At 37.8% G+C, this 72,089-nt stretch overlaps 1 protein-coding gene across 1 annotated transcript; it reads left to right on the top strand.

The window, feature by feature from the left end:
* Nucleotides 1-6,871: 6,871 nt before the first annotated feature.
* On the top strand, nucleotides 6,872-54,303 carry LRIG2 (leucine rich repeats and immunoglobulin like domains 2). Its single transcript, XM_074263088.1, has 18 exons — nucleotides 6,872-7,293; nucleotides 26,465-26,530; nucleotides 28,176-28,250; nucleotides 28,695-28,829; nucleotides 29,165-29,308; nucleotides 29,424-29,567; nucleotides 30,112-30,255; nucleotides 30,465-30,608; nucleotides 32,761-32,841; nucleotides 33,884-33,955; nucleotides 34,097-34,165; nucleotides 40,450-40,613; nucleotides 41,204-41,524; nucleotides 44,039-44,320; nucleotides 44,752-45,201; nucleotides 46,283-46,432; nucleotides 47,435-47,728; nucleotides 48,719-54,303. The coding sequence occupies exons 1-18, from the start codon at nucleotides 7,037-7,039 to the stop codon at nucleotides 48,940-48,942; spliced, it is 3,216 nt and encodes a 1,071-aa protein (XP_074119189.1). The 5' UTR covers nucleotides 6,872-7,036; the 3' UTR covers nucleotides 48,943-54,303.
* Nucleotides 54,304-72,089: the final 17,786 nt, after the last annotated feature.

Raw genomic sequence — 72,089 nt, forward strand, 5'->3', positions numbered from 1 at the left:
CCCTAATGAGGAACCCTTCTCTTCAAAATGAGAATAATAAATTCTATGTAATTATTCATATAATAATGTTACCCTACAGGAATGACATGAAGAAAGTATTTTGTAAAATATACTGCTGGTTTAGACCTGTGATTTCATTGGTATTTGGAGTTCTCAGTAAGGAAAATCCACTTATCATCAATGCAAATCAGCAACTATTCTGTAGGGTATGATATTATCAAGTTGCCTTAAGCACTGAGAAATTAAGTGTCTTACTCAGAGCTACCCAGAAGTCATACAGAGTATATGACAAAGAGGTTACTTGAACTCAAGCGGCCCTGACTCCAAGGCTAGATTTCTATCCACTCTGTTATGTTGCCACTCTTATAAAATGTAATATGGTACAGAAACCTGTTATGGTATTAAATTTCAATTATTCAGATTCCACCCACTCTTCCAGATTGTCAAGATTCTTTTTATTCAGATTCTGTCATCTAACATGTTTTATGTAATTCATATATTTGATAAATATGTCAAGTCTATCGTCAGCTAAGTCACTACTGTAAATATTGAAAAGAATAGGGTCAAGAATAGAGCTGGGAGCATGCTGATAGTGATTCAAAGTATTAATTACACCAATGTATTAATTAATGCTCTTTGACATCAGGCAAACAACCAATTCCAAGTCCATTTGGATCGTAGGCTGTATGTGTGATTGGTGGGTCACCCATATAACCCTTGGGGTGCTGCTTTACCAGTAACAGTCCAAATCTTTCATGGACTGCTTTTCTTAAACTCACAAGAAGGCTGGATGGCTTTATTAAACCAACAAAGGAATGTAATATGCAATTTGTCCACCAGATGGAGATCCACCACACTCATCAGCATAGAAGTCTGGTCCACTCAAATGGGAAGGAAGGATTCCTGCTCAATCCCACCAAATCCCCCATCTAAGTGGCAAGTAGTTTAAACAAACAAACAAAAACCTAGTCAAATTGTGACTTTCTGCAAGAGACACACTGGTGCTGGGTGGGGACTTGTCTGCTTCCCCACTTGGCTAGCAGGAAGTCTTCAGTTTCAAGAACAAAAGGAAAAGGCAAAAATGGGCAGAGAAATACCTGCATATTAACTCTTTCTATCTCCTTCTCATCCTGCTGTGAGTGGTAGGCTTTGTGCAATTCTATTGTCCCAGCAAGAGGGTGAGAATCAGAAGGAATCGTGACTCTTTACTAGAAGCTCAGTTGACACTCCTTACCATTACCTAGTACCTGGAATAATAAACCATTCAAAAGAGAATAACAGATCCAATTATCTCTATTTAGATAATTCCCAAATCTGTATATCTAATCTTAGTCTTTCTCCTAAATTCTAGTCCCGTATTTCAGACTCAATGTTCCATAGGCATTTCAAACTTAACAGTCCCAAATAGAGCTCATTTATACTCTCCTTCCCCAACAAACTCATCTTTATCTTCAACTATTATTGTTTTTTTCCTTTTCTTTATTTTCAACATTTACTTTTATAAGATTTTGATTTCTATTTTTTCCTCACTCTCTTTCCTCCTCCCCCCCAGATGGCAAGTGCTCTGATATAAGTGATACATGTACAATCATATTAAACATAGTTCCATATTAGTCATGTTGTGAAAGAATTATCAGAACAAAAGGGGAAAAAAAACACATGAAAGAAAACACACATACACACCAAGTCTTCATTCAGACTCCATAGTTTTCTCTGGATGTGGATAGCATTTTCCATCATCGGTCCTTTGAAATTGTCTTGGATTACCACATTGCTAAGAAGAGCTAAGTCTTTCATAGCTTATCATCACATAATCTTGCTGTTATTGTGCACAATATTCTCCTGGTTCTGCTCACTTCATGTAAGTCTTTCCAGGCTTTTCTGAAATCTGCCTGTTTATCATTTCTTACCCAACAATAGTATTCCATTACATTCATATGCCACAATTTGTTCAGTCATTCCCTGTTAAGGACCATGCCTAAGTGAAGGGACAAGTCAATTCTCCGAGAGCCTCCACAGCTGTGGATCATAACATCTGAAGGAGTTTCAAAGCAGCCTTTGATGATGACACACGTGTTGTGGACTGGGAATGAATAATTTGGAAACAGAGGGAAGAGGAGAGAAGTCAGACAACACAACTGCCTCTCAGTCTTTTTGTATCATCATCATCCTCTCACATGAAGAGACCCATTCTACAGGTCTGAGTTAGACCTCTAGCAGCCTCTAGCAGCTCCCTTATCACAGCAATTCCCCACTTGATGGGCATCCCCTTGATTTCCAATTCTTTGCCACTATAATAAACTATTACTGTTGAAGATAGCAACCTGGACTCTAACACTTTTTTATTTTAAAAATAAATAGTATTTCATTTTTCTAAATACATGCAAAGATGGTTTTCAACATTCACCTTTGCAAAACCTTGTTCTAAATTTTGCTCCCTTCCTCCCTCCTCAAGGCAGCGAGCAATCTGATATAGATTAAACATGTCCAATTCTCCTAAACATATTTCCATATTTGTGTGACACCTTTTTGTGATGGTTGTCTCACCAGGAGTAAGCTCATCAGGATGGTAAATAATGTTTAATAACCAGCTTTTTTTTTTTTTTTCCCTGAAGCAATTGGGGTTAAGTGACTTGCCCAGAGTCACACAGCTTTTTAAGTATTATTAAGTATTAAGTGTCTGAGACCATATTTGAACTCAGGTCCTCCTGACTTTAGGGCTAGTGCTCTACCCACTGTGCCAACTAGCTGCCCCTATAACCAATTTTCTTAAACAAAACCAAAAATGAAAAAAAAAGAAAAAAAGAAAAAAAAACCCAGAACCAAAAATAAACCCACAACATATTTTAAATTGTAACCTTTTTTTTCTCCCTCTTTCTTAAATCTAGACAATTAAGCCCCGATTTTAGCATTTGCTAATTTTCAAAGTATAAATGCTCTCATTGAAAATTTAGCCCTGCAGCCCTCTTTGTGGTGACCAGAAACTGGAAACTGAGTGGATGGCCATCAATTAGAGAATGGCTGAATAAATTGTGGTATATGAATATTATGGAATATTATTGTTCTGTGAGAAATGACCCAGCAGGATGATTTCAGAAATTTCAGCCTGGAGAGACTGACATGAACTGATGCTGAGTGAAATGAGCAAGACCAGGAGATCATTATACACTTCAACAACAATACTGTATGGTGATCAATTCTGATGGTCGTGGCTCTCTTCAACAATGAGATGAACCAAATCAGTTCCAATAGAGCAGTAATGAACTGAACCAGCTACACCCAGGGAAAGAACTCTGGGAGATGACTATGAACCACTACATAGAATTCCCAATCCCTCTATTTTTGTCCACCTGCATTTTGGATTTCCTTCATAGGCTAATTGAACACTATTTCAAAGTCCGATTCTTTTTGTTCAGCAAAACAACTGTTTGGACATGTATACATATATTATATTTAATTTATACTCTAACATATTTAACATGTATTGGTCGACCTGCCATCTGGGGAGGGGAAAAATTAGAACAAAAGGTTTGGCAATTGTCAATGTTGTAAAAATACCCATGCATATATCTGGTAAATAAAAACTATTAAAATTAAAAAAAAAAAAGAAAAAGAAAATTTATCCCTGGCACAGTATTGCCTACCTGAGCTGGTTTCAGTAGGCTACATCCTACATAGTCAATTAGAAGACAATGAGGAGCAATGACTTACTTAGGGTCACAAAGCTACTAAGTATCTGAGACTGAATTTGAACTCAGGTCCTTCTGACTCCAATGCTAGTGCTCTATTTACTGAGCCACTTAGCTGCTCTCATGATGTCTCTTGAAATCTCCCTCAATTAATTGTCACTTGTAAAGGTCCAGTCGTCTTCCAGACTGCTGTCTCAACTTAATCTCCCAGCCTAGACTCTCCTTCCAGACCACCGTCTAAACTCAATCTCCCATTCAGACTGTTCTCCAGGCCCAATGTTGCCTCTTTTATCCTCTCAGAGAATGGGCCTGTGAGAACTCCTACAGCCAATGAACTTGCTCCTTTTAAAGAAGTAAGCTCCCTCAAATATACAAACTCCTCCTCAGAAGTCCAAAGGTGTAAACTCCCCCTAAAGGCCGGAACTAAAGGTGTGAATTCTGAGCTAGAGAATTGTTTAGACAACCTGAGTTATCACCTTGCAATCCTAACAGTCACCAATCTAGTTTAAGCCTTTATTATGTCTTACTTGGACCATTGCAATTGGCACTTGAGTTGTCCCCTCTAGAGAGAGAAGTATCTCCATGGAAAGGGGGAAGGAGACCACAATCTCCACCATGAACTGGAGAGAAAGAACTCATCTGAGTCTTCTCCCTCAGATGTTACTAGTTGTGTAACTTCCCCCAGCCTCAGTTTTCTTACCTGTAACATTCAGATAGTAACAACACTTACTTCACAGGGTTATTATAAGGACTGGATCAGATAATGTATATAGAGTTTTTCAAGGCTTAAAACACTATATACATCCGAGCTATTATTGTTGTTAGAACTTATGTAGCAAAATCCTAAAGAAGAAAGGGGTGAAATCCAAACTCCTCTGTTTATCCTTCAAAAGACTCTTTAGCATCTGGATCCTACATAAATTTTTGGCCACGTTACATATCACTTACTTCATATACTGCATGATCTAGCCCCTATGGGTTATGGCAAACAGGCTGAAGGGCGGAGACAGAGTGTGAGCTTTTGCTTTTACTGTAGTCCAGCCCTCCAACTGTCTGGGGGACAGGGAACTGGCCCCCTATTTAAAAAGTTTGAGGACCACTGCTCCAGCCCCTATCTTTTAAACTGTGGGTCAAAATCCCATACAGAATCTTGTAACTGAATTGGGGGCTCATGTAATTGTGATTTATTATCAGTAAATGTTTGATCTTATGCCTCTTTATATGCCTTTACACCCAGGGATGTAAACATTTCTCAGGCAAGTCAGGTTGTAAGTTGAAAAAATTTAGTGAACGGTCTTTGATTCTCACAGGGATATTTCATTTCCATTTTCTGCCTGTGCACAAGCTGTCCCACACTTAGAACCCCTCATTTTCTTAAGAGTTCAGCTTAAGCACCATCTTCTACAAGACACTTTCCTGATCCTTCAGTTGTTAGAACCTTCCCCTGTTTCAATACACTACCTTTTAAAAATTTGTGTATATGATTATAGTTTTACATATTGTCTCTTTATAGAATGAAGCTTGCAGACAGAGCCAGTTTTTTTTGTCTTTGTATTCCCAGTGCCTGGCACATAGTAGGTGTATAATAATAATGCAACATTTAGGTGGCACAGTGGATGGAATGCTGGGTCTAGAGTCAGCAAGGCCCGAGTTCAAATGTGATCTCAGACAGTTACCAGCTGTTTCTCTCTGGTCAAGTCACTTAACTCTGTTTGCCTCAGTTTCCTTATTTGTAAAAGAGCGAGAGGGGGGGGCAGCTAGGGGGCGCAGTGGATAGAGCACCAGCCCTGAATTCAGGAGGACCCAAGTTCAAATCTGGTCTCAGACACTTAACACTTCCCAGCTGTGTGACCTGGGCAAGTCACTTAACCCCAGCCTCAGGGGAAAAAAAAAGTCACTTAACCCTGTCTGCCTCAGTTTCCTCATCTGCAAAATCAGTGGAGAAGGAAATGGCAAACCCTTGTAGTATCTATACCAAGAAAATCCCAAATGGGTCGTGAAGAATCAGATGATTCTAGAAAGTGACTGAATAGCAACAATATAATAAAAATAATAACAATTTTCATATAGCCCTTCCTATGTTCCAGGGACTGTGCTGGATCCTCACAAGAACCTTGGGAGGTAGATGATCATTATTATTCCCATTTTATAGATGAAGAAACTGAGGCAGAGATTAATGACTCGCCCAGAGAAAACAAAGCTACTCAGTAAGTGTTTGAGGCTGGATTTGAGGTGTGTTCCTGACTCCCCGTCCAGAGCTCTATGCACAACGTAGCCTAATACTTGATTGGCTTCTGACTTAGGTGTTAAGGAAACTCTGGAAGGCGTTAGATACTTTGCAAAGCATGCTGGGTTTCCATCAGTATCCCGCCCGGGAGTCCTGGGAGTGGCTTAATTGGACTTCTTCTGGACGGAGTAGCGGAAGCAGAAGCCGCGCGGCCTCTCCTGCCGCAGGCTCCGTCCTTGACCTCGCGCCGGGCCCTAGGTGGATCTCCCCAGGCCTGCAGCAGGAGAGTCACCTTTGCCCCGCCCAGCCCCAGAGAAGCAGGAGAGATAAGGGGCGGGAGGGCCGCCTGACCCCGGCCAGCGCGCTCCCCACAGTCCAAAGAAGTAGCTTAGACCCCGCCCGGGGCTCGGCACGCTCGTGCAGTTGCCCCGAGCTCCTGCTCCAGGTTAAAACGAGGTTCTCAGCATCCCCTCCCACGCCCTGAGCGCGGGTCCGGGCGCCTCCGAGCCAGCGGCTCCTAAACAAGGGTGTTTGTTTCCCTTGGACGCCTCTGGCGGCCGCGGGGGCACGCACGCCCACGTGCTCTGGGAAGGTCATGGACTGCCCCGGGTCACACAGGCCGTGGGGCTGGCGCTCGAGTTTTCGCGGCCTCCCCGTTGGCTAAGCGCCAGTCTCCTGAGAGGGGCAGACAGTTCTGGGAAGAGAGCAGAGACCGCTGGGGACCAGGAGTTAGAAAGAGGGAGGGTGTGGCGAGAAAGGGGCGGGCACGAAGTGTGGCGAGAAGGCGTCAAAGACAAGTTGGCCCCGCCTCCCACAAAGGGGGCACCGCCGCCTGGAAGCTCCGCCCCCAACGGCGCCGTCTCTCTGTTCCAGGCGTGGATTGGCTGGCGCTCTTGCGTGCGGACGTTGCGCCGCGGGGTGGGTCTGGAGAGCTGCGTCGCCCCCGCCCCCCTTCCCGGGCTTCTCAGCCGAGTCGCCGTCGCCGCCGTCGCTGCCGCACGCAGCGCCCCTCCCCCTCGTTCTGTGCAGGCCGCGGCCGGGGCCTCCAGTGAATCGCGCGGCCGCTCTCGGGCCCGCGGGAGCCGCCTCGATCAGAAGCCCTGCCTACGTCGGGGAGAAGATGGCGGCTTCGCCCCAGCCCAGCCCGTGGGAACCACTCGTGGCCATGCTCGTGTCGGGGCCGCTGCTCCGGCTCCTCTTGCTCGCCCAGACCGCTCTGTTCCTGCTGCCAGCCGCCACCGCCGCTGCCCGGACGGGCCTCTGTCCCGCGCCCTGCTCCTGCCCTCTCCCGCTGCTCGACTGCAGCCGGAGGAAGCTGCTCCCCGCGCTCGGCTGGAGGGCGCTTTCGGGCCCGCTGCCTCCCGGCGCCACCGGCCTGTGAGTGTGAGGCCCTGGGCGGGGGGATGGCGACGTGGGAGAGGGAACCCTCTGCGTAGGGAGGGGAGGGGGCATCCCTCGGAGAGGAGGGGGGAGGAGACACTCCTGGGACCAGGGAGGGGGCGGGAGGGACACCCTCAAGGAGGTAGGGGAAAGGGCACCTCTTTAGAGAGGAGAAAGAGAGGGGAGCACCACCTTCTAGAAAGGAATAAGCAGGGGAGGGGAGCATTCCCATTGAAAGGGAGAAGGGAACCCCTATGGAGAGAAGGGAGTGGGGAGGACACTCCTCAGGAAGGGAAGCATCCCCATGGAGAGGAGTGGGAGGGGACATTCCCGAGGAGGAGGGGAAGAGGGAAAGAAGGGAGCACCACCTTCTAGAGAGAAATGGGAGGGGAACATCCGGAGGGAGAGGGGGACCCCCATAGAGGAGGAAAAGAACCTTCCTGGGAAACCGGGGGTCTGGCAGGAGGCTAGGATTTGGGAGGAAAGGAACACATGGTTAACAAAAACATTTGGCGGAGGCTATTTTTGCAGAAGTTGTGGTAGAGGCAGGATCCTGGCAGGTTCGGGGGTCACTTGGCCTTTGCCTGGTCTACTTCTGAGTTGAAAGTCTTAACAGAAAGGAGTGGGGTTAGGTTTGTGGTTGTAGTATCCCAGAAACAATTTCAGCCCTCCCCAAAAAGGGTCTGCAGAATGGGGGGCTAGGGTGTGACCTAGATGTAATGAGTGTGAAATAACTGATTCCTTGCCTTTTTTTTTTTTTTTTTGGTTTCCTAGCATAATACAGAGCAAATTGAGGGGGGAAGTATTTGTACTAGTAGTTATTCCTTGGATTGTTGTGGTATATTATTTTCTATACATTTCTCCACTTCCACTCCCTCTTTTAAAATATATCGGATAGAAGTAATAAATACCTTAGTCCAACCTCCTCTTTTTTTTTTTTTTTTGGGTGATAAATAAAAGGTTTATTGTAGGAATTTGGAAGTAAAGCTCAGTTAGAAAGACGCCAGGGCCAGAGGTGGCCGCTGGGCGGGCAGGAACCCTTACATGGCTGGAAGGATACCATGTGTTGGGGGGAAGGGCTCCTGCCCAACCTCCTCTTGACTTTTGCTTTTCTTGCTCCCATAGTTCTTATACATGACTGTGGCATCTGGAGAGCTCATTAACCTGAGTCAGAGAGGTGGTGTTAGGAACAGCAATTAGATATTAAGTGCAGCAATTATGGGCCACTTAAAGTGACTATTAGTATTCAGTTATTTCTTTCCCACTAGTTTTGATTGATTGAATTCTAATTCCAAAGTGGAAGGATAGGCAGTGATCAAAGTTTAAATTCTGGCTTCCAAGAAATAAAAAAATGAGGAACTTGTCTTCTAGTAGAAAATATCCAGATAAAGGGCCTTGCAATTCAGATGTTGCTTGTTATACTTGTAGCAAAGAAAGGAAACAAGCACTTGTTAAATGTTTACTTTGTGGCTGACTCTGTGCTTGTAAACAATTGAAAGCTTCTGGTCACCCTCTTTGCTCTTTCCTTCTGCAAATGAAGATTTTAAATGACCAAAGCATTCCAACTCGTGCAGGGTGTTAGGTTATGCTGTGGTCTTGGGTTTGGTAGTGACACTTCTGGCTTATTTCAGTTGCTATAGACATGCATATATAGTTTAAGAAGAATTATTATTAGCATGGAGCAAAATCCAGTCAGCTTACATTCTTATGTACTGACTAGAGTTTTCTAAGAAGTATTCTTACTGTCCCCTGATTGTGTTGAAGTGATCCCTGGTCCAGTTTCCAAAGCAGCAAGGTTGCATTTAGCCCTAATTGCAATAAATGCATTTTCCTTTTAAAAGTGTTGAGAAAGAAGTTATTAAAAATAGTTTCGTTTGAATTTCATGCTGTATCCAGATTCGATTGTTTATTATATTGGCGGGTCAGGTAACATTAACTTTTTTAAAAAGATGAAATAGACATTTTCATTATGTCAGCCTCTTTGAGAGTAATCTTGTCATTAAAAAGGTGATTGGAATAAAATCTAATAATAGACTCACACTCTTAGAATATAAAAGGGTAGATTTGTATTGGCTTTAATTGAGACTTCTGACATGTTTTTGGTACTTGCTAGATATATAACTATGCAAGTAGATTTTTTAAAAATTAGAATTTGTTAGATGTGTCATATGTGAATTACAGTAGTGATTAGAATTCAGGTATTCATGCTTGTAGCCGCTAAGAGGGACTACAGATCTAAATTCTGTGATTCTGAACAAAGTCTCTAAGAAAAGAATACTCTTTTTTTTAAGTAGTGTATTTGGATAAATGTTCTTATTTAAGCTTTCTTAGAATTTAAGATTATATTTTGCTTTGTGACTGATTTTATATGCAGAATTAAAAATTTTTTAAGGCAAATCTCAGTATTGTTTCTTGTTTCCCCACATTCCTGTTAAGGATAATTGCAAGTTGTTTGCATTTTTGTTGATTTTACAATAATAAGATGGAGACGCTTATAGGAAATATACTGGAAAGAGCACTGGTTTTGGAGTCAAAGGTCCCGAGTTCAAATTCCACTTATGATGCTTATTCCTTGTATTACCCTAAACTTTAAGATTACTTGTGTAATCTTCCTGGACCTTAGGTTCTTCATCTATAAAACAAAAGGTATCAGATAGAGAGTTTATTAGGTCCCTTCCAAAATCAATCCTGTAATCCCCCTCCCCCCATACACACACACACTCTTCATATTTATGTAGCATCTGAGGTTGGGTAAAGACCTTTATTTACCCAAGCTGCTGTGTGATGGCTATTTTATTTTATAAGTGACTATGTCTAGGGAAGATTGTGACTTGCTCGTGCTCACACAGCTAATAGATGATCGATTGAACTCAGGCATTCTATATATAACATATTAAACATTTTATCATAACAGTGACATGAATTTATCATTTTGCCTGCTGCTTTATTTTTACCATTTGAAATGGAGCTGAGATTTCTACAATGTTGATCTCTACCTTTGCAGATTAGTCTTGACAGTTTCTTCTGTACACCTAGAATAAGAATGAGGAATAGTTTTTTTCTTCCAAAGGCTACTTGGATATTTATTCATTCATGGGCCGTACAAAATTATCAACTTGTAGAACTCAGGCAGTGGGAGATTATTCTACTTAGCTTTGAGCTCATCATTGCTTTTGGTTGCCTTAGAAAATGATTTCCAGGGCCTTAATGTGGCCCACAGTTAGATATTCCCCATCTTGATCTAGAGGTTGAAAGACCTTCCCAGTGGCCACATAGCCATTACCAGCTGTTTATTTGAATGGTGGAATTTGAATCCAGGTTTTCAAGGCTCCAAATCTGATTCTAACTATTACATTATTCAATTTCAACTTAGCTGAAGCTATTCATTCGTGATTGTGGAGTCTTCTGGGGTTCTGGTTTTTTTATCCTAGTGATCTACTTACCTGATAAGTGCCTCCTGGTGTAATAGATAAGAGAGGTTGCCTCACACTCAGGAAGATTTTAGGTTCAAGTCCAACCTGTCACATACTAGATACAACCCTAAGCAGCTCTCTAAAATTAATGCATGGGCAGAGGGTGTTTGCCTACTGGGAAATTCCATGTATTGTTTAAATCATATGGCCAGGCCCTATCACAGTCCTTTATGTTGGATGTATCTTTATCTAAGACATTGTTAATATTTTCTTCTTTTTTTTTTCCTTTTGCTGAGGATCACATAGCTAGGAGATGTTAAAGGTCTGAGGCTGAATTTGATCTCAGGTCCTCCTGATTTCAGGGCTGGTACTCTATCTACTGCATCAACTAGCTACCTCCAATATTTTCTTAATGATAATAACTACAGAATTCCAGCTGGGATATGTTGCTAGAGGTGCAAATCTGAATTCAGATCACTATTATTAGGTGGGATTTATTCTTGAGCTCTCCAAAAATCCTAAGCCATCTACCATTAACTTTTGTGATGTATGCATTGGATTCCCATTTTTAAAAAGCAGAACATTCAGCTATTCATTCTGTTCTACCTTTTGTAAGGATACCTTGAGTACAATAGTACTCTCATTTGCAAAGTATTCGGAAATTTTAGAAGGCTGATAAGGGGAATAAACTACTTGACTCCTCTGGTTCACTATTTTATTTTATTTTATTTTTTCTGAAAAATAAACTTCATTTTGGTGCAAAGTTATAGAGAAAAAAGTTAATGAATAAAGTTTAAGAATGTAGTCTGCTGGGGCATCTAGGTGGCACAGTGGATAGAGTACCAGCCCTGAAGTCAGGAGGACCTGAGTTCAAATCTGGCCTCAGATACTTAATACTTTCTTGATGTGTGGCAAGTCACTTAACCCCAATTGCCTCTGCAAAAAAACAAAATAAAAAGAATGTAGCCTGCTGTTAATTATATAAATATGTATGCTTAAATTGGATTTACATATATATATATATTTACCATGTTTAACATATATTGGGGAAAGGAGGGGAAATTGAAACACATGGTTTTGCAAGGGTTAATGTTGAAAAATTATCCTTGCATATCCTTGCATGTTTTGAAAATAAAAAACTTCAATTAAAAAAAAAGAACGTAGCTTACTGCAGCATATGTTCAGTCTTCTATATTAGAATGATCCAGTACTTGGAAAAAAATTCAAATTTAACACATACTTTTTTATTTTTCTACCTATATGTTTGGCAATGGAAATATAAAGCAGACATACACAGAGAATTAATTTAAAAAAATAAAGCATGAAGGGGAGGGTTAAAAAATACAATGAAAAATTTATGGAGAGGTCAGTGAAGTAAGTCTATTAAGTTGACTAAGGAATCTGTGAGAAGGCTTTTAATTTGGTCCAAAGATTAGTTGAAAGAAGTGGTCCACTATACAGGGAAATCCTGCTGCATGATTAATAATTCTTTAATCCTCCATCCTTAGCCCAGGCTTCCTCAAGTCTGGCCATTAATTGTCCCTTGTGAATATTCATAGAGTCATAGTGCTAGGTGTAGAACCTCAGAAGGCATCTAGTTTAAAACCTTCATTTTCCAGAATTTAAAGCTGAGGCCCAGGGAGCTACTTTTAACTCCTGGAATCTTCAGGGCAGAGTTGAAATTTAAAGCCCCAGGTTTTGGTTTACTCCATGGTACTACTTTGCTTCTAGGATTTCATCTCTTCAAACCAGCCTGGGTCCCCAACCAGATTGTTCCCATTCCAAATTCATTTAATTTTCTGCAGCTTCCTTAACTCTTCCTAGTCTTCTATTTCTCTTCCTCCTCCCCCTCAAATTGGGGGTTTGTTTTGTTTGTGTTTTGCTTTTTTTCAGACTTCTGAGGAGAGGGTAGTAGGTTCTGATATCATTCATTTCAAACTTATATTCTACATATCATTCTCTACTCTACCACAATTCAGTTGTTAACATTCCTTGTTTTCTTGTAGGTGCTTGATATTTTTGAATATATCTTCCTGAGAAAATTAGAGGCATTTAGGATAGAATAAAATAATTGATTTGTAAACAAAAATATATGAAGAAAGTTTTATTACATTAATCCACATAGAAATTTTAAGGATAGTCATAGGAAAATCCTCAGAGAAGTCCTTTTCCTATATAATTTCTCATATGTTCCTCATATATATTTTACAGTTCATTTAGCAGATCTTAAATGACTACTATGTGCAAAACTTGAGCCAGCTTAGTATAGTGAATAGGGTGCTAGTCTTAAGGGTCAGGGAGAATTAAGTTCTGCTTCTTGGGCATAATAATGAGGTGGTCACTTAACTCCCATTGCTCCAGTCTGCTCTCCTGAGTTTTTTTTTTTTTTTTTTTTTTTTTTTTTTTTTTTGACATGGACTTTTTGGCAATAGGGCAAAGCCTGTGGATCCCTTTCCAGAATACTATTTTTAAATTGAATAAAATAAAATAGGATTACAAAATCTCAAGTTAATGAAAATATTTCTCTTCTCTCCCTGCCCCCATTTAAGTCCATCAACTCTTTGAAATCTTTTACATGGACCTGTACTTGAGGTGGGGATAGGGTGGGAGTCTGTTGCCCCTGGTTAAGAATCTCATTTAGAGAGTTTTCATATCAGCACATTATAAAATCATAGAATTGATACTATAAGCGATCTTAGAAATCTTCTTCACCCCTTCATGTAGAGATGAGAAAACTAAGGCCTAGAGATGGTGGCTTCCTTAACTGAGGTCAAACCAGGTACCGTGTTTCCCCGATAATAAGACCTATCCTGAAAATAAGACACCCACATACTCTTTAATATTCCGCTAAAATAAGCCCTCCCCCGAAAATAAGCCCTATCGAACTTACTATGAAAACGGTCATCATGGTGATCCCCTGCGCTATATGCTGCGTAGCGGTACCTTCAGTAAGCAGCGCCGCCCTCCCCTCCCGGGTGAAACTCACGTCGCGCTCCGAGCTGCATCCAATCAGAGCTGCAGCAGTGAGCGCGTCATCCTCTTCTTCCCTGGTGATTTGCTTGCTGGCGCTACTGAGAGCAGCGCCGCGGAGTAGAGCTGAGACAGGACCATCTAAAAACTCGGTAAGTTCAGTAAGCGATGGAGAATAAAATAAGCACTCAGGGGGCATGATGGAGGCTAAAAGGGGCATGATGGAGGATAAAAGGGGCATGATGGAGGCTAAAATGGGCATGATGGAGGATAAAAGGGGCATGATGGAGGATAAAATAAGCCCTCCCCTGAAAATAAGCCCTCTGGTGTTTTTTAGTCCCAAAAAAATAATAAGACAGTGTCTTATTATCGGGGAAACACGGTAGTACCAGAGTCAGTATTCAAACTCAGGTCCCCTGACTTAGTCTAGTTCTCTTCCTTCTTCCAAAGTGGACAAAACATTCTGCTAGTCACTAGAGGTAATCAGGGAAAATTTCTGGGGAGTGGGGTTTCTCTAGGATGAGATGTCAAGATGAAAAGACTTCACTCATATCTTAGAGGCAGTGGTGAGTCATTGAAGAGTTTTGAACCAGACATGGTAAGGTTGTACCTTAGAAGAATTATTTGGCAAATGGATGGAATGAAGAAGAGAGACACTAGGAAATTGGAGTAGTCCAAGGAACAGGCATGTATTGGAACAGATTGGAAAGAGAGCTTAGAGATGATGTTATTAACTGTCTCATCCCAATTTTTTTTTTTTTTTTTTTATCATTTTGCAGGTGATGAAATGGATGTGAGGGAGCATGAGTGACATGTCTAAGGCCTCATACTAAATTTATGCTTGTTTTAATAAATAGTTGTGCTTTTAAAAGTTTAGATAGGAAATAAGTACCATCATTTCCATTTTAGCTACCTGTTCTTAATAAAATTTAAATCTGCCCAAGTGATTAAGACCAAGGCCCCCATTGCTGTCTGGTGACATTGTGGAACAGGCATTTAAAAGAAAACCTACAGGATATCTCCCTCCCTCCCTCCCTCCCTCCCTCCCTCCCTCCCTCCCTCCCTCCCTCCCTCCCTCCCTCCCTCCCTCCCTCCCTTCCTTCCTCCCTTCCTCCCTTCCTCCCTTCCTTCCTTCCTTCCTTCCTTCCTTCCTTCCTTCCTTCCTTCCTTCCTTCCTTCCTTCCTTCCTTCCTTCCTTCCTTCCTTCCTTCCTTCCTTCCTTCCTTCCTTCCTTCCTTCCTTCCTTCCTTCCTTCCTTCCTTCCTTCCTTCCTTCCTTCCTTCCTTCCTTCCTTCCTTCCTTCCTTCCTTCCTTCCTTCCTTCCTTCCTTCCTTCCTTCCTTCCTTCCTTCCTCCCTTCCTCCCTTCCTCCCTTCCTCCCTTCCTCCCTTCCTCCCTTCCTCCCTTCCTCCCTTCCTCCCTTCCTCCCTTCCTCCCTTCCTCCCTTCCTCCCTCCCTCCCTCCCCAAAGATTTTGTTATCTTCCATATGGCATGAGGACTCATTCCTTTTGATCTGTTTATAGATGTCTTTGTGATGAAATTGACATTGTGAGGAATAAAATACCAGTTTAATCACCACTTACTCCTTAAAATCAGTTGGAGTCTTAGATTCCAATAAGTAACAAAAATGATGTTAAAAATCCTATAATTGGATTATAGAGATTATTTACATTTACTATTTTTTTGTACACTTTCCCAGTTTATTCTTGATTTTTTCAAAACCATTCAAGTATATTGTATCCTTAGTACTGGCTTATTTTAAACATTAGAATAAACAAATGGCCTGGGCCAAAAACTTACAGGTGGCCACTCAGATCCCCAGAGGTTAGCTTTGGTGCTATTTAAATAGGCATCTAGGTAGTGGTACAGTGGATAGAGCATTGGGTCTGGAATTAAGAAAATGGGAGTTGAAATGTAACTTTAGACACTATTTCCTAGCTGTGTGACCTTGCATACTATTTGCCTACATTTCCTCAATTAAGAAATGGGGATTATAATAGTGCCTTCCTCCAAGGGTGGTTTTTAGTATCAAATGAAAAAATATTTGTAAAGTACTTAGTATAGTGCTTGGCACTTAAGTGCTTAAATAAAGAAAATTTCCTATTCTTCATTCAGTCTGATATGCTAGCTAATCTGAAATATCTTTACAGGTTTGCTATGCTACTAATGAGGATTTTGACCCTTAGGTCTTGTTCTTTGCAAGGTGGACTTGACTGCTTGTGGGAATGAGATGAGGAATCAAGAAAGAGAAATAAGGCCAATAAAGAAAAAAGAGATGTCCAAAGAGGACTGTCCCCTTGCTAGCTGTGATCAACTAATGCCTTATAGCAGTAATCCAGGCTTCTGATATCAGGGCCGTGAAGTATTGTCGACATACTCAAGAAACTCTTCTTACTAATATCAACTTTGTTACATTTATTAAGCACCAATTTGGGGCTAGATGCTTGAGGCAATAAAAAGTTTAAATAAAATGGAGTCCCTTCACTCAAGGTGCTAACAGTGTAAGGAGATTCCCTTTCCTTTCTCTCTCCCCTTCATCTCCTCTCCTCTCTTCCTCTCTCCCTTTCTTTATCCTTTGTTTCTCTATCTTCACTGTGCTCATCTTGTTCTCTCTCTCTCTTGTTTCTCCTGTTGCTTTTCTCCCTCCCTCCCTTCCTTGCTTTTTTTTCTTTCTTTCCTCTGTCTCCCTTCTGTTTCTTCCTGTTTCTATCTTTTATCTGTCTCAATATCTGTTTCTCTTTTCCTTTCTATATATTTGTCTCTTCTGTCTCTCTTTTTCTTTTCCTCTGTCTTTTTTGTCTCTATTATTTTTGGTCTCTCCCTCCCTTTTTCACTCCCTCCCTCCCTCCCTCCTTCCCTCTTTCCCTCCCCCCACTCCTTTCTCTCTTTATCTTTCTCACATACTTTATAGAGCACTTTTAAAGTTTGCAGAGCACTTTACAATATTTTATTTGATCCTCACAACAATCCTACAAAGTAATTGCTATACTATCTCCATTTTAGAGTTAAGAAAATTGAAATGGAGAAAAATAATGTTATAGCAAGTAAATATCTGAGGCAAGATTTGAACTCAGAGCATAATTCAAGCTGCAGCATGCTATTCATGATGCCATCTAGTCCCAAGGCAGTAATTTTTCAGGGCATTGGATTAAAGCATGTGTAGTATTAGGCAAAGTCACTGGCATAACAAAAGTCATTAAAAACTGAAGGGCTGGGTAAAAGCTTCCTAAAAGGAAGGTGGTAGATGGGACTCCAGACAGATGAGTAATATGAGAGAAAAAGTTAATTTTTTTTTTTTTTTTTTTTGAGGCTGGGGTTAAGTGACTTGCCCAGGGTCACACAGCTAGGAAGTATTAAGTGTCTGAGACCAGATTTGAACTCGTGTCCTCCTGAATTCAAGGCTAGTGCTCTATCCACTGCCACCTAGCTGCCCCAAAAGTTAATTTTGAAGGACAGGTTGGGAAGGATAGAGTTTAGACATGTGGGGAGGTGGTATAGGATGAAGATAAGTAGTATTTTTTTTTTTTTTATTCATTTTTCCAAATTATCCCCTCCCTCCACTCCCTGCCCCCCCCCCCCCCCATGGCAGGTAACCCCATACATTTTACATGTGTTACAATATAACCTAGATACAATATATGTGTGTAAATACCATTTTCTTGTTGCACATTAATTATTAGCTTCCGAAGGTATAAGTAACCTGGGTAGATAGACAGTAGTGCTAACAATTTACATTCGCTTCCCAGTGTTCCTTCTCTGGGTATAGTTATTTCTGTCCATCACTGATCAACTGGAAGTGAGTTGGATCTTCTTTATGTTGAAGATATCCACTTCCATCAGAATACATCCTCATACAGTATTGTTGTTGAAGTGTATAGTGATTTTCTGGTTCTGCTCATTTCACTCAGCAGCAGTTGATTTAAGTCTCTCCAAGCCTCTCTGTATTCCTCCTGCTGGTCATTTCTTACAGAGCAATAATATTCCATAACGATAAGTAGTATTTTACTGAAGACGGGTCCTGAATGCCAAGCTAAGGAGTTTATTACCTTCAGACTAAGAATTTCCATCCCTCCTGAACAGAAGTTAGGATAGGTCCTCTCACAGTGAAGAAGCCTTTCCTTTCTTTCAATAGGAATTTGCTTGGAGCAGGTATACTTGCAATTTGAAACTTTTGATTCATTAACTCAAAGCCTCAGTTTCAGTTTCCTTATCTGATTAGCAGGGGAAACACATGGACCCTTCATCAGGAATGGAGAAAAGTTCTTTGTAAACTTTAAAAGTATAAAGTCTATTATAAGAGCTTAGTCCCATCATGTGATCATGTCAATTAAAGTGGTTTTGGCATTTTACCAAATGCTTAGTTCATACTTGGTTAATTGTTTGTTGCTGCTGTTGTGGTTGTGCCCCCATATTCTCTTGCCCTTCCATTCTTTACCCTGTTAACTTTGTTGTTTGTGCTTAGTGGTCCTCTTGCCAGGGAAGATGGCATAAAAAGCTGAAGTGAGCAAATGCAAAAGACCTTTTTTTAAATTCTTCAGATTATATTTGAGCAGGGATTTCTATGAGAAATCTCTCTCTCTCTTTTTTTTTTTTTTTTTTTTTTTTAACATGCCCATTTTTACATTTGGTAAGATAACTTGCTTTTCTGGGCAGATTGGTATGAGAAGAATATCTAATTCTGAAAACAATTGTTGGAGGAATATGGTATTAGATTTTGTCAGGTAATGCAGTGTCATAAGGAATGACAGATTACGCTGGCAACAGATTTATCAGATACTTGTCTAAGATTAAATTCTGCCAGTTATAATGGGAATAACACAATGTCTAATTTTAAATCCTAGCCACTCCTAAAGACCTTTTTGGTTAAATACCTAAGTAATTACTATTATCACCACATACAAAACCAGGTGCCTAATAAATATTTTATAGTGATGATTAAAAAATGTTAAAGGCCTTCTTGTTATTTATCAGTATCAGCCATTTGTTCCACAATTGCAAAATTATCAGTTGCTTTTTATTTATTTGAAAAATGAATAGGAATGTTGATCACATAGGAGTAAATAGGTATCATAAAGTTGTTCTTTATGGTCAACTAAAAAAGTGACAGGAAGAAAAGGAGTGTAAATTTCAAACTGGAAGAGACCTGAGAAGTCATCTTGATCAGTTCTACTATTTTATGATTGAGGAAACAATGAAATCTAGAGGACTTAAGGCTATAGAGTTAGTAAGAAGCCCAAGTTTCTTTTCTTCCTCCTTTTTTTTTTTCCTGAGGCAATTGGGGTTAAGTGACTTGCCCAGGGTCACATAGCAAGGAAGTGTTAAATGTCTGAGGCCAGATTTGAACTCAGGTCCTCCTGACTTCACAGGTGGTGCTCTATCCACTGAGCCACCTAGCTGCCTCCAAGAAGCCCAAGTTTCAAAGCCAGATCTTACGATTCCCAGGATAGTGTTTTTTCCCTTAGATTATGCTGCTGAAGGATAGATATAAAATATCCTGAAATTGAAGTACTATCTAACTTGGTTTATGGAACAGCAAGATTGTTGAAATTGAGATATCTGTGATTTTAGTTTATTCGCTCATTTGTGAAGTCTCAGTCATTTCATTCTTCATCTAGTGTCACACAAAATCTTAGTTTTTAGTCACGTTATTTGTGGTATAATGATTCAGAAAGTAGTTTTTGTAGGTAGAAAGATAAAGCAAATTTTCTCCATGTCATTCCTAAAAATATAGCTCTTTTCAGTCTTCTGATTGCGGCTTCATAGAATTTTGTGGAAAATGAGAAGTTGTCCCCATTTCTCACTTGGTAACAAAGAGCTGGAGTTAAGAAGAGATTTAGACTTGAATATATAAATTTGCAAGTGATATGTGACCCATGCAAGCTTGTGAGATCTTTGATAGTGGGTATGTGTAGAAAAAGAAAAAGACAGGGTTATGCTTCAGAGAAATACCCACTGTTTAATAGGAGGAAACAAAGATGATGGTTCAGTAAAGGTTATTTGAGAAGGAACAGATGGGTGAGAAAGTAAAAGAGAAAGGATTGACTGCAACAGAGGAAGAGTCTTTTATGAGTAAAAAATAAGCATATCTGCTGAAAGTAAAATGATAGAAGAGGCTTTGGTAGGTGAGAAGACAGTAGCTTGTTGCAGGTGGTGGGGTGGTGGTGGTTGTTTTAATGAGCATATTTTCCCTAAAAGAGTCTTTTGGAGAAAGTGATAGTTCAGTTAAATCCATAGCAAATCAGTGAATATTTGCTTGCCTTATTTCCTTAAATAATTTTCTTAATAAAGATTTAAAAATAAAACACTAAGATATCTAATTTATTCTTGAGTTCTATCACATGAAATTTTTTTCCTAGTAGATCAACATTTGTCACTGGAAGTATTGCAGAAAAATCATAGTAGACAAAAAGGTAAATAGCGGTTAGAAGAGAAAAATTCTTCCTGTTACACAGTAGCTTCAGTTAACTGCAAACTAAACTACCTGTGATTTGGTAACAAGCAAAAAACCCCAAACAAACTAAAACTACTTTAGGATTGCTACTACAAGAATTGCTTAAAGTCACTAAAAATAGGAGAAAGGCAAATCAAAATAGTTCTATTTTACTCTCCACCCACCAATGAGGCAAAGAAGATGAGGTGAGAAATATCAATGTTGTAGAAGTTGTGATAAGGCAAATGCAGCAGCACACACTGTCAATAGAGTTGTAAATGAATTCAGCTAAACTGAAAAGCAGGGTGAAACAACTTGAAATAGAATACATGTTCTTTGGTTGTGGGTACATAAATATAAGGGAACATTACTGCACTATAAAAAGTAATATGAAAAATTTGGAGAAACGGGGAAGGCTTCTGAGTTGAACCCCAGTGAAGTCAGGAGATCCATACAAGATACAATGATGACTACAGTGTAAATGGAAGAGCAGCAACTACCAGTGCTTGGTTGTTACCATGAATATACATTGTGTCCACAGGCAGTGCACCTCCCTTCATCACAGAGGAAGTGGGGAGTAAAGGAAGGGAAAGAAAGGGTGTGGAAAATTTCATTTGCTGTTAGAAACTGTTGAGATTTTGGTTGATTTGCTAATTGCTTTTTAACTGGATTTTTTTTGCAATGGGAATGGGGGCAGAATTTGTGTAGAAATGAAAGTTTGTTTTTTTTTAAAAGCTAGTAATGAATACCAAAAATAAGTAAAACCATAAGCATGTTTTATTGATGCCTTTTATTTTTATTATATCATGGCCATTCCTGAAAAAGGGAAAACCTTCCTCTCACTAAGCAACAATATCCTTCAGTGGCTATAGCTATTACTGTATGCCATGCTCTGTCCTTGTAGTCACCTAGCTCCCTGCTATGAAAAGGAGAAGGAATGTTTTATGATCTTTCCTGGAGCAACCTTCATTTGTTTTCCCAGTACTCACCTTTCATGGTTGTGAATCTTTTTCTTTTGGTTCTGTTTATTTTGCTCCACATCAGTTTAAATATTTCTTTTGGTTCTGTTTATTTTGCTCCACATCAGTTTAAATAAATTTGTCCTTATTTCCTTGAATTCTTCATATTTGTCATTTAATGCTTAGAAATTCCATTAGGTTCATAAGTCATGCTTGTTTTCTTTTAGCTCTTCCTCAGTCATTGGGTAGACTCTAGTTTTTTTTTCAGTCATAAGTAATGCTTATTGTTTGTTGGTAGTCTGGTAAATATTAGGCCCTTCTTTCTTCTACTTTGACTTTCTTAAGGCTTAAGTACAATAATGGATTTGCTGGGTCAAAGGGTTTGGAGAATTTAGTTTCCTTGTATGATTTCAAATTGACATCCAGAATGGTCAGATCATTTCACAACTCCCACTAGCAACAAATTAATATCCCTAAATTCCCACAGTACTTCCATTGATTTTTCCTTTTTTGGGGGGAGAGGGAGTCATTTCCATCAGTTAGGATGGTATAAAGTGAAATCTCAAAGACTCATTTTAATTTGCATGTCTCTTAGAGACAGTAATTTATGCCATTTAAAAAATATGGTCATGTATAGATTTTAATTCTTTCGAAAATATCATATTCTTTAACTATTCATCTAAGTAAATCTATTGGAAATTGGCCCTTGATGATAATTATGTGATTGTGTCAATTCCCTATATATATATATATATATATTTAATAAAGGTTTTTATTTTCAAAACATATGTCTAGATAATTTTCAACATTAACTCTTCAAAACCTTGTATTCCAAATGTTTTTCTCCCTTCTCCCTATCCTTTTCCTTAGTGGGAAGTAATCCAATATATCTGAAACATGTGCAATTCTACTATACATATTTCCTTAATTATCACGCTGCACAAGAAAAATCAGATCAAAAAGGGAAAAAAATAAGAAAGAAAATAAAATGCAAACAACAGCCAAAAAAATTGAAATAATTATGTTGTGATCCACACTCAGTCCCCATAGTCCTCTCTTTGGGTGTATCTATATATTTTAATTGTCTGATTTTTATTGATGATATTTGATGCAGATATTTCTCCCACTCTTATCTCATCATATCCTACCCATACATCTTAATTGTTTGGTTTCCAAAGCTATGGATTTGAATCAGATTGTAGGACTGCTAGAGTTACTTACATGGAAAGTAACAGGAAACAGATTTGATAACCTGATATTGAGAACAGAGACTGAAAAACTTAAAAAAACAAAAACAAAACAATGAATTTTTAAAATTACAGAGCAATCTGGGGCTACACATAACCTTATGTTCCCTGCCAATATTACTATAATATAACACAGTCTGATGATTTGTATAATAAATACCTCTAAGTCTTCAAGAAAAAAATTGAATTATGGCCAATTTACTACAAGAAATCAGGTAAGCCCTAAGTACATTTAAGATAATCATTTTTTCATGATCCTGTGATCTAAACCTGGATAAGTCCTTAGATCATTTAAACATGAAGCCTAAGAAAATTAGAAAACGTGTTTTGGGTTTTTTTTTGTTTTTTTTTAAACTTTGATTCTTAGAATTTGGATTAGGATGGTTTGGGAGAGAGATCTGTTTTAATTAATTGAGACTTTACCATAAAATGATGTCTCATGTCATCAAGATGACAAGCAGTTATTTTGTCAGTTTACTTAAGCCCAAAACCTCACTCTTCTGATGATGCTGGAAAATAGATGAGTAAATAAAATATAAATACACAAAACTTTGAAGAAAGGAGTTGGTGATAAGTATTCTTTCCAAATACTATTTATTAACCCTGTTAATTTTTGCAAAGAAGGTTACTCCCCCCCCTCCCCCCCCCCGAAAGATTATCCCTAAATTATCTGGGTCAGTTCACTAATGTTGCCTAGTACTAGAAGTGAAAAATGACTGAGGTGACTTAGAAATTTACTTTTCTGTGATTGGAAGAAACCCTAGTGCTTCTCTTTTGCCTAAAGATTTTGTAATTACCTTGTGGAGCAGAATCTTCCTTTTCTAACCTGTTGTGATTGCTCTGAAGATCCTATAAATTATTTATACTCTGATGGCACTAAATGACTACATTAATGGCACCTCTGGCTCCACAGGATATCAAGAACTTTAATAATTCATCATTTATTACAGCTCTATCCCTGTAGATTAGCATGAGGGGAAGCTTAGTTCACAACAATGATAAGGCTGGCTCTTAAGATCTCTACTTTTCAATTATCTTTCCCATAAATATTCAGTGTTGAGAACTGAAAAGATGAGATATTAAGTTATAATAGTGACCATTGCAACATTGAACTTTTTTAGATTTAGTTCAACACCACTAGGTCATTGCATTAAGTACCAGAATGCATTGTAGCATCCTGTTAGAAAAAACAGTGGAGAAAAAACAATTCTGTTTTCAAGTAGATTTAGAACTTTGATTTTTTTTAAAAGATATGTTTTTCATTGGTTGAAATCTTAGTGAAGACTGTACCTACTTTTTTGAATGCTAACTCACAGTAAACTACCCTATGTTGTTTCTCCAGAAACACATAAATTTGAGCCACTGTGTAGTTTGTTGGAGATTTTTTTGTTTCCTTTTTTTTTTTTTTTTTTTTTTAATTTAATTTAATAACAGTTGTGCCAATGTGCATAATTGTTATGGGAAAAAAGAAATTTTGAGCACAGCCCAACAAATTCCCTGGATTTTAAACTCTTCAATCAAAAAGCATAGGATAGTTGAACTCTGAAGCTTTTAATTTCTCAAGGTATCAGTGGAACTGATTTATAGTTTTCTTTATGTCTACAACTATATCTATCTATATGTATGTATGTATATATATATAAAATAAATTCTATTACTTAGTACATGGTAATCCACATAATGTTAGTTTAACTAGAAGGGAGGATTTAGATATTAGTAGATTAGTGATTGCTTGTATCCTGCTGCAGGAAGGATAGTTGTTCCAGTGCATGTTAATTACAAACACATTATGTTCCCTGCTTTGTGGCATGTGTTGTTTTATAAGTAAAGGGCTCTAAATCTTCTCCTGAAACCCTGAGAGATAGTATTAGCTATGGTGTAAGATAGGATTTGGCTGGAAAAATGCCTCAAAACCTGCATTATAAGGTTGCCTTCCAGGCTGATGAGAATACTAGTTTCAGAGGGTAAGTTATCACTTTCATCCCTTCCTTTTCTCTTTTATATTAGGGTTGCTTAACTTGGAGTTGGTGAACTTTAAAAAGACATGAATATTTTCATAATTGTACTTTGCTATATTTGGTTTCCTTTGTAATCCCATGAATTTTGTACATTTTAAAAATATATTCTGAGAAGAGATTCTTAGGCTTCAATTAAACTAGCTAAAAGAGTCTATGGCATTGAAAAGTTTAAGAACCCCAGCTTTAGAGTTGAAAGGTGTTATAAAAGTGGTTATGTCCTTCCTACCTTTTCTTCCTCTCCCCTAAAAGTGACACACACTATTTTCACTGGGACTTAGTTTAAACACTATATTTCTATTAAAAAAATCTTTGGCTGTGATGGAAGGTGTTGGTATTTCTTGTACTTTATAAAACCGAATGAATAGTTAAGAAGGATTTTAAATGGAATGGGAAAAATAAAGGAAAATCATTGGTAATATGGATGGCTACTAGGATAAGAAGGAGTCAGAGGACTTGAGCCTTTGCCATTTATCAGTTATGTGACCTTGTGTAGATAATTTCATCTTGCTGGCCTTTCCCTTCTCCAGAAAGATACAGTTGTTGGAGATAAGCTGGCCCTTTGGCTCTAAATCTGACCCTGTGAGGTACATGACAAGTACAGGGCCAAACTTACTGTCATCTCGTGTAGACGATGCAGAGGGGTGTGTAGAGAAACAGACTTAGCCTGCACCAGGAAGGAGGATCACGGGAACATTATTCAAATAAAAGAGTAAGAAGTCCAAACTTTTAAGCATTAATGGGGGGGAAAGATACAAGGTATTAGTAGGCAAGGACCTCTAGAGCAGGAATACGATTCATATTTGCTTGACCATCATCTTACTCGGAGCTGAGCATAAAAAAGCTCACCTGAAGGAGATCCATAGTTTGTAATTTCTAGCCTTATTGAAACCTAATAAAATGAGTTAAAAATTAAAGTTGCTTTCACAATTGTGTGACATTTTGTGTTATTCTTCTCTCACCTTGGGGGTAGAAATATCTGAGTGAGATTTTTTTGTTGGGTATATTTCATCACCTCTATCATCCACACCCTGTTCTCCACCCATTAATGCCCTTGATCTGATAACTTGCCAGATTTTAGCCTAGAGCAAAGGTGTTAGAACCTTTCCATAAAAAAAGGGTGAGGATCTTTGGCAGATCCTTAGTGATATTATGGTGTAATTCCCGTTTGTGAGGGAAAGTGCTTGGTTTCACTGACAGATATGACTCTGGCTGAAATTGATCGTTTGGTTGTAATAAAGACATTGTTCAAACCTGTGTGCATCTGTCAACACTGTTCAGTAGCACAGTGAGATAAGCTCTTCCTTCTCCTCTTGCAGTGATCCATAATGCTTCACCAGCATGTTCTTATTGCCAACCATATTGTAGCATGTAGTAAAGCACTTGTGCAGACAGCTTGTGTGGGCTCAATTCCACCTAACCTTGTAAAGATGCCAAAATATAGCAAGCAAGAGAGGAGTTCCTTAAAGCTTATTTGAATATTTAGCTTTTGTTGCAACTTAAATCAAAACTAAATTGAATTTAAGCTAAAAGTGAACTATAGAATTTACTTTTTATTTTATTCATTTCACCTCTATTATTAATATAATCTGGGCTGACAAGTCTGTGCAGTAGTGAAAAAAACAAACATTAGATTTGGGGGCAAAAGACTTGATTTTTTAAAAAAGAATTTTCTTTATTTCTTTGGTTAATACATGTACATTAATCTTTTTCAAATATACATTTCTCTATGAATCATGCTGGGAGAGAAAAATCAGGACAAAAGGGAAAACCATGAGAAGGAAAAAAATCAAGAAAAAGAAAAAGAACAAAAAACTTGATTTTGAACCTTAAGTTCTGTCACTACCTATATAAAATGAAAGGATTAGACTCCATTTAGAAGACCTTGGTCAGCTCTAAATTATATAATCTTATGAAATGGATTTCCCTTTCCTAGAACTAGATCCCTATGGAAGATGTATTTAGTTTGAATTCTGGTAGCTTTGTTATATGGACTGCCAACTTTAGTGCTGGCACACTAGAGGGATTTTCACATATGGGTAGTTTTTCCCTTTAGCTTTAATTCTACTCCCTTTCCATTTGTTCCTATTCCTCTTCAAGGACTCAGGAAAACTGAGTAACTTTTGTTTTTTAGGGATTTGAGCCATAACCGATTATCTAACTGGAACATCAGCTTGGACTCAGAGGTGTTACAAGAAGTGTAAGTTATTCTTAATTGTATCTTTGTGACCTAATAAACACTGTCATTTTGGGGGTGGCCAATCCAGACATGGTAAAGAAAATGGCCTAGAGTAGGAAAGAATTAAAATGTTATAGCTGTGATTGAACATCAGAATAGTTTGTTTAGATTGTTACAAAGTCTCTGGGCATTATGCCATTGTATTGTTGCTTGAAAGTTGCAGTTTGCAGTATACTTTCACAAGTAAAATGCTCTGCTTTGTATTCTTTACTCAGACTTAGAAAACTTCCTTATATTATGTTCTGCCAATTATTTGGCATTTAAAATAAATTAATAATATAAAAAAGTAAACTTATTTACAATAATTCCCTATTTATCTGGGAGTTTGGGGACTGTGGCCTTCCTGTTTTGGTATTTTCAAGAGAAGTTGAAATTCCAATCCTTCCTACCTCCTTAAGCTTTTCAATAAATGTTTAGTTGTTGCTTACTGTGTGCAGGATATATCATGTGTACCTTCAAGGAGCTCACAGTCCACTTAGATAACTTTTTTTTTTTTTTTAAAGGCAGCTAGGTGGCACAGTGGATAGAACGCTAGCCTTGAATTCAGGAGGACCTGAGTTCAAATGTGATCTCAGACACTTAACACTTCCTAACTGTGTGACCCTGGGCAAGTCACTTAACCACAGCCTCAGGGAAAAAAAACGAAAATAATTCAATCTTGTTTTGACTATAATCCTTCAAGTGTTTTTGCATATATTTTTGGATGTGACTAGTTTGCCAAGACCCCAAAGTGGCCCCACATTTCTTTGCTTTGGGGAGTACTGTACATAATTTAGTTATGAATTCTTTGTCTTTTCTCACTATTATATTGTCACTGAACTTTTTGATATTCTGAGTTTTACCTACCTCTCATCATCTTCTACCTACTTCTCATCATCTCTTATTTTTTGCTTCTGAACTCCATACCCAAACTTTGTTTTAATTTTTAAATAAGATGAAAATAAACAGACTCATACCAAAAAAATATGAGTAGGTTGTTGCAGAGATTTTGAATGTTCAGAAGAAGCCTTTTCCCCATAGAAATAGGACAATTTCAGAAGCTTTGGGGGGGCATTCAGTGCAATCCTGAATTCCTTCTGTCACATCCTCAGCAAATAATCATCAAACCCTCTCTCTGTTAGAGTAGTTCTAGTTATAGGATACTCAGGAATATATGAGATAGCTAATTTGATGGTTCGTATCTATTCATATCTGTATATGTGCATGCATATCACATACACACATAAACATATTTGTGTGCACATATACATGTATATGTATATATATGCACATCATCTATATTATTTCCTAAAATGGATATCATAAACATATATACTAAATGATTAGTCTGTAGAAAAGTTAAGAAAAACATATTTGTATAATTTTTCCTATTCTTTTTTGAGTTAATGATAATAGACTTGCAGGCTTAAAAAGAAGAATCATAATTTTTAGTCCTAGTTCAATTTATTTTGGACCATACTTTTTTCTATGTTGGTTGTCAGTCTAATCAATCAGTAAAAATTTATTAAGCATGCTGTATATCCTAAAGTCTGCACACTTTCTAGTTAAGAACTAGACAAGAAAAAAAGAATTAATAATCAAATCTTCCCTTTTTTGTTCTCCCCAGGAAAATGAATTATAATGAATTAACAGAAATTCCTTATTTTGGAGAATCAACTTCTAACATCACTCTACTTTCATTGTAAGTAAATATTTAAGTATTTTTCAGTTTTCCTCTTAAATCTTTTTTTTTTTTAATAGCTTTTTATTTACAAAAACATATGCGTAGGTAATTTTTCAACATTGACCTTTGCAAAATCTTCTGTTCCAACTTTTCCCTTCCTTCCCCCCTCCCCCAGATGGTAGGTAGTCCAATACATGTTAAATATGTTAAAGTATATGTTAAATACAATACATGTTTACATATTTATACAGTTATCTTACAGCACAAGAAAAATAGGATCTAGAAAGAAAATTTAAAAAAACTTGAGAAAGAAAACAAATGCAAGCAAACAATAACAGAACCTCTTAAATCTTTTTTAAAGACATATTATATTGTTCTTAATTCTTTTACCTCCATTTATATGAATAATACTTAAAGGATAGGAAATAGATAACTTCTAAAAGTTTCTGTTTTGGTCTTCAGAGTACACAATGTAATACCAGAAGTGAGTGCAGAACAGCTTCAGTTTTACCTTTCCTTGGAGACACTGGATCTCAGCTCAAATGTTATCTCAGAAATCAAGACGTCTTCATTTCCTAGAATGCAACTGAAATATCTGTAAGTTTAAAAAAGTTCCATTTTAGATGCTTTTTAATGTGTGTGTTACATGACAACCTGAATCATTAATGTTCATTTCTTCTAAGATAACAAGATTATAATAATTCCTAGTGAGGGAAAAAAAAAAAAGAAAGAAGGTGATTTCTAAGGCTAATCTTTGGTTTGTTTTACTAATGTAGTTGTATAGAAAGCAAATAAGTGAAATTTGCCAAATTTATGGCTTTTCAGAATAAAATATAAACTTATACCAAAAAAACTACAAGCAGTATTATCTGTGCAGAGTTATTTATGATAGAATTCTTGTTCAATAAATATTTTTGCCTTGTTTATTTCAGGAATCTGAGCAATAACAGGATAGCCACCTTGGAAGCTGGTTGCTTTGATAATTTGTCCAGTTCTTTAGTAGTGGTCAAGTTAAATAGAAACAGAATTAGCATGATTCCGCCCAAGATCTTTAAGCTGCCTCATCTTCAGTTTTTGTAAGTAGCTAATTTGAGGGAGCTTTTTCTTCTGTGTAACTATCTTTTTTTTTTTTTTTTTTAAAGCAGATGATTCTCAACTGTATATTAACTTTTGTTCATCTTTCTCTTAAAGAGAACTTAAAAGAAACAGGATTAAAACTGTGGAAAGTCTTACATTCCAAGGGCTTGATTCCTTAAAATCTTTGAAAATGCAGCGGAATGGAATTAGCAGACTTATGGATGGAGCTTTCTTTGGCTTAGTTAACATGGAAGAATTGTAAGTACTGGGAATCAAAGCAGGAGAGTGTTGACTAGGACTTCTGATTAGGAATTCTAAAGCTCAGAAAGCTAAGAGTAAGGTCTTTAATTACACAGAATTTCCACGAAGTAGTTATTTTCTCTAATCCCTAAGGCAATTGAAGTACAAAGTTGGCATGCATTGTAAAATATTAAATCAGTGGATTTGGCTGCCCTATCCATAAGTATCATATCTAAAGCTAACTGAATTACTTTTTTCTATTAGGACTATCAGAACCCATCAAGATTAGGCATATTTAACATAGTTTGGTCACATTAACTCCAGCTTTTAAGTTTTGAAGATCTGCTGTTCTTAAGTAATCTTGTTACATTATCCAGCCTTAAATACACTATCGAGTTCATTGATAGGTCTTCATAAATTTAGATTTGTAGGATTAGGTGAAGAAGAGATCTTGGGTTAGATATCATCCAGGACTAAGACTTCATGAAGATTTAAGAGTATTCTTCTCACTGAATATCTTGTTTTATAACCCATTTTCTGCTCTGTTTCTCTAATTCTGCAGAGAACTGGAGCACAATAACCTAATAGAAGTGAACAAGGGCTGGCTCTATGGCTTGAGGACATTACAACAGCTCTATGTCAGCCAGAATGCTATTGACAGAATCAGTCCTGATGCCTGGGAGTTCTGCCAGCAACTATCTGAACTGTAAGTGTTAAACTCAATTTCAGTGATGACTTTGCAGTTTAGATCAGGTTGAAATGAATAATTATCATAGTAATAAAGTCTAGAAGTTCCTAACATATGCTAGGAATTTAAAAGTTCTAGAATATATGAATCTTATAAGAAAGGTGTGAAATATAAAGTTGTATTCAGGTATAATGAATTTCTTACTATTGTTAAAATGTTATTTGCAGTGACTTGTCCTATAATCAGTTAACTCGCCTGGATGAATCTGCCTTTGTGGGACTGAGCTTATTGGAGAAGTTGAATTTAGGGGACAACAGGGTCACTCACATTGCTGATGGAGTTTTTAAAGACCTTTCAAATCTGCAGACATTGTAAGTATATTGGTTCAATAAAATTGGCTTTTGCTTCAATTAAAAAAGTCAGAAGAAATAAAAATAACTAATAAATAGTCTCACTATAACTTAATCATTTCATTATTGTTGTAATTTTGTTGCTCCTTTGCCTTAGGCTAAAACTATATCAAATCTCTTTTAGATTGATCAGTCAACAATGTATGTTGGCTCTCCATTCTATGCCTACCATTATGCTAAGCACCATTGGGATGGCATAAGGCATACCATTCTTATCTAAAAGAAACTTATAATCTTTAATAGTCAAGAATATATCTGAACTTTTATCTGTCACTTACAAATTCATTTGGAATCATCCTGATTGTTGGTTCATTAAAATGCCTTAATATGAGATTATTGTAAATTGTCGTGTTCTATTAATATTTTAATGAAATGTAATATCAAAAATGTATACCAAAAATGAGAGTGAACAAAGTGATTAATTAACAGAATTTGTTATGGTCTTAAAGGATCCTAAATAGGGGATTGTCTGGTTATTAAATTCCAAACAATGAATAAGACAAGGTGGTATGCCAATTGACCAGGTTGCAAACATTGGTGCTTAACTATGTGAGAATAGCAATTTAGATCTTTTTTTCTGAATTTTAGAATAGATGCACCAGTTTTCCTCTAAATTTGGATTTGGTAGATTTTTCAAGAGCTTTCTATCTTCTTGTCTGAGTAAATAGACTAATAGTGTACATTGTATTTACCTAATGTAGCCATTTTGGGATAAGATAAAGAAAATCCCAGCAAGTCTTTTGACTCCCAGAACTCAATATACTTTACAGAAGAATAAGGTTGATACTATTTCTAAGGAACTGGAGAATCTGGGGTGATACTCCATGCATATCATTATGACTGCTTTAAAAGAAGCTGAAGACAGAATTGGAGCTAGAGTTTGGAGATCCTGGTTCTGGGGTTGAAGTTATCCTGTAGCCATTCTTTTTCTTTATTTTAAAGAATTGAAACCATTATGCTCCTTTCTTTTAGCATCTTGACAGCTGGGGAAAAAGGAAGAAATTAAACTGCCATGTGAATATTCACATTAGTATGCTAATTGATGGTCATTTTAGGAGAGATGGGAGAGGAAATGGAGAAGCTGATCAACAGGAAGCACTATGCTGCTAGAGATGCAAAGAGCCAGCCTGGTCATTTCTTTGGGAAAAAGGGCAGGAAATGAGCGATCTTAAAGAAACTGAGTTATAGAAGGCAGGAGGAAAAAAACTTTTCTTGTTTAGAAACAAGATTTTTAGTAAGGTAGACCATTGATGGCCATTATTGATTTAGTGCTTAATTTTTAGGAAAGTTAATTAATCCACATAGCTTTAAAATAGTCTGTAAAAGTAGAAAATTTTGGTATTTTGGCATAAATAGACTTGAAGAGATACCAAATACCAAATATTCTCTTACTGGCATTTTTCATTTAGCACTCATGTAACTACATTTCCCTTTGAGGATGGCCTAGTGGATTTTAAAAGACCCATAATTTTTATTTTAAAGAAAACACTCTAGGCATTGTTATTCACATGTATCCTCCTTGCTTCCCAGGGGAAAGAATCTAATTGCTCTGGAACTGTGAAATGCTGTATTGGTATTAGCTGTGGTCTGCCTTTCTAAGCTGAGGACCCTGGGGATAGACATAGGTCACAAAGAAATCCCATTAGCTAGTAACCAGATTTGTGAGCTATATTCCCTGAACTTGCAAAAAACCTATTGCTGCCTGCCTGGCAGCCCTGTACAGTCTCCTTCCTATAATCTTTTAATATGCTAACACAATTAGGAACTGTTAGCCAGGAAGATTAACATTCTTAGCATGTTGCTTAATTTACTTATCCAGGCTTGCCTCTGGATTCTTTTAGCTTGTGACAAACAGCAATCTCTCTCACATGTCTATCTTTCAAATGATCACAGAATTTCCTTCCTAAGGAACTAATTTAGAGCTTTAGAGCATAGTATTCATTAGGGAAAATGTGATTTTTTTTTTTTTTTTTTTTTTTTTTTTTTTTTTAAGGGATAGGCTCAAACTAGAGTAGTTATTTGACATGGCTATGTTAGGATGCTAACCATGTTAACCTAATGTTAGTAGTCTCTGGCCTTTCCCTAAAACAAAAAGGTGCTTTCGTTCTTGCAGAGATTTACGGAACAATGAGATCTCCTGGGCCATAGAAGATGCAAGTGAAGCATTTATAGGACTCAACAAGCTCACTAAATTGTATGTATTCATGATTTTATCTGTGCCTGTGCAAAAATATGTTTCATAACTCTGTATTCTCTGAGACTTTTGAAACTGATACTCAGTGGAAGTTAATTTACTTCTAGATTTTCTTTCTTTTTTGGGCCTCTACTTTTGAAAAACCATTATTTCCAGGTCATTTAGGTGGTACAGTGGATAGAACATGAGTCTGGTGTCAGGTGGGACCAGAGTTCAAATCCAGCCTCAGACACTTGACACTAGCTATATGATGCTGAGCATATTTCAATTGCCTTTCATAAAAACTGTGAGCACCTGTATAGTGAAGCTGTTTGTGTTCAGGTTAAAAAAAATTAGTTTCTATGTAAAAGGAGTGGTAGTAAAAGAACAAAACCATTTAACACCATGAAAGCTTCTGCCCGTTTTACCTAGCAATAATTGGGGCCGTTGGATCTATTTTCATTCTTGAATGTGAGGTTCTGTGAGATAATGTATGTATTGATTAAACAAGCATATATTAAGCAAGTCCTATACGTAAAAACAAAGATGATAGAACTAGGCTGGGCCTTCCAGCAGCTTGTCCAAAGGAAGTTGCCTGCTAAGGAGGGACATAGCACAGAAGCCAGGGCTCCCAGGTCCCCATCAGCTTTGCTGCTTGCTTCTTCCTGTGCAGCTTTGGAAACTCACTTAGTTTTCTCACTAGTTGTCAGGTTCTTCACCTTTATGATGAAGAAGCTGGACAAGACTACAGCTGAGATCTTGTCCCTCTGAACCTGGGATCCCCTCTGAGATTGGATCTGATGCTAGAGGAGAAAGACATAGAACTAGGAGAACATCCCCCTGGTCAGAGTGATGTTCAAGAGCCTTCTTGTTATTTTTGGTTTTGTGTTAAAACTCAAAGCTCTTGAAAATTGAGAGGTGTTTGTTGTTGTTTTAAGTTCATTCTGGCCTTGGTTATAAGTTAATTTACAGTTTTTTTTTTTTTTTTTTTTTTTTGTTTGTTTGTTTGTTTGGGTTTTTTTGGCTTGGAGAATTTTATTACAAAAGTTTGTTTGTATTTCAGAATCTTACAAGGAAACCATATTAAGTCAGTTACAAAGAAGGCATTTATTGGTCTTGAAGCCCTTGAGCATCTGTAAGTAGTTTGCATACATTAAGATCCACTGAATAAATAACCTTTGCTGTTAGCAAAGCTTTTTGTGACTACTTAAAGTATTTCAATTGCAATTGTACAAATGACAAAAGGTAAAAAATGTTTTGTTTCTTTTGGTTGTAGAGACTTAAACAATAATGCTATAATGTCTATCCAAGAAAATGCTTTCGCACAGACACATCTGAAAGAACTGTAAGTACCTTCTTTTTTTTTCTTGTCAGCCCCCTGACATTAATGTCTTGATTATAAGGCTGACCCAAAATGAGTTTTGGAGCTAGAACAAAAAGTGGATATCACATTGATTTTTAATTCTGTCCATAAAAATATCCAGGCATGCGCTTTGCCAGGGTTTCTGCCTTGGAGCTAATCTTTTCCTTTGGTCTTTGTCCTCTTCTGTTCCCTTTCATCCTGGCACTAATCATTGCCCCTGCCTTTTGGTTTTGATGGGTGCTCTGTAGGCTGTGGTTTGGGTGTGAAGGGAAGGGGACAGCAAGGCACTGCCCTCCTAGGTGAATAAAGCTCAGCAAGGCCCCAACACAAATCCTCAAAGGCTTGACCCTTTTATTGATCAGTAGGGAAGCCTTGCCCCAGGGCTAGTCAACCAGACACCCTGCTCCTGGGTCCAACAAACAACAATATTGTTTGTACAGGACCAGCCACCAGAAAGATTCATACCATAGCAATCCAGTAGTTAAGCCTCACACCCAGAAGAGGCTACAAGCCAAAAGGGAAGCCTACCCTCCAGGAAAAGCAATCAGCTAAGCCCTGAAGTCCAGTGATAGCTAGCAGTAACACCCAGACTACCAGCACAAAAAAAGCTCAGGACAGTATAGGACTAGATCTCCATACATAAGAACACCAAGTCACCAAAAAAAGACAGAAAAAATGAGCAAAAAGCAAACAAAAATCTTTGACTATAGAAATTTACTATGCTTATAGGAAGGATCGAGGTGTAAATTTAGAAGAGAACATTAGTATCAAAATGACTTAGTGTGAAGCCTCAAAAAAAAATGTAATTTGGTCTCAGACCCAAAAAGAATTCTTGGAAGAGTTTGAAAAGGATTTTTAAAAGCAAATTAGAGAAGTAGAAGGAAAATAGGGAAAAGTAGTTTTATATGTAATATAAAAGCATCATGAAAAAAAGTAAATACCATGGGAAGATATACCAAAATTCATCAAGGAAAATAACTACCTAAAAAATAGAATTGGACAGATAGAAAAGGAAATACCAAAGTTCACTGAAGAGAGTAATTCCTTAAAAATTAGAATTAAATAAGTAGAAATTAATGACTAATGACATCAAGATAGAATAAAAGAAAATCAGAAAAGTAAACAAATAAAAGAAAATGTGAAAATTCTCATTGCAAAAGCAACTGACCTAGAAAATAGATCTAGGAAAGATAATAAAAGGATTATTGGACTATCTGAAAGCCATGATTTTAAAAAAAAAAAAAAAAAAAAAGAAATAAAAAAGCCTGGACAACATCTTTCAAGAAATTGTCAAAGAAAACTGCCTTGATATAGTAGAACTAGAAGGCAAAATAGAAATTGAAAGAATCCACCAATCACCACTTGAAAAAAAAGGTTCCAAAATGAAAACTGCTAGCAACATCATAGTCATTCCAGAGCTCATAGATCACAAAATTAGATAGCATTGCAGGCAGCCAAAAAGAAAATTCAGATATGGAGCTACAGTGAGGATTATGAAGGATTTCGCATCTTAAACTTTAAAAAACTGAAGAAATTGGAATCATACCAAAAGGTGAAGGAATTTGGATTGCAACTAAGAATCACCTACTCAATAAAATAAAATCAGGGGAAAAAAATTGACATTTAATGAAATAAAGGACTTTCAATAATTTCTAATTAAAAGACCAGAGCTGAATAAAACATTTGATCTGCAAATACAAGATTTAAAGGAAATATAAAAAGGTGAAAAAGAAATAAGAAAAAGAAAACCTAAGAAATTCAATAAGGTTAAACTGTTTATATTTTTGTATGGCAAGGTAATATTTGTTACTCAACTTTATTATTATATGTGCAAAGGAGTATATTTGACAGAGGGTATAGATATAAGGTGTCTTTGATGGGATGATACCCATAAAAAATAAAGGAGTGGGAAAGAAAATTGTACTGGAAGAAGGAGGGAGGATATTGAATGGGGTAAATTATTCCATTTTAAAGAGGCATGAAAGTGCTAATGGAAGAGAAGGTGAGGATGGGGTGGGGGTGGGGTGGCAGCAGGCCAATCTTAAATTTTACTCTCATCAAAATTGGCTCAGAGTCAATAACATGCACTCATTTGGACATAGACATCTATCTTACCCCATACAAAAGTAAAAAGGGGTGGGAATAATAGAAGGAGGAGAGAAGATTGATATAAGGGAGGGTATAATGGAGGGAAGGTGGTGATTCTAAGCAAAACACTGATGTTTTTTGAGGAAAGGGCTGGAGGAAGAGGACGTGGTAAGAGAGAGGGGGATAAATAAGTGAAAAATAGTTTGGAGGGAAATACATTGTCATCATAACTATAAATGTAAATGGATGAACTTGCTTATAAAACAAAAGCAGATAAAATGGATTAGAAATCTGTTGTTTATAAGAAATACATTTGAAGCAAGAGATACAAATAAGGTAAAGGTAAGGGACTGGAGCAGAATCTGTTATGCTTCACCTGAAACAAAGCAGGAATAGCAGTCATGATCTCAGAACAAGCAAAAACAAAAGTAAATATAATTAAAAGATAAAAAGGAAACTATCTTATTGAAAGATAACAGATAGTGAATATTAAACACATATGCACCAAATGTATGGCATCTAAATTTTTGAAGGAGAAGTTGAATGACTTACAGGAGGTAATAGATAATAAAAATATGTCAGTGGGGGAATCTTAACTTTTCCAAACTCTTCCAGCTAAATAAATCTAAACAAAAAATAAACAAGAAAGAAGTTAAGAAGGTGAATAAAATCCTGGAAAAGTTAGCTATGAAAGAACTGTAGAATATATTGAATGGGCATAGAAAGAAATATACCTTTTCTTAGTAGTACATGCCACCTACACAAAAATTGACCATGTATTAATTAGTACTAAAAATCCTCACAACCAAATGCAGAAATAATAAACACATCTTTTCAAATCATAATGCAATAAAAATTATATTCAATAATGGACAAGAAAAGAGATTAAAAAATTAATAGGAAATAATCCAGTCCTAATCAAGTGGGTAAAATAACAAGTCATGGAAACAATTGATAATTTCATTAAAGAAAATAACATAAAATTTATAGGACACAATCAAATGGCATTTAGAGGGAATTTTGTATTTTTTAATTGCTTGCTTATATTAGTAAAATAGGGGGGGGGGTCGATGTAAGGGGCATGTACCTTTAAAAAAAAAAAAACTAATTAAACCCCAAATTGGAAATCCTGAAAAATCAAAGGAAAGATAAAATTGAAAGAAAACCATTGAACTAAATAAAATTAGATGCTAGTTTTGTGGGGGGGGGGGAAATCAATAAAATAGATAAACCATTGGTTAAGTTGATTTTAAAAAAAGAACAGAAAAAAACCAAATTGCTAGTATCAAAAATGAAAAAAGTAAACTTGCCACCATAGAAGAAGAAATTAAGACAATTGGAAGGATATCTACAGAAATATATTTAAGTTAATCAGATTAATAGAAGGAATATAATACTTAAATAGCCAAATTTTTGTAAAAAGAACTTGAACAAGCTATCAGTGTGCTTCCTAAGGAAAAATTCCCAGGACCAGACAGATTCACATGCAAATTCTACCAAACATTTAAAGATCAATTAATCCTAATTTTATATAAATTATTTGGAAAAAATTGGGGGAGTCCTACTAAATTCCTTTTACAACACAAAGATGATGCTAATAACAAAAGCAGGAAGAGCCAGAGGAGAGAAAAAAATCATAAATCAATTTTCCTAACAAATATTAATGCTATGTTTTTTTTTCCCAAAGCATTTGTTTATTTATTTTATTATGGCTTTTTATTTACAAAACACATCCATAGGTAATTTTTTCAACATTGACTCTTGCAAAGCCTTCTGTTCCAAATTTTCTCCTCCTTCCCCCCACTCACTCCCTTAGATGACAGTCAGTCCAATGCATGTTAAATATGTTAAAATATATATTAAATCCAACATGTATATGCAGTTATCTTGCTGCACAAGAAAAATCAGATCTAGAAAGAAAAAAAATACTTGAGAAAAGGAAAACAAAAATGCAAGCAAACAATAACAGAAAATACTTCATAGTCCTCTCTCTGGGTATAGATGGTTCTTATCATCACTGAACAGTTGGAACTGATTTGAATCATCTCATTGTTGAAGAGAGCCATGTCCGGCAGAATTGATCATTTGTATAATGATCTCCTAGTTCTGCTCATTTCACTTAGCATCAGTTCATGTAAATCTCTCCAGGCCTCTCTGACGTCTTCCTGCTGGTCGTTTCTTACAGAACAGTAATATTCCATAACATTCGTATACCATAACTCATTCAGCTATTCTCCAACTGATGGACATCCACTCAGTTTCCAGTTTCTGGCCACTACAAAGAGGGTTACCACAAACATTTTAGCACATCTGGGTCCCTTTCCCTCCTTTAAGATCTCTTTGGGATATAAGCCCAGTAGTAACACTGCTGGGTCAAAGGGTAGTTGTAACATTTTTAAATAACACACTAGCAAAGAGATTATAGCAATACATCATAAGGATCATATACTATGACCAAGTAGGATTTATCCCAAGAATATAGGCTGGTTTAATATTAGGAAAACTATTATCATAATAGACCATGTCAATAACAAAATCAACAGATACTATATAATTTTCATAGATGCAGAAAAAGCCTTTGGCAAAATACATTCCCGTTAAAAACATAGGAGCATAGTGGAGCATACCTTAAAATGACAAAAAATATATATCTAAAACTATTAGCAAGCATTATATGTAAAAAGTTACAGGATACGAAATAATTCCTTATAAATCATAAGCATTTCTATTTATTACCACCAAAGTTCAGCAAGATGTTGAAAGAGAAATTCCATTTAAAATAGCTCTAGATACAAAATGTTTGGAAGTCTGCATGCCAAGACAAACCCAGAATTATATAAACACAAATAAAATCAGATTTAAATAATTGGGAAAATATTGTTTGTGGGTAGATTGAGCCACAATATAATAATGATAGTCCTACCTAAGTTAGAGCCATACTAATTACTATCAAAAAATTACTTTATAGAGCTAAAATAAATAAAATTTCATCTGGAAGAACAAAAGCTCAAGGACATAAAGGAAATTGATGGGGAAAAAAAGTGAAACAAGATGGTCTTGCTATTTAGATCTCAAACTGAATTATAAAGCAGTAATTACTTTTTTTTCCCTGAGGCTGGGGTTAAGTGACTTGCCCAAGGTCACACAGTTAGGAAGTCTTAAGTGTCTGAGACTAGATTTGAACTTGGGTCCTCCTGAATTCAAGGCTGGTGCTCTATCCACTGCCCCACCTAGCTGCCCCTAAAGCAGTAATTATTAAAACAATCCAGTACTGGCTGAGAATAGAGTGGTGGATCAGTGGGATATATATTGGTACCATAGTAATCTAGCATATATAAACCCAAAGATGCAAGCTTTTGAAACAAAACACATTTGTCAAAAATTGCTGGGAAAACTGGAAAACAATATGGCAGAAATCTAGTTGTAGAACAACATTTTGCATTGTATTCCAAGAGGATGTCACAATGGGTATGTAATTTACACATAAAGGGTGATACTATAGGCAGATTAAGAGAACAGTGGAATAGTTTTATTTGTCAGATTTATGGAAAAGAGAAAAATTTAGGACCAAAGATTTGTAGAGCATTACAAACTGTAAAATAGAAGTTTTGATTACATAAGATTTAAAAGTTTTTGCACAAGTGGAACCTATGCAAAAAAAATTATAAGGAAAGAAAATTTAATAAGTGGTCAAAAAATATGGACAGTTTTCAGACAAGTCAAAACTATAATCATATGAAAAATGTTTTAAATCACTGTTGGTCAGTAAAATGCAAATTAAAGCAACAAGATACCACCTCATAACTGTCAGAGTGGCTAATATGATAAAAACAGAAAATATTGGATATTGGAGGAGATCTGAGAAAACTGGGACACTAGTGCATTGTTGGAGTTGTGAATTAATCCAATCATTCTGGGGAATAATTTGGAATATACCCAAAAGATTATATATATAAACTGCATACTTTTTGATTCAGCGATATTATTGCTAGGTCTGAATCCCAAAGACATTTTAAAAAGGAGGGTGGAGATGGGAAAGATCTATTTGTCTAAAAATATAACAGTTCTTTTTTGTGGAAGCTAAGAATTGGAAATTGCAATTGGAACTGCAAAAACTTGGAGTGTGAAGATTGGAAGGTACAGGGCTTCATTTTCTGTCTGTCTCTCTTTCTGTGTAGGATGTTGAACACCAGCAGTTTGCTCTGTGACTGCCAGCTGAAGTGGCTGCTGCAGTGGCTAGTGGACAATCACTTAGAACAGGCTGTGAATGTGAGTTGTGCTCACCCTGAATGGCTAGCAGGGCAGAGCATCCTCAACGTGGATCCCAAAGACTTTGTCTGCGGTTTGTATATTTCACTCAGTGTCTAAAGTCCAAAGAGATAATGACCATGACTCTATAGAAATGTGTTCTTACCTGCCTGATGTATATAATCTGGGGTTTTACTTGGGGCTTTTAAAATATTTTTCCTTTAAAGTATAATGGAAATTTTATTTTGTTATATGCTCAGATGATATGAAACTTCCAGATTGATCTGTTTTGCAAATTACTAATTTCTTTGATCATTTTCTGTATAATATTTTCAAATAGCTCTTTTTAGTATGAGCTATTCTTTATGAAATAAGATAAGAGCTTATTCCCCATTTTACCTATGAGGAAATTAGCACCATGTGGTTGAAGATTGCTTAGATTTGCATAGCAAATGGTGAGACCAGCTTAGAATGTTGGGCCAGTTGTCTTCTGTCCAGTAAATTGATGGTGATTAGAAAAGTAATGGAAATGCCATCTAGGAAGCAAGATTAAGGTTTGAAGTCTAAAACAAATTACAACAATTGGAGTATACATTTAACTGTTTGTCCTTTGTTCAGTTTCTAGTTGAATTATTATTTCAAAAAACAAATCAATTAATTTAGCTCCTGTTGCTTTTTTTCCAGATGATTTTCCTAAGCCCCAGATAAGGACACACCCAGAGACCACAATTGCTTTAAAAGGAGTCAATGTGACCCTTACGTGCACTGCAGTGAGCAGCAGTGACTCACCAATGTCAACTGCATGGAGAAAAGATAGTGAAATCTTGTATGATGCAGACATTGAGAATTTTGCTCGATATCGCCAGCAAGGTGGAGAAGCCTTGGAATACACTACTGTTTTACATCTTTTCAATGTGAACTTCACAGATGAAGGAAAATATCAATGCATTGTTACTAATCACTTTGGTTCTAATTATTCTCATAAAGCCCGATTAACTGTGAATGGTAAGAAGTTATTTCCTTTCATATCTTTTAAATTTGAGAACGCTTAATAACTTATTCTTTTAACTTTATTCACTTGACCAAGAAAATTAGATTCTTCCTGATATGTGGAAGAATATTAGTGTAAGGTGTAAGGATAAATGTTTGTGAGTGGTAAGTTTCCTAATTGAACTAACTTGACCATTTACTATCCTTTGGGATTTTATAACTTTGAAATAATTTTTTAAAAGAACAATATCAAAATGTATATTTCTTTAGTACTTCTTAAGATTTACAAAGGATTTTCCTCACATGCCATGTTATATATAGGTAGTACATGTCTTATTGCCCTTACTTCACAGATGATGAAATATAGGCTCTTTGCTAGCTTGTAAATGGCAGAGCCGGTGAATCATTTCCCCCCCCCCCCAAAAAAAAAAAAAAAAATCTTTTGAATCCAAGGATGGTGGTCTTTCCTCTAGGCTAAGTTGCCTTCCACAGGGGCCAGGCTGCCTCCATGCCCATATATCCTGAGAAGTACTTCTAGGTACCAGAACCCAGTTCTGAACACCACCATGTTTCTTTCCATCCTGGTGTCTAGGCTGATAAAATGAGTTGTGATTATGAGTTTGGGTCACAGAATGATCAGGAAATTTATTTGTTTTTTGCTGTATACAAATCATGCAGGTTGTACCACCCTGATAGCTTTCCTGCATCAAAACCTCCTGACCCAATTGCTGAAGCAATTGGGGTTTAAGTGACTTGCCCAGGGTCACACAGCTAGGAAGTGTTAAGTGTTTGAGACCAGATTTGAACTCAGGTCCTTCTGACTTCAAGGATGGTGCTCTATCTACTGTACTTCCTAGCTGCCCTTGATCTCTGATTTTTTTTTTTTTTTTTTTTTTTTTTTTTTTTTTTGCAACTCTATGAGTGTTAGTGAGGAAAATACTCCTTTTGTAGGTGAAAACAATAACAAAAATACCTTGTTCCAAGTGACTTTAAATTGTGTGTGTGTGTATATATATATATATATATATATATATATATATATATATATGCATACTTATATACACATGTATTTATATAAACATATACACATAGAGACATACATGTGTGTGCACACACAAAAATATTTGGATAGTCTGCTTTCCCTTCTGTTAGTGAGGGTAGGCAGCTACTTTTAGAAGTTACTGTACCTCTCCACCGCAAAAACTCAAGTGCTAGTGGTGCAGAGGATAGAAAGTGGGGCCTACAATCAAGAAGACCTGAATTCAAATCCAGTCTTAGACATTGACTAGCTCTGTAACCCTGCACAAGTCACCTAACCTCTGTCAGTCTTACAGTTTACTTAACTGTAAAATAGGATTAACAACAGTAGGGAGAAGGCTTTGCAAGGGTCAATGCCGAAAAATTACCCATGCATATATCTTGTAAATAAAAAGCTATTTAAAAAAAAAAAAAGTAGGGAGGATCAACTGAGATAATATTTGTACTTAGCACAGATAATACAGACACTGTACTTAGAGCATACAGTAGGCACTATTAAAAAAATGCTTCTACTTTTCACTTTTCCCTTCTGTAAATGGAAAAATGAATGAGACTTTATTTTGATTTAGTAATTTGTGAGCAGTCAGGTTAAGTGTCTGGCTGTGGGAAACAAAGAGGAACCATTTCTGCCGTTATGTAGCTCCTTATCTGTTGGGAAAGATAGAGGAGATGGCCCTGGCAGTGGGTGCTGACGTGGAAGCTGAGAAAAGCCTCCTGGAAAAAGAGATATTGGATGTGAATCATGAAGGAAACTGAGGGTCCCGGGAGAAAATTTGTAGTGGGTGGGCAGTGCAGAGTCACTGCAGTGTGGGAGATGGCCTGCCTTGGGCTAGGAATGGATCCACATAGCTGGAGGGGAAAAAGGTGTTGGAAATGCACGGAGGGAATTGAGACAGGACCTGTCCTCAGGGAGCTCCCCTTCTGAAGAGAAAAGACATCCTATGGAAGAAGGCAGCAACTAGCCATGATGTGGAGGGGCTGACTGCAGCACGTGTGAAGGCTCAGTCATCCTTCAGAGCCGCAGGCAGACAGGCGACAGCTATTCCAGGGTAGCTAGAGGGTCATAGAGAGAGTAGGCTGAAGAACACTCGCCTCTCTGGTGTTATTCTGATTGATAAGAGTTATATTCGTTCTGAATTTGACCCAGTGACCCATGCCAGGGGTTTTGGAAGCAAGGACTCTGGGTATTTTGTGCTGTGGCTCCTGAGACTGCCTTGCTGGCAGGCAGGGAGCTGCTGGAGCCTCAGCTCTTCTGGGAAGGTTGTATTAGAATTGAGATGGTGAGGGCCAGAGGCCAGGCTGGGGCAAAATGCTTGTGTTTATCAGATTCTTGGAAGCCCCCAGAGTTGAGGGGCATATTCTCAGGCTACCTCCCATTTTACCTGCCACTCCCAATCCAGAAGCACAAGCCAAGGGTGTGGTAAGAATGCCAGTTTTTCTCATACATTTATATTCCTCATCTCATTCTCACTATGAACTTTTTGGGTACAGAGCTGCCGTCATTTCTGAAAACCCCAATGGACTTAACTATCCGTACCGGAGCCATGGCCCGACTAGAGTGTGCTGCAGAGGGTCATCCAGCTCCTCAGATCTCCTGGCAGAAAGATGGTGGCACAGACTTCCCTGCGGCACGAGAGAGGCGTATGCATGTTATGCCCGAGGATGATGTCTTCTTTATTGCCAATGTGAAGATAGAAGACATGGGAATCTATAGCTGCATGGCCCAAAACATTGCAGGCGGTCTCTCGGCAAATGCTACCTTAACTGTGTTAGGTGAGCTGCTTTTCCCTGGCTTGGTGTATTTGGCTGAAGCCTCCTTATTCAGGAGCTGCCTGGGTCTTGTGGGAAGGGGGCCTCCATCTTCATTCCAAGCTGGCCTGGGAGCTTGGCTCTCTTGGCCCTCCTTTGGGGGAACAGAATTGGGTGGATCATGTAGTCCTGAGGGAGAGGTTAAGAGATGGGAGTCGGGTTCTCTCATAAGATTTTGCTATTGGCAAAGGACAGACTCCTTAAATGTTTGCTTTATCTAGCTTTAGGCAAACTCTTTGGCTTTCTGATGGCTTTTCTTGGTTATATCGGGATTTGAAGTGATGTTGCACCAAAGAGCTTAAAAGATATTAGAAAAATGTTCCTCTCCCTAATTTATTAATGATAGTTGTAAGTTGGGATGCCAATTTAAAATGCCATTCTTTTTTCCCTTTTAGAAACACCTTCTTTCATCAGACCTCTAGAGGATAGAACCGTAACCCGAGGGGAGACCGCAGTCTTGCAATGCATCGCTGGAGGAAGTCCAGCCCCCCGCCTCAACTGGACAAAAGACGACGGTCCTCTGATGGTGACAGAAAGACACTTCTTTGCGGCAGCCAATCAGCTTCTCATCATTGTAGATGCTGGGCTGGAAGACGCTGGGAAGTACACGTGCATCATGTCCAACACCCTGGGCACAGAACGAGGTCACATCTACCTAAACGTCATCTCCTCCTCCAATTGCGATTCGGCACAAAGCAGCGTTGGACATGAAGACGATGGCTGGACGACCGTTGGGATTGTCATCATTGTGGTGGTGTGCTGCGTTGTGGGCACCTCTCTGATCTGGGTCATCGTCATTTACCACATGAGGAGGAAGAGTGAGGACTACAGCATCACAAATACAGGTGAGGGGTGTCTGGAGGCAGGATCGTCTCCTAGGTTTTGGTACTTGCTGTGCAGGGGAATGTTAGGGAATATGAGTGATCTAAGGGATACAGGGAGGAAAAGTGTTTTTCTAATAGAGCTTTTTTGACTTTGATATGTCAGGGTCAGGAAGTTTCTGTCTGTGGAGCGTTCTGAACTGAATATTAATCTTTCAAAGCTTCTCCTTGTGCAAAGAACAAGTTTCTGACACTGTGCAGGTTGAGTTGTGAGTTTACTGATTTCACCTGCTGTGCTGAAAGTCCAAGAGAGAAGAGTCTGTATGGCAAACAAGTGGGAAAAATCAAGGATGACAGAATTCTTGCTTTCCTCCCTCCCCTCCAGAACTTGTACAGGAGAGAAATAGAACTGCCCAGTGGTGATAATTTTTAAGTACCATTTATAAGGTGGGGGAGTCAGTAAACATTTACTGAGTGCTTACTCTGTATCAGGCACTGTGCCAAGGGTCAGAGATCCAAAAAGAGGCAAATGCCAGTTCTCAAACTCAAGGAGTTTCCAATCTATTGGGGAAGACAATGTGTGAATAAATACATATGAATATGTACAGAGCATAATTAAATGGGAAATAATTTTTAAAAAGAAGACACTGGAATTAAGTGGAGTTGGGGAAGACTTCTAGAAAATAGGATTTTAGTTGGGATTTCTTTTTTCTTTTTTTTTCTTCTGAGGCTGGGGTTAAGTGACTTGCCCAGGGTCACACAGCTAGGAAGTGTTAAGTGTCTGAGACCAGATTTGAACTCGGGTCCTCCTGAATTCAGGGCTGGTGCTCTATCCACTGTGCCACCTAGCTGCCCCCTAGTTGGGATTTCAATAGCAAACTAGGGAGGTCCAATAATCAGCAGAAGAGGGGAGAGCACTTTAGGCCCCAGGTATAGCCAGAGAAAATGCCTTGAGCCAAGAAAGATGTGGTAGAATTGCTGGCACCTAGGAAACAATTCACTTGGCTAATGATTATCAGACATAACCTTGATATGTGTTTCTGTGCATGCTCAAGTGTTTTTCTGAGTGCTGACTTGAAAATTGCTTGTGTCCTTGTGTCCACAGAAGAGCTGAATCTGCCTGCTGACATCCCCAGCTATCTGTCTTCTCAGGGAACGCTGTCTGAACCGCAGGAAGGCTACAGCAACTCGGAGGCCGGGAGTCACCAGCAGCTTATGCCGCCTGCAAACGGATTCATGCATAAAGGCCCAGAAGGTAACTGCACTGTGCAGTTTTTATTCCAGCCCTGGCTTGAACTTAACTGGTATCCATTTCCTTCAGTACACAAAAGACATGTTTGGGGAAAGTTGGTTTGAAAACATTTCTGTGAAGTGCATCTTTTTTTTTTTTTTGCATTTCAAGGATTGAGTGCCTCAGGAAAATATCTCTATTATTATTTTTAAAAAAATCATCAGAATCACAGGTTTTGAGCTCTAAGGCCCTTTTTTGAGTTACCAGTCCAACATCCTCATTGTACAGACTGAGAGAGAGAGAGGGAGTGACTTGACCACTGTTTCACAGGTAGTAAATGATGGAACTGAGACTGGAACCCAGACCTTCTGACTCATATCCATGATTGCTTTCAGATAGAACTCTTTGGCAGGCAGAGGATCACAGAATCCTAGATTTAGAACTACCAGGGATCTCAGAGAACACCTAGCACAACTCCTTCATTTTATAAAAGAGGAAACTGGGGGCCCAAGAAACTTACCTCAGACTTACCCAGGGTTAATTGTGGAAGCAAGATTTCAACCCAGGTCTTTCCTGATTATAGAGCTGGCGTTCTTTGGGCTGTCTCCTGCCGACTCCAAGAAAGTAAAGCTTTAATTGCCAGAAATAGAGAAGATATCTGCCTGTGAGGGTCAGAATGAAGTTTTGGCTGGGCTTCCAGACCAAAATATTATCCCAGGAAGGCAGAAAGTGTGTTTAAAAAACTGGGCTGGTAACCCATCTTGTGGAATTTGTATCTCCTTGTAGGTTTTCATGCAGAGCTCACATTGCCAGTTCAATGCAAGGGTTTTGTGAAATGAGCTCACAGCACCTCCTCCCTTGCTTTGTTTGCATGAGTCAGAGCTGTGTCTTTCTTTGGCTGCCATGCCAGCTTCGTCTCAGTTCCTTGTTTTTCATCATAGTTTTACAAAATTGTGATGGAGCGGAGAGACGAGGCTATGGCTGCTTCACTTAAGTGAGGAATGTGGTGGTTTTTCTTGTTATCAGGTGGCAGCAGCAGCCGGGTGATCTGCTCAGATTGTTATGACAACGCCAACATCTACTCCAGGACCAGAGAATATTGTCCATATACCTACATCACTGAGGAAGACGGGCTGGACCAGACGCTGTCCAGCCTCATGGTCCAGATGCCTCAGGAGGCTTGTTTGGCACATCCTTCTCCAGAAGCTGTGGCTGTGGATACTTTGACATCTTCAGGAGACAGAGACATGTCTGTCTACCTAACCAACCATGACAGGATAAATGAGAAGGCACTTGTATCCTCCACATCGATGAGTAATGGTAAGGCTTATGTGATACTTTTTCCTTCTCTGAAGGATGACTTTCTTTCCCTTGAGTTTTTAAATTTAAATCTAGTTTAGCCTTGTCGGTTGTCATTGAACAGGTTTACTGGAGTATTTGCCACATTCATAATGCTGAATTTCATGCAGTAAACTAGATTTCTATTTTTGTAGAATAACAAGATATTTAAAATTCACAGAGTATGTAGGAATTTGGGGTTAGTAGAAAAATTTCTGTGCTCTCCTCTCTTTATCTTTTACTTTTAGTGAGTAAAGTATAAAAATTGTAGGAAGATTAAAAAAAATCTTTTTTGATAGTTTCATGGAGAAGAGGAAAAATGTTTCATTTAACCATAGTAGATTCTAGATACTATGAGATTTTTTTTCACTTTCTAGTTTTCTGATTTCTCTTGTGGGATATGCTTAGGACTGCTGTGATTTGGGGGCAAGAGACAATAATTTTCTCAAACACAGCCAAAAGAAAATACTTTATATTTTGTACTTGGGCTCTCTTGGTAAGTCTTTATTAAAATGAGTCACTGACTGAATGAAACCCAGCTCTCTCTAGTCTAGGACCCCCCCCCAAAAAAGCACTTTTAAAAGGGATTTATAATGTATGACACAATGTTTTAAATTAAATCAATATTGAGTTCTGCAAATATTGCGGGGTTTGGTCTAATGTTTAATGCTTTCATGTATTTCAGGAGGAATGCTTTATTTTTATGAGAGGAATGCAAGAATGAAAAGTCTTTCACTCTTGGGTTAGGCAGAATAAATGGGAATGGAATGGGGTACTAGCCCCTAAATAGTGTTTCTTTAATGTGTTATGGTCAGTTAATCTATTTCCCTAGGAATCTCTTTATTGAGGAATACTGAAAAGCCTTGTTTAAATTTTTTTTTTTTTTATTATTTAAGAAAGAAAAAGGGGAAAATTCATTTTAAAAAAAGGAATTTTGATCTTGTGTTGTCTTGTTTGATATTTTATTCTCAGAAACATCACAGCGGCCTTTATGGGGCATAAACAAAGAACTAGGACTTCCACAATCTCACTTTTCCCAGCAGCCAGTCCTTGAATCACCACAACTCCAAAATGAGAACCTGACAGAAAGTGATGAAGACCATTCTGCTTCCCCTAGACCCTGTCACAGGCTACAAAGTCATTCCTTTGATTTCAGCAGGACTCAGAACACACAAGATGGCAGTGAAGCTACATGAAAAATGCTCCACTCAGACTGGCATGTGGGCACACACTACAATCCCCAATTGTGTATGTACTACCTCAGAGCTCAGAGGAAACCCCAAGGTTCACCTTTGCTTTCCTGTCATGTTTACAAGTACAACTGAGGGGACCAAGAGAGCTGGTCACTAGAGAGAATGGAGAAGTCCAGTTTACTTCTCTCTTAGGTCACAGCAGACCCAGAGAAGGCCTAGGTATGTGACTAGTACAACAACCATTTCTTCTGGACCCAGCAGAATGTTTCCAGCTTTGCAGTTGAAAGAGTTTGGAAGAATGAAATTGCTGCTTACTATGTGGAGAGCTTGGCTAATTTACTTGGTCTTCTGAGAAGCCCTTCTAAAAATGCACATCAAGTTTTTCTGTGACCGTAAGCCTAACTTTGAGCTGGTGCTTTCTTTTTCATGGTGACAAACAAGAATCACATTGTTGTTTTGGCAAACTGGTACCAGGTTTAGGGCTTTGCGTTTTTTAAGTTTTCTGTCCCTGTTCAGACAAGGACAGAAGTTGTAAATACATTTTCACTTATAAATATTTTTTGTATTCACTTCATGTAAAATGTCAGTTTAATGTAAATATTTTTTTAATATGCCAAATTATGTAATATTCTGTTATTTTGACAGCTGCTTTAACAGACCAGTAATGGATTTTGTAGAACTTGGAAAATGTAAAGAATTTGGATTGAAAACTTCTTAGTAATTAAGAAGTCTGTGTATGTAAGCAGGGTACCTCATAATTTACACATAGATGGCCATCCTGGGATAACTTAACACTTTTTGTATTCTTTTCATTGACAGAGATTCACAATTTTCTTCTATAGACAGATTGTTTGTCCTCAATTATTATCTTTTTTGCTTTGTAAACCTCAGGTGGTATTGTGCTTTTGATCCAAAAAGACTTTCCTGTTCTACTAGCCATATATATATATATATATATATATATATATATATATATATATATATATATATATATATATATATATATATATATATATATATATATATGGGGTTGAGGGAACAACCTATTTTACCAAAGACATTTCTTTCAAAATAAATGGAGAATGTTTTTTTTTTTTAATTTTTTTTAAACAAAAACAAAAATGTACTACACATAGATAAAACTTTGCCTTGGGTGAAGAGGAAAATACAATACAAGGAAGCTGTAGAAGGAGAAGCTCTTGCTCTATGAGGTCTTTAACTTAGTGTTTATGCGAATGATATTTAAGGCAGATTAACTTTCCCTACAAATAATAATTCTGATTACTAAAGATATTGTTTATAAGCTGACTCTCAATGGGCAAAGAAAAATTATGTTGTATATTTCCTTTCCTTACAGCCTGTGAATCTCTTCTTATGGTCAAGTTCAATACCTAACCCGATAATGTCTTGAACCATTTAAAGGGATGCCAGTTATTAATTATTTTACTAAAATTTTCTTGTTTAATATGCTTCTCAAGAGGATCTAGATTTAAAAAAAAAAAATCTAGATTTTCATAAAAATTTCCAAGCTGTCCACCAGTAATTTCAGCTACATTTCATTGATTGATTTAATTCTTATATTTTCCTTACCCCACCAGCACTTTCTTGATTGGATACTATCTTTCCCTTGTTATTTCTTTTCTTCCCTAAAACACTAGCAAATGGACCCTTTCACTTAGAATTACCTCTCAAAAAATTGTCTTCATTTAAAACATTTTTGAAAGATAGCTGTACTTCTTATCCTTCTTCTTGTCCCTCTCTTGTTATAATATGAGCCATTTTGAAAGACTCCTTTCCTGATCCAAGATTGACCAACACTACATGAAGAAAAGCAGCTTTTCACAGAACAACCTTAAAGTTAGAACAAGGGAAGAGACTTTGTGATGCTCCTTGTACCAACATACCTGACTCACTTCCTCTAGGGCAAGAATGATAGCGTGGTAACAAGCTTGAAAGAATGGGAAAAGATGACTTGTTCCTTATTAACCAAAGTGATAACACATGGCTTGGCCACTGTTTATTTCTATTCTGTAATTTACCCACTCACTACTGTCTCAAGAATTATCTATACTTCTTCAGTCAGCAGTTCATTCCTCCCATTAGGAGAGCACCTTCTAACTGGTCAGCCTAAAGTGTTTGCTCTCTCTTTCTGGGATCCTTAGGATCTTTAAGTAATTTTTTTTTAAGTGAAGATTTTTATATTTTGATATTTTTTCAGTTATACTTAAAAACAATTTTTAACTGTAGTTTTAAAAAATTTGTCCCAAATTCTCTCCCTCCTCTTTTCCCTTCCTTGAAAAGCAAGCAATTTGATATAGATTATTCATATTCAGTCATGAAAAATATTTCCATGTTAGCTATGTTACAAAGCAAAACACTCCAAAAAAACCCCAAGAAAAATAAGGTTTTAAAAAAAGTACACTTAGATCTGTGTTTAGACTGTATCAGTTCTTTCTCAGGAGGAGAATAGTTTTTTGGGTTTTTTGTTTTTTTAATCATAAGTCCTTTAGAATTGTCTTGGATAATTGCAATGCTGAAAGTAGCCAAGACATTCACAGTTGATCATTGTACAGTATTGTTCTTCCTGGGTACAATGTTCTCCTAAGTCTGCTCAATTCGTGTTGTCTTCCCAGGTTTTCCTCATCGGTAACTTGGTAGATCTGAAGAAGGGGCAAAGCCAGCTCAGCTCTAAAGAGAAGTGATTTTGACTAGTTTAATGACTCAAGGCTTGCACTAGAAGTGGTCATTACAGAGGCTTCATTGTACATACATTTTTGGCCTAATGACAGTACTAATGTTCCTGAAGCAATTTAACCACAGTTTAAATAAATTTAGTGGCTCTTGATGTTTGTTCAAAATAGTGTAATGTCCATCTAATGCTAATATAAACAGGCATCCTTACTTAGCTCCCAGGCAAACTGAAGTGCTCAGGATTGTATTTTTCTGATCACTGCATTTCAGCAGGGATAAGCAAGGGTTCCCAATTGATCCATTTGTATCTCTTCACCGATTGATTACTTAATTTCACCTGAAAAAATACGCCTTATTTTTCCTAGTTATCCAAGACCTATTGTAACATAAGTTTTTAGACTTAGCTGATCTATTTGACTTCCTGTTAAGTCTCATTCTCAAGTAACTTAGATTTCTCTAAGATAAAATGTATTAGGAAACCTGGAGTGCCATCCTTAGTGTTTTTAAAATACATAGGTCATTTTGGATTAGGTAATTAACCTGTGCAAGATCAATTGCTTCCATAGATTACTTTGAAAATGAAAAGGAATTTCAAGATGCTGTTGGCTGTTCTTACCCATTCCAGTGTACCAAAAATGTTGGGGGGAGGGGAGTGAATAATTAGACAATATAATAACAGTTCAGAAATAGAAGCATTAGGTGATGGGTTCATGGGTTTAGGGCTGGAAGGGACCTCATCTGTCTGCTAGTCCGGCCACTTGGTGATGAAAATGAGTCCTACAGAGATTGACTTGCCCAATGTCACCTAGGTACTAAACAGAAATTTGAACCTAGCTCCTATGGGTGTAAATTCAACACACCCCTTGTCTGGTTCACTATAAAGAAGAAGGTGTTTTGTTTTCTTTTGTTTTCTTTCTTTCTTTCTTCTTCTTTTTTTTTTTTTTTAATTTAGAACCAAACAAAAATGGAGTGATCTGCCTCATAAAAGAGTCAGAAATTGTTCAAGTAAAGGCTGGATGACACTCCATTAGGAATATTATAGAAGAAATTCATTCCTACATTAGGAAGGTTTGACAAAGGTGACCTTTAAGGTCTCTTCCAATTATGATTTCTATGAAATTCCCACATTTTCAGGGGATTTTAATAATCCCATCATTTTCTTGTTCTCTTGTGTGTATTTTGCCCAATATAAAACCATGGCTTTTTTTTTTTTTTTTTTTTTTCCTTTAAGTATCTTAGTCTTAAAATCCACAAAATGTGATTTAAGTGAGAAGATTTGGCATTAGGGGAACAAGGTTCAAATTCTGGACTTTGCTGTTTCCTATCTTTGTAACTTAGGGCAAGTCATTTAATTTCTCTTGTTTTCTCATCTATAAAATATGGAATTTTAGACTAGGTAAGCTCTGAGGTCCTACTAGGTTAGTTCTAATCCTATGAGTCTTCCAAAAAAATGTGACATTGGTAGGGAAAGTGGAATTAGGAGGCAGCTTTAAAAAACATAATTGATTATATGTTTTCTATGTCCCATGCTGCTCCTTGATCCAAAAGGAACCTTACAGAGCAACTCATCTAAGTACCTGCCTGGTAAATTAAACCCCTCTACAATATCTATGACAATTGGTAATATTCAATGTCTGCTAAAACTTTCCTGGTTTTTATTAATAGGGACTGTTTTTATATGCTTTCCGTCTTAGTCCAGAGGGACTTGTATTCTTCAATGCTGTGCCCAGATATTCTGATAATCTTCTGATAATCTGATAATATTCTGATAATTGTTTCTAACCCGTTTCTGCTTACATGCTGAAATCCAGAAATGCCAGAATGCAAATGCAATGCTAAGAATTCATTTACCTTCATTTCATATGCTTTGCTTTATTTTGCTTTGTTACTTTACATTATTTAAAGGTCACAATGACATAGTTGACCCATGTAAGGTTGAGCCAACATCTGATATCTCTTTATTTGGAAATAATACTTCGTTTTCCTTAGTATTTCCCCTTTAGCTTGGCAAGTGAATTTTGTCCATCCACATTCCTTGATTCTGCCCTAAAAGTTTTTCATTTATTGGAATTACAACCATCTAGATTCATGTCTTTTTTTTTTAAACAATTTTTTTCCACTGACTTATAAAATGAGAAGTTTCAAGTTAATTAATGTTCTCGAAGTTGATAACCCCAATCAGAGCCTGAAAACCCAGGTCCCCTTTAGAACAGAATAGATGGTGAACTCTCCTTGACAAAATCTGATCACACTCAAGATAATACCAGGATAGGGGTGGCTGGGAACCTCCATTATATGTGTATTTTAAAGATACATTAGGCAAAATGAACTTCGTTTCATAAGCAGCTGTTAGTGTATCTTCGAGAAATGTATATCTGTCCAAGATAGATTTCAAGGGTATTTCAATGGGTCTGTAATGAACACTCATCTCCCTTCTTCCAGTCCTCTTAGTCTCCATCCCTCCCGCCCTTCCCTGCCCTCTGTCAGAGGATGCCAAAGTGATAGCAGCTATGGAACTAGTTGTATCTAAAGAGAGGTATAAGTCAAATTGTCCTAGTTTGATGTTGCCCTTTCCTGGTATTTATATTTTCTCACTTATAAGAATGTATATTTTGTATAGCATGTGTAATATTTGTCTACTGTAATATGTCAATAAAACAAAAATACTGTTGTGATTTCTTTGTCACTTTGTCAGCGATATGAGAGTGAAAGAGCATTTTACGGTGATTTCATTTTGTTGAGAGAGGAGGGCATTTAAAAACTACCATTGTGTTGAAGGGAAAAAGGAGAGGCTGTTCTGTTCTTTTAATGTTATGGTAGTTTAAATCATGGATTATAAAGACCTTAGAAGTAATCTGGGCCAATTTTTGTAGATGAGGAAACAGTTCCAGAAAGGAAGAATAACTTGTTTAACATTATAGTGGTAGAAAGTAGAAGAGACTGAAATTCACTCAGGCATTTCTCCTGAAACTCCATCCTCTCCTGGGGGGATTTTTTCACTTTTAAGATTTTAAGAACTCACCTACTAGAGATGATGAAAGGTAGAGTTAAAGTGAGATTATGTAAAGCCTTACAAGCCATAAAGCTTCAAAGCTTTATTATTGTAATTTGCTATATTATGTAGTATGTTCTGCATTGCTTTATTTTATCATTCATAGCATTATTATCATAAGAATTATTCTTCATAGGCAAAGCTGACTTTTTGTACCCTGTGGTATATATTTATTGAATGAGCAAAAAAAAAAAAAAAAAAGATCCACAGCATGTTCTTAGATACAGTTGATTCTCAAAAATTACTTATTATTGAGGGGGGAATGTTTCCAATACAAAGATCTGAGGAAGGCATTTGAAGGAATCTTTTAAATTTAAACTTCAGTAATGTGCAAAAAATGAAATATTTTTCCTAATTTTGTTTTATGGTTAACATTTTCAAAAATACTATTTCTTTGATCTTCCAGGTCTTCCTGAAATGTAGTCAACCACATGAATAAAATGTACCCAGTGCAAAGAATATTCTGGGCTGATGCCAGCAGTTACTGTCCAGAAATGGTGTCAAAATAAAAATAGATCCTGGAGGTGGCATATTGATTTAAAAAAACCACAAATTAATATCTGTTTTATTATGATTTTATTTATTTTGTTAAATATTTTCCAATTCCATTTTAATCTGGTTTAATCTGTATTTGGCATTTGTTTTACAGAATAATAGAGATGAGGGGGAGTGGGGAAGAAAGGGGTTAGGTTGAATATACCCTAGTGTGGGTGTATTCTAGAAGTCACTTTAAAATAGTTAAGTCCTTTATAGATAAGTCATTGTTAGGTTCTCTTATCTAAAACAATATTCAGAACTATAAAGAACTGTAGAAGTTAACCTGGCTAATGTGATGTTACTGGAACAAGCCCTTGATAAGAAGCCAGAGGAAATAGATTTGAATGTCCGTTCTACCTATTAGCTTTGGGACTTTGGATAAGCTACTCTATAAGCCTGTACTGTACTATGGGCTTTAATTTCCTTTAACATTCAGAGTTGGGGGATAGGGGAGGACTCAATACATAAGGATCTCTGCAGCTACCTGTTGACTTAGAAAAACAACAACTTAGTATTGTGTCCAACTCTCTCATGAGCCCATTTGGGATTTTCTTGGCACAGATACTTGAGTGGTTTGCCATTTCCTTCTTCAACTCATTTTGCAGATAAGGAAACTGAGGCAAACAGGGTTAAGTGACTTCCTCAGAATCACACAGCTAGTAAATGTCTGAGACTGAATTTGAACTCAGGTTTTCCTGACTCCAGGTGTGATGCTCTTATTTACTTGCCTAGGTGATCTCTAAGGTCCACTCAAGCCCCATGGATTCAGTCTCATAATCTCATAAAAGAAAATAGGCCTAGAGAGAGACATGAAATAATTTGCTCCAGGTCACACAGCTGGGATTCTCTGCTATTCTGGCTGTGCTGTTCTCTTGACTCCAGGTCCAGTGCTCCTAACACAAGGACTCCACAAAGCAGGTACTTTGAAGGCTTAAATATTCTTTGCTAATATCTATAAAATGATCTGGAGAAGAAAATGGCAAACTATTCTAATATCTGCCAAGAAGACCCCAATGGGGTCACCAACAAACCTGAAAAACCAGAATGACAACAAACTATTGGCCCATATTTGTTCTCATTAATATGGCATCCAAACCCATACTTGCTTGCTCATTTGTATCTCTATAAATCTACTGCAGACTACTGTTTGAGATACTTCAGCATTATCCAAAGACCTGTGACCATCCATGTAAGTGATTGATCAGTTATGCTTTCTCATTATGTGACCAGCCTTCTTTTTACATATCATTCACATCCTGAAGTTAAATGTTTTTATTCCACAATTCTTGGTTGCCAATGTGTTGAGTATCTTATTATTCAGATACAAACTTTTGTTTGTCACCAGGAGACAAGCTAGATGGATACACCCAACCAGTGGGTTTTATTTCTTTGAAAGACTGCATGTTCTCAACATTACACCAAAATCCAAATAGGATCCATGAACAGTATTTAGGAGCCCAGAGAACTATAGGAGAAGAAATAATCAGTAGAATAGATGTAGGAACAATTCATGGAGTTATACGGTGGTCAAAAGTAAGTACTTTCAGATTATAAGGTTCATAAACAGCCCAGGAGAAATTTGGTATTTAAATATGAGTGGAGTGTTTGCTCTCTTATTCACAAGATCAGCTATTTAAGCTTCATCAAAGTAAATTTAAATCTTCCTAGAAAAAAACTGGTCAAGGTCAATGGCGATCATCCTAGTAGGAATTATTTATTTTGAGGGGCACTAGGCACAAGTACGTTAGAGTGTGTTGACAGCCTAAAAAAGTCGAGCTGTTGCAGAGTGTAAATGAGAACTGTCATCCTCAAACAGAAATAACTGCTGTCTCTCTGACCTGAATCCTTGACTTGGAAAGCTTGTACTCACTAAATATGCATGCTATTTATTAGTAAAGAAGCTTGGAACTGGGATTTTCACTGTCATCTTATGTTTCTCTGCCCTTTGTAGCTAAACTCCTTGACAAGCCATCTACATTAGCTCTAGCTGTTTACTCTCCTCTCACTTTTTTCTTAACCCTTTACAATCTGGTTGCTAATTTTATCATTGTACCATATTTACCCTCTCTAAAGTTAGCAATGACTTTTTAGTTGCCAAATTCAATGGCCTTTCCTTAATCCTCATTCTCCTTAACCTCTAAGCAACCTTTGACAATCACTCTAGTGGTTGATCACCAATTTTGCATCTCCAACTTCTTTCATAAATCTTAAACTTTATGTCCAGAAGACATCTTAAATGTAATATGTCCACATCAGAAGTCATTATTTTTCCTTTTACCTTTTCTATTCCTGGGGAGGGTAACACCATTTTGATTCCAGGAATGACTTAATAATAACTTAGCATTTCTTTTTAAATACTTTATCATTGTTATTTTTAAACTTAATTTCTTTTTTCTTTTTTTTTAATAATTTTTAGTTCCAAAATTCTTTTTCTCTCCTACACACTGAGAAGGCAAGCAAAAATGATACATATGAAATCATGCAAAACATTTCTATATTGGAAAACAATATAGCAAGAAAATTGTATTTCCATTTTTACTCAGAGTTCATTAGCTCTGTCCTAGAAGGTGAATAGCATTTTGTCATCATAAGTTCTTTGGCACTGTCTTGGAGCATTGTATTCATCAGACTAGCCAAGAATTTCAACATTGTTGTCACTATGCACAATGATCTACCAGTTTTTATTACTTTACATCATTATTCATATAGGTCATGCCATGTTATTTTGAAACTATCCCCCAAATAATTTTTTATAGCACAATAGTACTACATCACTGTCATACGCCACTCAATCATTCCGCAATTGATGGGTATTCCCTTAATTTCTAATTCTTTACCACCACAAAAAAAGCTGCTATAAATATTTTGTACATTTTAGTCTTTTTTCTTTTTTCTGTTTGGGATACATACACCTAATAGTGGTATGGATGGGTCAAAGAGTATACAACTTTATGGTCCTTTGGGCATAGTTCCCAATTTTTCTCCAGAATGACTTTAACTAGTTTACTATTCTACCAAAAGTTTATTAGTATACCTATTTTCCTTCATCCTCTGGAACATTTATCATTTCTGATAGGTGTGAGGTGATACCTCAGACTTGTTTTAATTTGCTTTCCTCTAAATAATAATTTAGCGAGTTTTTCCATATGCCTATAAATATCTTTGATCTATTTTTTTCTGAAAATTTTCTGTTCATATCCTTTGACCATTTATCAATTGAGGAATGGCTCTTATTTTTATAAATTTGACTCAGTTCTCTATATTTGAGAAATAAGGCCTTCATGAGACAAACTTGCTGTAAATGTTTTTGTTCTTTATTGTCTATGGTCTAGCTTCTTACACTGGGGTTTAAGACTCCATATGGGGTCTCACAACTGAATATGGAGGTCACAAAATTATGATACATTATCAGCATATGTTTGATTTTTATACCTGTTTCATATCCTTATATACTTGGAGTTGCCTAAAAATTTCTAAGGCACCTTTTGTACTCTATTGAAGCACAATAGATTCTGCTCTAGCCCTTTATTTGAACTTTTTGGGTGTTTGTTTGTTTGTTTGTTTGTTTGTTTTAAACATTTCTTAAGCACTTATGTGCTAAGTTCTGGTGCAACAAATAGAAAGACGATATAGCGGGTCCTCTCAATGCACTCATCTTCTAAGTGGGGTGACAATGCATTTAGATGGATTCATTGCAGCACAGACAAAAGGGTCCCATGATCTAAGGGTCTCATTTTTAGGTCAGAATGAGGCCCACAGTTCTTTAGATGAGCTACTATGTGCCTGGAGTGCTGGAAGGTACAGTGGTGGGACTGATGGTAAGGATTTTTTTGTTTTTCTGATTGGAGACTCATCCTTCTCTTAGCCCTTTCCCTTTGAAAGGAGGTAATAGTCATTGGAATTTAATAAGTAGGGCAGTGACATGGTCAAACAATCCTTAAGAATATCACTTTAAAAATGATAAATGTTGGAAAAGATGAGGGAAAAAACCTGGAAAGACTTGTTATGTGAGCTGATGCTGAGTGAAAGACTTGTTATGTGAGCTGATGCTGAGTGAAGTGAGCAGAAGCAGAAGATGGTTCTGTACAGTAATAATGTAATATGATTTTGTGGCCCCCTGTTGTAACAATAAGTCAGTAAATCCTAAATCTTCTGGTTTTGGAGCCTGCCTCAGGAACTTCCCACACTCCCAATCTAAGAACAACAATCTGTCTGATTCTGAATAGTCCACTCCTCAATTCATTGCTGACTGATGATCTGATCAGTGATAACCAAATTCTCAAAAACACTCCTCTGAGCCATAGAATTAGCATGTCAGTGATAGAAAGCTGAATAAAGAGGTCTCCTCTCTCTTAGGACTTTGCTAAATTCTCTTGGAATTTAGTCCACTTGTAATGGTGTGGTAATTACAATAAAACTTTGCCCCTTGACTAGGAAATGGGTACAGGCCTGCAAATTCTTTTGAGCTACCTTTTGACACTGGTCCATGACTCCAAACTTTTGGGGTCCCCTTCCCAACTTCAACAGTAACAGCAACATTATGCAGTGATCAATTATGATAGATAATTCTTCTCGGCAACAAAATGATCCAAGACAATTTTAAGAGGACCATGATGGAAAATGCTATTCACATTCAGAGAAAGAACTATGGAGTTTCTGAATGAAGATTGAAACATCCATTTTCATTTTTTTTTTCTTTTTTGAGGGGTTTCCCTTTTGTTTTGATTCTTCTTTCATAACATGACTAATGTGGAAATATGTTTAATATGATTGTGGAGGGAGGGAAAATACTGTTTACATTAAAAAATTTTTAAGGAAAAAATATCACTTTCACTGATGGCTGTTTGAAAGATGAATTGGAAAGAGAAGAAACTGTAGACTGGGAGAACAATAGGCTGTTTCAATCATCTAAGATAGAGGTAATCAGGGTCTGACCTGGGTCAGGGTGGCTGTGTGAGTGGAGAGAAGGGGGCAAGGCTGAGATCTGAAGAGAGCATTGGCAAGAGTTGGCAACTGATTGGATATGGAGCAAAAGGAAAGGCAGTTGATGTTTCTTTTGCCCCTTCATCCTACCAGTAGATTGGGATTTGCCTCCTACCTTAATACTTGTAATAAGTAATAAACAGATAAAAAGTGTGTGGTACGGAAATGGTGAGGGGTCACCATTTAATAAAAAAGCTGGAGAGAGCTCTAGAGAAAAGCAAAGTTTACTGTACATTCTCGGAGAAGGGCGTCCCACCCTTCAAGTAGACATCGAAGAGAGGAAGCGCCTCCTGTGGGCAGGACAGCACCTTTAATCCCTAACTCAAAACGCCCCCTCCCACCACTGACCCTCCTCCTCATTGGCTGAGAGTCTTACATTCTAAACACGAGATCTACCCATGAAATTGAACTTGACCAAAAAGTACGTAGTTGCCCATATTTGGCTGAAATAGGGAGGAGATGATATCATGAGAGGGGAACGCAATTATGCCTTGACTCGATCTTCAGAGTCCTTCAGGCCTACTCGAACACTGAAGTAGATGAAGCTTTACTCGATTTTCACAACTGTCTTGAAAGATCTCACCTCATCTCGTTCAAAAGCATTAGGGCTTTTTCTGAGAACTATGGAAGTCCTCAGAAAAGGCATTATGCCTCATTAAACTTTCTATTCTTGATAAGATCCATGTATCAACCCCCCCCCCCAAAAGAGTGAAGGGCATAGAACCCAGTGTGAAGTCCCACCTCTACTCCTTACTGTATGATGGCTTTGAAAAAGTCATTTTTCATTTTGGGGCCTCAGTTTTCTTAGGCAGAAAAATGAAAGGATCTGACGTAGATGATCTGAATCAGAAGACTGCCTCCAACAGGGAATTTTGTGCACAACTGGGTGCTACATGGCTCTCGTATTTTAGTAGGGATAGCAGGTATAACTATAGTGGAAGAGAGAATCATGAATAGTAGTCAATTCATCTTGTTTTCAACCTTACTTAAAAATTAAAAAAATCTATTCCTAACGATGAGGATAATATCCAGCAAAGAAACTAAGGACAAAAAAAAATTAAGCAGATGGTTTCCAAACACCCCTATTCCTATATTTCATGTTAATAAGCATTTATTAAGTGCTTACTATATGCTGGGCAAAGCACTGTGCTAAGCACTGGGGATGCAAATTGAGATGAATGAAAAGGCCCAGAGATAAGAGTTTCTGGGTAATTAATAATCAATTTATTAATTAGGCTAATTGTTTGGTCAATGTTTTTGAAGAGGTCCAACTGGAGTCTATTCACTCCATCTGTTTCTCTTGGTAACCAAAGACAAAACCATGTAGATCACCCAATGTTTGAACTGGAAAAAAGAGGGTTCCCCTGACAGATAAAAATCAACTCTGGTTGATTAATGAAGGGGCGAACATATTAATGAGAAGGTTCACCGAAAGCCTTCACCTCCCGTGACTTGATCATGAGACTCCAGCATTCTGGACTAAGGAATCCAAATGCTCTTAGTGGTTTTCTCCCTCACGAGCTGGGCCAGTCTACATTTCAATGGAGGGTTCAAGGGCATGGATTTGACATTTTGGGGCAGGAATTCACCTAGATTAGATTACATTTACATTATAAACAAAAGTAAAATCAGCTAATTGGGTGGAGTCCCTTCCCAAGCTCTCGGAGCTTGTACCCTGAATTAGGCCAATCTGATCTATGTCTTGTGCTTCTGAGAGTGGCTCAATGACTTCCCTGATCATTCATTCATTCATCTCCTGATTCCCCCGAGGGCCATTTCTCTAGATCTCTAGAAGTCACTTTGATTCACTTTGTGTCACTCTATATCTATCATTCTGCGCATAAGATGCTTCCTCCCTTAGAATGTAGTCAGACTTTTATTTGTCTTCATATTTCAGCTGCTTAGAACAGTCCTATGGAAGGTACTTAATAACTATCATTGAATTTATTGAATAAATAGAACTGTTTTGTTAATGGATAGAAAATTGGGCTTGGAGGTGAAAGACCTGACTTGAAATTCTGCCTCAGGTACTTTCTAGAAAGTCATGTTTAACCTCCGTGCCTCAGTTTCTTCATTTGTAAAATGGGGTAATAATCACACGTTCCTCACGAGATTGGATTCAAGCGGATCCAACCAATCTGGAGAGAATGTGATGTGTCACATCGGTCAACTCGGAGGCGGCCCAGCGGGGCCCGCCGAGGCCGGACCGTTCCAGCTCTAGCACAGGGGGCCGCAATCTACATCAATGGAGAGTGGCCCAGGATCTGGCGGAAGCCCGCGTCCTTGGGGGTGGTCCCGTTTCCGGCGGGCAGCAGAGCGAACGGACCGGCCGCACACAGGGGGCGGGCCCTGAGGCGGCACAAGCGCGCGCGGAGCTGGGAAAGCTCTGCCTCTGTCTGGGGGCTGCGGAGCTCCCCGCCCCCAACGTCCTTGGCTCTTTCTGCCCACTCCCCCCCTTCCCGTCGGCCCCTTTTCTCGTCGTGTTAGGAAACGTCTCGTACCTTTGGTAACTCTCGCCGCTAGGTGGCGGCTCAGCACCGAGGATGCAGCCTCAGGCCTGCGGGGCCGGGACCCCCGAGGCCCGGCTCCGGCCGAGACCCTCCCCCGGGCTCCGGAAGGAGGCAATTCTGCTGCCCCGGTCCGGCCCCGAGGCGGCGGAGAGGCGGCCCGCCTGCCCGAGCTCAAAGCTGGAGGAGGCCCAGGGCGGCGGCCGTGAGCTGCCGCCGTCAGCCCGGAGGCAGAGCCTTGAAGCCCCCGCTTCTGGCTCCCCGGACCGCGGCCCGGCCTCGTCCAGCTCGGCAGAAGGGGACCCGCCCTCTCCCAAGTCTCTAAAAGAGCGGCCGCCGCGGAACTAGCCGCAGGGAAAGGGGCTCTGCCGCCCTCCTCCCTCCCTCCCTCCCTCCCTCCCTCCCTTCCTTCCTTCCTTCCTTCCTTCCTTCCTTCCTTCCTTCCTTCCTTCCTTCCTTCCTTCCTCCCTCCCTCCCTCCCTTCCTTCCTTCCTTCCTCCCTCCCTCCCTCCCTTCCTTCCTTTCCAATTTTTTCCCTCCATCTCTCTCTCCTTTCTCTCCTCTTCAGCGTGACAAGCAATCTGATATAGGTTTTATCTATATACAATAATATTAAACATATTGTAAAAGAAGAATCAGAAAAAAGGGGAAAACTGTGAGAAAGAAAAAAAAGTGAAAATATGATGCTTCCGTTTATATACAGACTCCATAATTCTTTCTCTGGATGTGGACCACATTTCCCATCACAATTCTTTTGGAATTGTCTGAGATCATTGTATTACTGAGAAAAACTAAGTCTCTTAAGTTGATCATTGCACAACATTGCTGTTATTGTGTACAATATTAAACATGTTTTAGGCAAGACAATATGGAGGATCAGTGAAAATCTATCCCTTCTGGGGGCCGCTAGGGGGCGCAGTGGATAGAGCACCAGCCCTGAATTCAGGAGGACCCGAGTTCAAAAAAAAAAAAAAAAAAAAAAAAAAAGTGTCTCAGACACTTAACCCTTCCTAGCTGTGTGACCCTGGGCAAGTCACTTAAACCCAGCCTCAGGGGGAAAAAATCTATCCCTTCTGCAGGAGCACCACAATATTACAATTATACATTTCCAGACATATGTCTCTGTCCGATCCTACATTCCATCTGTTCCAGTTGCCAAGGAAAGCCAGACTTATCAAGCTCCCACCATTAGGGATGTAAATTCCCAAACATCCTTAGTTTCCAACATTGTGCTAGATCCAGCTCATACTTGGCTTGCCAGAGCTGATTGTTAAATTTCTATCTACAGTATTTACACCGTGAAAATCAGCAAATGCTACACATTAGGACTTGATTTATTGTTATATTGATTCAACTTAAGATTTAAGAAAATGCTAGAGAAAATGTTAATGATGCAAATTAAGCATAAAAGTGCACTGCAGATGTATTTTTTAAAATGGTTTTTAACACCCTTGCTAATTTACCTTGGCGAGCCCTTTCAGGTTCAGTAATAATTTTTTTCTTAAACTAATTTGTATTTCAGTCTCTATTACCTCCTAGGATAAAGTCTTCATACCTGCTGTCTCCCATGCCTGGAATATACTCTCTCCTTATTGTTGCCTTTTAAAATCCTACTTTCCATCAATGTCCATATCAAACACCTTCATCTAACAAATAGTTCTTCTACCTCCCACCTTCAACATTACTTAATATATATTGTATATCCTTCCACAATGGATGCATTCTATGTGGTGAATTTTTTGGAGAATGCAGACAAGAATTTCATAAGATGGACAGGCACAGATGGTCTGCAATCTGCATCCTTGAAGGGAATTCTTGAATCAGTGAGATCATGATGCATTTGAGTAATTTAAATGTGTTTTGTATATATTTATATATCATGTTGTTTAGAATGTTGCTTAGAATATAAGCTTCCTATTTCATTTTTGTCTTTTTTCCCCCTGGTGCTTAACACATAGTGTTTAGTATACAATACAGGTTTAATAAAAGTTTGCAGAGTGAATAATTGATGACAAACTGCAGAATTTTGTTACCACTGTTTAAAGCAGCACTTTCTTTTTCTTGTTTTAAATTTATCTTTTTCAAGCTTCAAAAAGAGCATTTACTTCTCTCCTTGAATCTAAGCTCCATCACAACTCAAAATCCTTTGATTCCATATCTAAAGGTTGTTGATATAGTATCCTCTCCAGGGCTAATCCCTCATCTCCGGTTTGGTACTGGCTACTAGGTGTCCAAAGGAGGCTGATAACTTCTTCCCTTGGGGTTCCTGAGATAAGTCTAACTGGATGGAGCTTCTTATACTGTTGTTTACGAGCCCCCACTGGAGTGCTTTCCACTGATTATCACTCAGACATAACCATCTTTTAAAAAGGATATTTACTAAGCAGGTATAACAAAGTTAGTTGTTGCAGAAACAATTTCCCCACACTGAGACACACTCTCTCTTTGTGTACATAAGATCCCTATGGGAAAGTGGATTCAAATTTATAGTAAAATGGTAATGAGGCACATATGTAGGAAACCCATGTGGAGGGAGAGGGAGAGGGAACAAAATGAAAATTCACAACTTGGGTTATTAAACATCCTTTTCTTCCTTTGTAGGGTCCTAATGAAGTTCCTGATGAAAGTGAACTCTTAAAAATCAGTGTCCTTGTAGAATCCTAAAATTGCTTTCCTTGGTGTCCCTAGTCTGTCCTTTATGTGCCTTTTTTTTTTTAATTTAATTTTTATTTTATTTTATAATTATAACTTTTTTTGACAGTACATATGCATGGGTAATTTTTTACAACATTATCCCTTGCACTTACTTCTATTCAGATTTTTTCCCTTCCTCCCCCAACCCCCTCCCCCAGATGGCAGGCAGTCTTATACATGTTAAATACATTTACAGTATATTCTAGATACAATATATGTGTGTAGAACCGAATTTCTTGTTGCACAGGAAGAATTGGATTCAGAAGGTAAAAATAACAGTTTATACTCATTTCCCAGTGTTCCTTCTCTGGATGTAGCTGATTCTGTCCATCATTGATCAATTGGGATTGGATTAGCTCTTCTCTCTGTTGAAGATATCCACTTCCATCAGCATACATCCTCATACAGTATCATTGTTGAAGTGTATAATGATCTCCTAGTTCTGCTCGTTTCACTCAGCATCAGTTGATGTAAGTCTCTCCAAGCCTCTCTGTATTCCTCCTGTTGGTCATTTCTTATAGAACAATAATATTCCATAACATTCATATACCATAGTTTACCCAACCATTCTCCAATTGATGGACATCCATTCATTTTCCAGTTTCTGGCCACTACAAAAAGGGCTGCCACAAACATTTTGGCACCTTTATGTGCCTTTTAGTGACTGAAAAAGTCTTTTCCATCAGCTACTGCTACTCTGGAGATTCTATTACTGGCTCCAGTGGACATGGTCACCAACACTCGTGGGAGCAGCAGACCTTCCAAGCTTTTGAAGTTCACAAGATTTTCTTCTGATCAATGGACCTAGAAGAAAGAACTTCTCCCTTAGGAATCCAGGTCAGTTTTCTCTTAGGCATCTTCCATCACTGGAGTCAACTACTATTTCCCTGACTATCTGAATTGTTTGCTGTTCTTATACGTGATCCACAGGGTATAACTAATTATCTCCAACCAATCACAAGATCCTTTATGTGTGGTATCAAATACTTTCATCTGATGACTCAAAGTCTCTTTTAATCTCTTCAAATCACACTTATTTGCTTTTTGTTGATTGATTCAACCTGGGCCTTTTGATATTAATTGGGGTGGAAGGATAGAACCCCACCTTCCATTCTCAATACTCTACGATTGTACAATTAAGTATTCAAAGTTATGGTTATATTCTCCATATCCTTTATGGTTTTTTTTTGATATTGATTATTCTTTCTGCCTTTCCAGACAAGTTAGAGTGTGTGTGTGTGTGTGTGTGTGTGTATGTGTGTGTGTGTGTGTGTGTGTGTGTGTGTGTGTGTGTGTGCAAGCATGGTGTGCAGCTTGTCTCTGTTTATAATTTATAAAGGAACTCTTGACCATGTTGATTGTCCTTCTCTGAATGGATATCATCTCTCTGTATTATATCTTTCTGTTGGAAGGGAGCCTAGACCTGTCGATATGGTAACAATTCATCCATCCCCTCCTGGGAGGCAGCATACTGGGCTGACCATTTGGAGAGCTGAATTTGAATTCCAGCTTTGACTCTTGTTAATTCTGTGACCTTAGGCAAATTTCTCCAAGAGTGTCCTCACCTGTAAAAATGGGCAATACTCATCCTACCTGAGGTAGTGAGAACAGTTCTTTGTAAATATTAATGCTTTGTTTAAGTGTGAGTTGGAGTTATGATGACTCGTGGGGCTTGGGGGCTGCATCTTTCTGTATGAAGGATAATAATACAAGCTACTTGAGACAATATGATCCTTACAGAGTAGAAACTCTTCCCTAATGATGTCCTGATGGAGCAAGAAGAACATCATGGGAATGTGATCAGCCAGGAGCAGCAGAAAAAGAACAGAGAAGCTGGAGTGCTCAGATACCAAGCTAAAGAGGTTCCTGATGTTTTAGGTTCCTCTCCTGCCTTGTTGACCCTTTCACTCTCTACACTGCCCCAAACTAAATTGCTTCCAAAGTATCTCACTTTGATTTTTGTCAAGAATTGAGTGCATAAGTACTATATTGAAACATAACAGGATGCATGTCAGGTGAATCATAAGTTCATAGATTTTTAGCTGAAAGGAACTGTAAAAGCCATCAAATCCAACCTCCTTATTTTACAAATGGGGAAACTGAGGCAGATTAGATTAAGTGACTTGCTCAGGATCACATAGAGGATAGTGTTTGAAATGAGATTTGAACTCCAGGTCTAGTCCCCATCTACTATGTGATGTTGCCTCTCAACACTATTTCTGGGCAATTCTCAAGCAGAAAGCACAAGATTTAGAATTGGTAGCGACCTTAGAGATCATCTATTCCAATTCCTTTATCCCGAGGTGAGACAATCTGAGAGATTGTGACTTAGTTCAGGACATACAACTACTTAATGGTAGTCCCATTGCCTTCTTCAGAGGACTGAAAGGGATCATTTGAAGGGTTCTGACACTAATTAGTAAGTTGATTAGTATAGCCTCAGTTTCCTTATTTGTAAAATAAAAATAGAATTCTTTGTACCATTTGCCTTGCTAAGTTTCTCTAGAGAAAGTGTTTTGAAAACTTTTAATAACTTCAATAATATTATGACCCTATGATTCAGCTAGGTTAAAGATGTTTTTCCCATTGCTTCTCAAAAGACAAAGATGAGTGCTACATAAAATTCCAGTCTTAATTTTATGTGTACATTCTTACCTAGCCCTTACATGTTGAGAGGTATATCAGTACAATGAAAAGAGCACTGAATTTAGAATCAAAAGATTTGGATTCAAATCCTGTCACTTAATGCTTATATTACTACATACATATATATTATTTAATTATGTTTATCACCTTATATTTTTACACTTACATAACTAATTATATGAACTTATAGAGACACACTAGTCAGTTAACTACTCTAAACTTCAGTTAAAATGAGAAGGTTTTGATTAGCTGATCTCTAAGTAATCTTTAGTGATTTAGTGTGATCGGGGACTATTTCATTTTTGCTTGTATCACCAGCATCAAGCATAACTGAATAATAAATGCTTAGATGAGTTGAATTGTACTGAGTTTCTGCTTAGGTTAATTCATAAAAATGAAGTCTAAATGATTAAAATTGGAAAGTATGAGCTCAGACTGAATTGTTTTGCATGGGACTTTAATAACTGGACTAGATCACTAATAACTAATCACTAATAATCACCAATAACTATAATTAGATCAGATCTTTGGGACCAAGACAGGTCATTACAATTAATCAGTTACGTTGCCTTTTAGTTTATTTTTTTGTAATCATTTATGTGGGGCAGCTAGGTAATAAAGGGGATAGACTGCTAGACCTGGAGTCAGGAGGACCTGAGTTCAAATATAGCATCAGATATTCACTTACTAGCTGTGTGATCCTGGCCTTGTCACTTAATCCTGATTATTTCAAAAAACAAAACAAAACAAAAACCAAACCCCAAAATCTAAACTTTCAGGACAAAGTGCATGGGGTCATGAAGAGCCAAACATGATTTAACAACAAGAACAAATCATTTATATATGTAGTTCCTCTGATTCTGCTTGTTTCACTTTGCATCACTTCATACAAGTCTATCTTTGTTTCTCTGAACTGATATTCCATAATTCTTACATTCATATAACATATTGGTTTGAATATTTCCCCAATCAATGGGGACCCTTCCCAGTTTCAGGTTTTCATTGCCACTAAAAGGGCTGTGATAAATATTTCAGTGTATATGGAGCCTTTCTGTTTTTATTTTTACTTTCTTGAAGTATATGTCCAATAGTGAGGTGACTGGGACAAAGAATTGTTCAGTGAATGTCTCTCCCATAATTTCAAATTGTTTTCCTGAATAAGTCCACATATGGTGTTAAGAAGGAAATTCAATGTAACTAGAAGGAGATAGTCCAAACATCTCTTCCTCTTCCTTTTGCTACTGCTTCTTTCTATGAGAAATTCAGAAGCTGTATACCCAGGCTTTTACTTTCCCTCCCAACATCTTTCGACACATTTGATTTCAGCAATGTCACAATGGATTTTTTAAGGAGAGAAACTTTATGCTCTCCATAACTGAATCTCTGACAGGACTGTGCACAATACGATCAATTCAATTCAACTCAATAGGCATTTACAAAGCACTTAGAGTATGTCAGGTACTGTGTTAGACAATAGCTATATAAAGATGAAGTAAGACATATCCTGCCCCCAAAGACTTAGGAGTGTGATAAAGGGGAAAGAGCAGCTTCGTGAATACTTAGAAGTTGAAATTTATTTGAATAAGTGGAAAAGCTTAAACTTCTCACTATATGTCAGTTAAACAATAAGCATTTATTAAGCACCCACTATGTTCCAGGCACTATGATTAAAAGGATTAAAAAAAAAAAAAAAAAAAAGGCAAAGTATGGTTCTAGAATTAGAAAGGAAATGGGGAAGGCAAAGTGTGACAAGGCTGTTGTCTAGAAGGTGGCCAAGCTGTGATGTGAACATAAGTGGAGCTGGGTTTAGATGTTTTGAGTCACTAATGTGTGGAGTGGGGCCCTAGTTGGGGAGATCCAGATTGGTTAAGTTTTAAATCTTCTAGGAGAGGGTATCAAACTTTTTCCATTCATGACCCTTTTTACCTGAGAAATTTTTATATGATCCCAGATATGTAGGTATATAAAATAAGCATACAAATAAAACATTTTCTGATGATATTCATGACCCCCATATTTAGTTATGAGTCCTCCATATGGGAGCATGACCCATAGTTTAAGAAACTGGCCTCTAGGGTGTAGTTTCTGGTCTAAACAGAAAGGCTATCATTGAGAAGATGGCAAGAATGAATATGTCCAGCAGCTGGAAAAAGGTCTGGAGCTCCGAGGAGAGACTAGGGAACTAATATGAGGAGAAAGGATAATAATAATAACTGTCTCTTCAAAGTTTGAGAAACATGCTACATTCTCTTCTCTGATTCTCACAACTATCCTCCTTGAAAAGTATTATTATTCCCTTTTATAGATGAGTAAACTGGGATTCTGAGATTAAATAAGTTGCCTATTGTCTATGTTGGATCCTAATTGGAAAATGTCCTTCCTTCCCATCCTTGTAGAGACTGCTGACTGTTAATAAGAGGAAATGTGATTGGTCATAGCTGGAGTAGAGGATTCTGAGCAAAGGCGATTCCATTCAGCAAACATAGATCGATTCCAGTGGGCATAATGTCCCTGCCTCTGTGTCAGAAGGGGAGGAGTTAAACCAATACTTTTTCCCCTGATCTCATATTTAGGGCACTAAGGTGTTAGGTCATGGTTGAACCTTTATTTTTCTGACCAGTTTTGCTAGTTAATCATCAAACATATACAAACTATGTACAGATGTTTTGAGGAAAAACCTTTCTTGCCTTTATGGGGCTGGGTTTTAAGATTATTTTTCCTCCATACACCTTGAGATTCAGCTGATATGTCAGTTCAGGGCAGTCAGGGCTGTAGGTGATGCTGTAGTACATAAAGTGGTCCCGGCATCAGGAATTCCTGAGTTCAAATCTGATCTCAGACACTTCCTAGTTTTGTGACCTTGGGCAAGTCACTTAACTCTGTTTGCTTCAGTTTCCTCATTTGTAAAATGATCCAGAGGAGGAAATGGCAAACCACTCCAGGATCTTCGTGGGGGAAAAATGGGATCACCTAGAGTTGGGCACAACTAAAAATGACAGCTGAACTGAAGCCTTGCTTCCATGGAGCAGAATTTCAAGATTATTGCTCTCATTAAAGAAATACACTATTAGATTCAATTTACATGTCAGTTATTTCTGTGAAAATGATTCATTTTTCTCTTTAAAAAATTCTTATAAGGAGTGACGGGTAGGGAGTAACAAATGATATATCTGGAAATAAAGGTGATATAAAAACAAAAGGCATTAATTTTCTTTTATAGGAAAGCAAATGGGAAATGCTAAAGAAATTTTTTAAAATGTTGCACTCAGTGAAATACTCAGGAATGACCATTATTCTACCCAACGTTGGTCTGATGACAACCATTTTCTGTAGGCATGAGGTTGAGCAATCCCAAACCAAGTAGATTTAGGGTTGGGAGGGACCCCAGACAATATATAATGCAAGCTTTTCATTTTGACCAGACCAGACAGGTCAAGAGATTCACTCAAAATACATAGGTGTTAAGTGATAGAGATGAGATTTGAACTGAGGTCTTCTTGGTTTCCATTAAAAATGACATCCAGTCACTTGGGTTAAAATCTCAATTCAGTTCAACAAATTTTTATTAAGTACATATTATGCACAGAGCTTTGGTTAGACTCTCGAGGAGACACACATGAATAAGGCAGGATCCTTATAATAGCAGAATGTCTCATGCCATTGCAGCTACTCTTGGGGGAGTAGGAGGGGACTTAGACTTTTTCCAAATGAGCCAATAATTTTAAAAAGCAATAGATCTGTACTCAGCAGTCTAACTCACAAAGGAAGACTTGTAGCTCACTTGGGGCATTCAGCTCCTGGATCACAGTTCACTGGAGAGATAGAGAAATAAGTGGGTCCCTCTGGGTCAGAATACATGTACAACTCAGCCAAGCACAGGGTTTTGATTTTGAATGCAACAAGGAAGAAGGGGGATCGATAGCCTCATGAGAGGCAGTTCTCATGACCAATGCCAAATTTAGTCCAGACTGCCACTGCTTTTCCAAGTTCAGGACCAGAGAACTCTGAGTCTTACACCATAGAGACACAGATGCAAAAGA

This window comes from Sminthopsis crassicaudata, chromosome 4 (genome assembly GCF_048593235.1).
Source record: "Sminthopsis crassicaudata isolate SCR6 chromosome 4, ASM4859323v1, whole genome shotgun sequence".
Classification (NCBI taxonomy): Eukaryota; Metazoa; Chordata; class Mammalia; order Dasyuromorphia; family Dasyuridae; genus Sminthopsis; species Sminthopsis crassicaudata.

Coding starts and splice junctions, on each gene's coding strand:
- LRIG2 (XM_074263088.1), top strand. CDS start 7,037: ATGGCGGCTTCGCCCCAGCCCAGCCCGTGGGAACCACTCGTGGCCATG. Junction 28,830..29,164: donor AGAATGCAACTGAAATATCT/GTAAGTTTAAAA, acceptor TGTTTATTTCAG/GAATCTGAGCAATAACAGGA. Junction 47,729..48,718: donor CTCCACATCGATGAGTAATG/GTAAGGCTTATG, acceptor TTTTATTCTCAG/AAACATCACAGCGGCCTTTA.